The sequence below is a fragment of the Panthera uncia genome, chromosome D1, assembly GCF_023721935.1.
Source record: "Panthera uncia isolate 11264 chromosome D1, Puncia_PCG_1.0, whole genome shotgun sequence".
Classification (NCBI taxonomy): Eukaryota; Metazoa; Chordata; class Mammalia; order Carnivora; family Felidae; genus Panthera; species Panthera uncia.
In genome coordinates, this window is record NC_064808.1 from 7264325 (window position 1) to 7333849 (window position 69525).

The 69525-nt window shown below is 53.3% G+C and overlaps 2 protein-coding genes and 2 long non-coding RNA genes across 12 annotated transcripts in view; 1 reads left to right on the plus strand and 3 right to left on the minus strand.

Annotated features, from left to right (window-relative positions):
* Window positions 1-1343: 1343 nt before the first annotated feature.
* On the minus strand, window positions 1344-57811 carry MARK2 (microtubule affinity regulating kinase 2). Of its 9 annotated transcripts, none has more exons than XM_049644030.1 (19): window positions 57663-57811; window positions 16375-16554; window positions 16095-16148; window positions 13237-13285; window positions 12845-12910; window positions 12686-12756; window positions 12419-12475; window positions 11482-11718; window positions 10352-10471; window positions 10145-10244; window positions 9955-10067; window positions 8840-8972; window positions 8386-8564; window positions 8079-8176; window positions 6896-7057; window positions 5987-6244; window positions 4911-4937; window positions 2776-2820; window positions 1344-2123 (listed from the first exon to the last, which is right to left on the minus strand). In XM_049644030.1, the coding sequence occupies exons 1-19, from the start codon at window positions 57714-57716 to the stop codon at window positions 1763-1765; spliced, it is 2364 nt and encodes a 787-aa protein (XP_049499987.1). In that variant the 5' UTR covers window positions 57717-57811; the 3' UTR covers window positions 1344-1762. The 9 variants fall into 9 exon arrangements, with proteins under 9 accessions (XP_049499987.1, XP_049500051.1, XP_049500014.1 ...); XM_049644094.1 differs by lacking the exon at window positions 57663-57811 and adding an exon at window positions 21119-21288; XM_049644057.1 differs by lacking the exon at window positions 6896-7057.
* Window positions 42951-55912, plus strand: LOC125931856 (uncharacterized). The gene is made up of 2 exons (XR_007460496.1): window positions 42951-43111; window positions 51240-55912. It is a non-coding gene; the product is annotated as an uncharacterized LOC125931856 (long non-coding RNA).
* LOC125931862 (uncharacterized) lies at window positions 46227-51246 on the minus strand. Its single transcript, XR_007460499.1, has 2 exons — window positions 48188-51246; window positions 46227-48053 (listed from the first exon to the last, which is right to left on the minus strand). It is a non-coding gene; the product is annotated as an uncharacterized LOC125931862 (long non-coding RNA).
* An 11588-nt stretch (window positions 57812-69399) lies between the features above and the next one.
* SPINDOC (spindlin interactor and repressor of chromatin binding) overlaps window positions 69400-69525 on the minus strand; it is a 12268-nt gene continuing 12142 nt past the window's right edge. The window contains exon 6 of the mRNA XM_049644137.1: window positions 69400-69525. This exon is cut by the window's right edge and continues 668 nt beyond it. The gene's annotated coding sequence lies outside the window, so the exon portion shown is untranslated.

Sequence of the window (69525 nt, forward strand, 5' to 3'; positions counted from 1 at the left end):
ACCCTCTCTGGGAGCCAAGCCATGCCCTCCAGGCCCCTCAGAAGAGCACCCGGGCTGTTCCACTGGGCAGGAGGGATGGGGAGGGAGGAAGAGAGGGAAGAAGGGAGAGAGGGGGGGGAGCCCTTGGTCGGAGCCTGAGCCCGAGCCCACAGAGCCTGCAGTCGGGGCCTGGGGTAGGAGGGCTGAGGTTGGCTAGGCCCCTTCCTGGGACCCAAGGGCTCGCCTTGCCGCGGAGCCTGGGCTGGGAACAGGGGGGTGATGAGTAGGGGTGGAGTCATCATAAATCAAAAAAAGAAAAAAATAAAATAATAAAATAAAAAATAAAACCCATCACAAAAAAAAAAATGTACAACTCAGGTGAGGGTGGGGGCAGCCTCGACGGGACCCCCTCCCCCAACTTCTCAGGAACAGAAACAGCAGAGAAATAAATTAAGGGATGCGGCGGCCGCCACCAGCCAAGCGCCCATGACCAGCCACTCCCACACTGGCCGAGGAGGTTAGCAAGCTGGGAGTCACTAGGCCTGTCTGTCCCCCCACCCCCTGGAGGGCAGATGCTCCCGGCCCTGCTGCCCTATCCAGCCTCCAGCCAGCGGGCCCGTGGAGGCCCTGGGCAGTGTCTCCTGAGAGGAGGGGCGACAGTGTCAGGAAGAAAAGGCAAGGCCGAGATGAGTGGTGAGGGGGAGTCACTGCTATGGAACTAGCTGGTGCCCAGATTAATGCCAATGAAGGGGCAGGGGAGAGGAACGGCGAGGGGCTGTGCTTTCAGACAAAGGCTCTCCCCTGGTGGAGAGTGCCCAGCATCCCTGTTCCGGAGACTAGCAGCCCAGGCGGCCCCCTGGGAGCCGAGGAGCCCATCTGCCCTGCAGTCCCCTCCCCTCTCCCGGCCCCGGGGTCAGCCCCGCCTTCTACCCAGGAGGGGTGGGAGAAGATGGCACAGACTTTTGAGGAGGGGAACAAAAGTCCCCACAGCAGCTTGTGGAAGGAAATGCCCGGCTCTGGGGAAGGAGGGGCAGAGGATACAGTGTGGAGGGGGCCGGGCCCCGGGGCCGCGCCTGCCAGCCCGGAGCTGCCGCCGCCCCCCACCCCCCAACTTCAGGGCTGCGCAGCGCCCCGCCCCCAGCCCCCCGGTCCCCGGCCCGGCCATCCGGGCCTCCAGCCCTGGGGCCCGAGGTCAGGGGAAGGCCACCTCTGGTGGTTTGCTTGGAGGGGAAGGAGGGAAGGAGAGGGGAGAAGCCCAAAGTGGGCCTGGCGGAGGGCCTGACGGGGAGCTCCACCACTCTTGCCTGAGAGTGTTCCAGCCCTGAGCCACCCTCCCGGGAAACCCCACAGATCCAGTCTCAACTGTCCCGATGGGGCGGGGAGGAAAGGTGGCCGCTGGGATTTTTTTTTTTTTCTTTTTTCTTTTTGGTAATAAAAAATTTCTTGGTTTAGGCGAAATACTCTGTGCAACCGCAGTACCGAGGGGGAGCCCCGCCCCCCCAGCCCTCCCCCCCCTTCCTTGGCCTCCTGTGGGGGAGAGGGGGGAAGGGGGGGACTTTCTGGGCAGGGGCAAGTGTTGGGGGGCAAGAACCGTCTCCCGTCCCCCCCAAACATGGAAGAAGAAAAAAAAAAAACCCAATCGAGGAGGGCGGGAGGGGAGAAGCGCCAGCAGGGGGAGACAGACCAATCCATCTCTGCAGTCTCGCCCAGGTGGGTCGGAGCCCAGCCCCAGCAGCTACGTCCGGCTGGCCCGCCTCCGTCGCCCCCCACTCCCGGCAGCCTGTTAAAGCTTGAGCTCGTTGGCTATTTTGGAGGCAATGTTTTTGAAGGCCATGGAGGTGCCCGATATCCGCTTAAATCGCACGCCGTTGAGAGACAGCCGCGGCAGTTTGCACACCTCCATCTCCCACTGCACGAAGTTCTCGTGGCCCGGCGTGCCGTGCATGCACAGCAGCATGTACTTCTCGTGCAGCTCGCTCTGGCAGCTGTTTGCGTCCAGCACCTTGCGGATCTCCCGCATCATCTCATTGGGCTCCATGGAGCTCGTGGTCTTCATACTCCACGTGAAGCGTAGCGAGCGCGGCTTGGCCTCCCGAAACTCCTCCTTTTCTTTGTCAGTGCCTCCGCCGCCCACCACGTGAGGTCTGCGGAGAGGGCAGAGGCGGGGGTGGGGTGGGGTGGGGTGTCAGGCCCTGGCCGAGGCACCCCACCCACGGGAGAGCCACCCTGGCAGACGGGCCCGGAGACCAGACAGGAGAGCGGGAGGGTGGCCCGGAGGCGACAATGACAATGCTGGAAGAGGGAGCGGCAGACCTGGTGCGGGGGGGGGGGGGGGAAGCAGGGGGAGGGTGAGAGGGGTGGGCGGTTTTGCCACCTGCATCTCTCTCTCAGGGAGGGCGGAGAAGGTGAGGAGAAGCCAGGCCCCGGCAGGGGACGGGAGGGCGCCAGTTCCATGCTTTTCTCGGAAGAGGGGAGGGTCAGGGGAAAAAAGGGGAGCACGTGCTCAACAGCCCTGAGCGGTTCGCAGACTGTGGACAGAGAGTAGCGGCTGGCCACAAAGGTGAGCCGGGCGGTGGGGAGGAATCTGTAGCCCCAGCCGCCCAGCCTAGGGGTCCTGCTTCCAGAATACATCAGCTGGGGTGTGGGGATTCTCTGAGGAAAGGGAGGTCCCAAGAGGGTGGGGACCGGGCAGAACCGCTGGAGGAAGAGCCAGGTGGCAGAAGGAAGACAGGAGCAGGAGGCTCGTGGCAAGCCCGGTGGCCCGGGCAGGGCCGGTGCTGGCTCCGGCCCTCTCACCTGAGCGTCTCCACTCGGTCTTTGCTTTCAGGTTCATTCAGGTTCCTCAAAAAACAGAGCGAGGGAGAGTTTAGTGCTGGGACCTCTCGCTCCTTCCGCCGCCGCAGACCCAGGCGAGGGTGGGTCTGGTGAGGCGCCACTGGTGGGTGAGCGGGACCCGAGCCCGAAGGCCACTCGCCCGTCACCTGGCAGGCCAACACGGCTCTGCAGCACCTCACACTGGCGGCTCGCCTGTCCCTTTCCAGCAGGGAGCCCGGCACATGGGGCCTGTGCCCCCCCACGCTCCCAGAGCTCTGTGCTGGGGAGAAGGAGCCTCTGCTCCAGGGAGGGAGGGGGGTGTGGATGTGCAGACACACGCATGGGGCACAAGCCACAGCATGAGGCAGCTCCCCCGCCAGCCCACAGCCAGGGCCTCACGCTGTGAACGGGTCTTCAACATCAGCATACCCAGGCCCCAGAGCCCTGGTCCTCCCGAAGGGAAGGGGCCGGGCTGGGGGGAGGGGGGGGGCGGGAGGGTAGACAGAAGCCTCTCCCGGGAGGCTCAAAGAGCCAAGAGCTGGAACTGCCTGGGGATGGGTGCCTGGGGAAGGGGAGGGGGAGAAGGGCCCGAGGCAGGCCGTGGACAAGCCCGCCTCCCCCATTCTTTTATGACTCCCCTGCCTGCCAGGCTGCCAGGCCATCTGCTTGTACAGAACGGAGGAAGAGAGGGCAGGGCAGGGCCAGCACCTCGGGAGGGTGGGTGGGGAAGAGGTCTGGCCCCGCTGAGCGGCTTCTCCAGCTCCTGGCGGGAAGATGGGTGCCTGGAGCCGGGACACTGGGGACTGCAGAGGCGGGCAGGGATGTGAGGAGGATGAGAGAGAGCGGCAGCGGCACACGGAAAAGGAACACGAAGACACAACAGACACACGAATGCACACCAGCGCGCTGCGAGCGGGGAGCCCGGGCTGTGCAGGGGAAGGAGCCTGCTGCTCTCCCCAGCCCCACCTGGTTCCTGCCCCGTGGGTGGAGGCGCCCTGTCACCGGGGCCTGTGAGTCAACAGCTAGCCATGCAGTGAAGAGCTGGGTGGGGAGCAGTGGGTGGAAAGGGGAAAGCCTAAAGACCCCGTCTTGGCATTAGTCAGTTGGGTCACCAACGTGCCTGCCAGTGTCCTAGCCCCAGCACGGGGCCTGGGCCGACAGCCTTGGGGAACCAGTGCTCCCGACCCGGCCCTTGGGTCTTCAGTTGGGTATCTGGCCCACCCAGGCCTCCATAGAGGATGAGGACGGGGCCAGAGGGTGGTGGCCCAGCCAGGATCCAGTCTAGGAAGGGAGATGTCTGAGGGAGGGGGCGGGATCTCCCACTGTTTTGCCAGGACTATGGGGTAGGTGGCTCCCGCCCCAGAACATCCCGGCCCCCGGCTCTCTGGAAGCCATTGTCCTCATCCGGAGAACACAGCCCAGAAGACAGGTGGCCTGATTCGTCCAGATACGTCCTGCTGGAGGCAGGAGGTGTGCTGGGTGGTGGTGGGGTGGGGGGCTAGTTCTAACAGGAGCTGCCAGAAGGGGGTGCCGTGCCCACTCGTGAGGCAAAGGCTCCTTGGGCCTGGAAGCATCACGCTGGAGCCTTAGGACGCCGGCGTCCCTGTAGTACTTCCGAAGTCCTGCTATCCACAGGACGGGGGCAAGAGGTCACACAGCCCTGAAGTTCAGGGGACCAGAGAAGGGGAAAGACCAGGAGACCCAGAATGAGGCACCATCCCAGATGCACTTGCAACCGTCGTGGAGCTTCTTCACAGCGCATGCACAGACAGGGGGAAGGGCCAGGAAAGGAACCCAATGCTTGCGACCGAAACCCAAACCTGGGGTGGGGATGAGGAGACAATCTTAAAGGGAGAATTCCCTGAGAAGATCCCCCTTGCCTGTGGACAGGCTCCTCATTTGCAAAGCCATCTGCCCCGAGCGGCCACCCAGTCAGAGGCGGTCTTCATCCCTTTAAGATGGCAGAGAGAGGGCCACACAGACGTGGTTAGCAGACGGAAGAGGGAGCAAGAGCCAGAAAAGGGGAGTTAATGACGGAGGCAGGACACGGGACGCAGACACACACACACACACACACACACACACACACACACACACACAGCGGGCTGAACGCCTACCTTCTGGCAAACCTGAAAGACAGATTTCTAAAAAAACAAACAAAAAAAGACAAAATAAAAAAAGAAATAAAAAAAAAAACAACAAGACAGTATGTGGATAAGCAGGTGGGGAGTGGGCTTTACAGGTTCAACGGTCACCCCATTTGTGGAAGAGCCGCTCAGCGAGACGAGAGTCCTAGACACTGGGACCTGCCCCCGTCCCGCCCCGCCGCCCTGCATTCCAGGGCTGGAAAGGGGCACGGTTCCTGGCTGCTCCAGCTGAGCTGACTGAAGTGCACCAGGAAGGGCAGCAAGCCTGCTCTCCCCAAGCCTGCTGCTGCTTCTGGAGCTACCCTGAGGTGGGAGGGCAAACGGAGGGATGGAGACAGATAGCAGATAGCGTCCTGCCGGGCAGGATTGCTGGCTGCACCGTAAGCATCACAGCTGTCTCTCTGGGGCAGCTGGGGACCTGGGGACCAGGTGAGAGACCTCATGAAGAGAACTCCCCCCGCCTCCCACCCTTGCTGCTCAGGAAAGCCTCAGCACAGTGGGCTGCGAGGGAGGAGGCCACCAGGCCCCCACCAGCTACTTCACTTCTGGCCTTCTTCCTGGTGAGCCCGGGGCAGAAAGACGAGGCTGGGGCAGAGGGTGCAAACTTAACCAGCTGAGTGGGGGAAAGGAGGTCAGAGGGGGCGAGACGAAGGACCCGGAAACACTCTCCTTGCCGGCCCAGCCTGGCTCAGGCCTCATGACTTTGCAGCTGCGTCACCAAATATAAGTTTCCATGGGAACCCAGGAGAGAAGAGGGGGGCTTTTATTTTAGCATCTGAGTTCACACTCTCCTAGAGAGGAGGCGGCATTGGCCATCTGCTCTTGGGGCCAGAGAACGAGGGGTGTGTATAGGAGTTGGGGAGAGCCTGAGAAGGATGGACGGGTCTGGGATCATGAGGTGCTGACAAAGACCCAACTTCTTAGGCTTTCCTTAAGGCCTCTTCTAACCCCAGGACCCAAGCTTAGTGCCGAGTCCCCACCCCCACTCCCAGGCAGGTAGGAAGACCTGGCCTCATTCTCTCTGCCACCCTAAGCCCCCGACTCACCTGCGTACAAACTTGGAAGTGAATTTGCTAAAGATGCTCCCCGAGGCCCCCCGCCGGCCCTGGCTGTTGCCAGAGGGAGACGCTGGGGTCACACCGTAGGGCAAATTCTGCTGGTCCCGCACCTGCCGGAGCTGCCCAGCGTGGAAGGTGCTTCGACTGGACACGCCCCGGGGGAAATTAGTTCGGTCTGGGGCTCCACCACTGCTGCTGATGTTGTGGGCGGAGGGGGAGGCGACAGGGACACGCTGGGGGGCCGTGCTGTGGGAAGAGAGGTGGGGGTGGGGGAAATGCATCAGCGTACAAGAACGTCATCACCACCGAGCACTTGTAGCATCCTGGGGTGGGAACAGGGGAGGGGGACGCTGGGGCAGAGGCAGCCATCACGGAGGACACAGAAGGAAGGGGTGTGACCACTGAGGACACCAGAAAGGAGGACATCTGGGTGGAGGTGGGAGGAGATGGTTTGGGGGAGGGAGGGAGGCAAGGGAGGATACGTGTGTGGAGAGCAGAACAGGCCGGACAGAAGAGGCTCCTTGGGAGCTAGGCACACTGGAGCCTCAAGGGGACAATGTCGACCAACCCTCAAGGATTGAATCCCTTTGATGCTGACTGTCCCTGGGGTCCTAAGGAAGTCCAGGAAGGCTCAGAACAAAAAGGCTTCCTTCTGGAGCCTCGGGACGGCTTCTTGCATATCTGTTCTGAGAGGGAGAACTGGAGGAAAAGAGGGGCATTAAGCTATTTTTTTGTTCCCTCTACTTCCTGACTGCAGGGGACAGAGCCATTGCTTGTGGCTAAGATGCCAAGAACAGAGCAGGACCCCCGGGGAGCGGGGAGAACTCGTTGGGAGGGGTGGGGCGGGAGGGGGCAGGCTGAGGGCACCAGGTGCGCCAGGTGCCCCAGCACACTTGCCTGGGCCGCGGCACCTCACAGTTACTGTCCGTGGGGGGCAGCCCAGTGGCCTTGTTGGGGTGCACGGAGGCCGACATGGATTTCTGGTGCTGGCGGGGCCGGGCCGCAGAGACTGCGGCGGAAGCAGAAGCCGTGGAGGCCCGGGACCCTGGCATGGTTAGGCTAGGAGACAAAAGCAGCGAAGAGGCCTGGGTTAGGGGTGGGTGGGGGCAGGAGGCTCAGGTTAGGAAGCAAGGGCAGGGCAGGAAGGGCCAGAGCCGGGGAGCCTCGGCAGGATGCAGGTCAGGTCTGGGGAGCAGCAATGGGACTCAAGTCAGAGACCAGGAAAGCGGGGCTGGGAAGCGGAGCACCGGGGGTGAGGAAAGCGAGGCCAAAACGCGGGGGGAGGAAAACAAAAGTGCAGAAAAGCCGACGGGATGGAACTGCCTCTGGGTTGCACTGGTCCCCTAGGAACTCTAAGAACAAGGATGTTTTGTCGACAGAAAGAGCAGGGTGTTGGGGAATTTTCATTAAGCTCGGAAGAGGAGGAGCCAAGAATGTAAAACACCAAGAGATGCTGACGGCCAAGGCTAGGGGACCTCTGTTCTCACGGGCACAGCCGGGGTCACCCTCAACACGTATGCCCCTCAGGTGGGGCATCTCTCGGTTCTGCCCTGAGCTGGGGCCACCAAACCAAAGCCTCAGGCACTGGGGCCTAGAGGAGCGCCGTTGCTGTGCCCTGGCTGCAGTCAAGAAGCCCGAAGGTGGGCGTGCCTGGCTGGCTCAGTCGCAAAAGCGTGCACCTCTGGATCTCAGGGCCGTGAGTTCGAGCCCCACGCTGGGTGCCAACATTGCTTAAATTAAATAAATAAATAAATAAATAAATAAATAAACAAACAAAATAAAAAAAAAAAAAAAAAAAAGGAAAGAAAAAAACCCCACCAAATCAGGCAAGAATGCAGCCGAGATGACCATGGAGTCTCACTCGGTGTGCCTGCTGCAAGGAGCAGTCACGGGAGCACAGGGGATGGGAGACTTGAGGTGGGGGGTGGAGAGTGGCAGGGAGGAGGGCTGGTGCGTGGACAAGCTGGACTGGACAGAGCCAGGACGGAACTCCAGGGAGCAGGAGGGGGGTTGCTGACAGACGTCACCGCCGTGAGATGGCTGTGGGGGAGCATGGTAGGCAGGGCCTGGGTCCACTCACCTGTCTTTGCCATTCTGGATGGAGGCCTGGCCAAGGCTGGCCCTCTCCAAAAGGGGGGAATTCCTGCTTCGGTTTGTGCTGGTGGAGAGGACGCTGTTCTGTGGGACATAAAGGGCAGGGCTGTATCACAGACACCCAAGTGCTCTGTTCACAGGACTGGCTTCGGGGAAAGAAAGGATTCTGCTTTTCAAACTCTTGGGGGTAGGCTTTGTACAGCAAGCAAACATGGCCCCGGAGGCAAGGTCAGGGAGGCAGCTGGAGGGAGCTGCTTGGAGAGGGCGGGCCCCACTGCAGGAGGGACGCTCACCGTGGAAGGGGTGGGGGTGGTCTTCTTCCTCTCCAGGCCGGGCAAGGGGCTGGCGGGCACTTTGGCTGTGCTGCTGGCCTTCCGCCCTGACTCCCGGTCGTCCTCAGGCCGCTTATTTTCTGCGTTATTACTCTGAGTCTTCTTAGAGTAGGAATTGGACGTGGGAATGGCAGGACCAGCTGCTGGGTCAGAGGGGATGGATAAGGGCGAGGGGCCAACTAAGTGTCACACGCGCGCACGCGCGCACGCACGCGCGGTGCTCTCCTTCAGGCCTGCCAGCAACCTGGCAAACCCCATTTGAAGTTGAGCGAAGTTAAGTGACTTGCCCAAGGCCATGCTACTAAGACGTGGCTGAAGGGGGACTGAAACTCAGCAGTGTCATCCCAAGCCCCCGGAACCTGTGTCCTTTCAGGAGGGGGTGAGTCCGCCACCTGCAACTCCCCAAAGCACTCACCCTGGTCACTGAAGCGCCGCTGCTTGGGGTTGGCTGAGACGCTACGCTGTACCTTGTGGGAGGGGGAAGGGGCATTGCTATTGGTCAGATCAGCTGAAGGCCGGGGCTTCAAGGTGATGGTGTCACCCTCCAGCTGCAAGCAGAGAAAAAGGAGGTAGAAATCATGTGGAGATGCGCACAGATGGACCCACTTACACACCACCTTGCCCGACACAAATCCTCCCCGGACTCCCATGGGACATACTCCTGCAGGAGCCAGGTGCATCTAAACACTCCTGGAGACACACAGGCCCGGACACAGCTCCTGACACACAGAGCCAAAGACTCCCGGCCCCCAGCACACGGAAGACCCCCACCCCAGAGAGGGATACACGTGCCCATGGGAACACACATTCAGACTCCGAAACCACACCCTCCTGCTCCCAGCTAGATCGTTCCTGACCAGGCAAAGGTGAGAACCAAGAGAGGGAGTCCTACACTTCCAGGAGAAGAGCAGGGCGGGGAGGCCAGGAGTGCATGTGGGGACACGCAGATGGTGTGCAAGACCACTCTCCCACACACACCCAGGGACTCACACACAGACACGGTTACCCAGACGGGCACAAGAACAAACACGAAGCCTCCAGATGAACAGACGGGAGGACGGACATACATGCGCACAGATAGAGACAGCCAGACACCAGCGACACAGACTCAAGACCCGTATAAGAAAGGCACAGAGACCCACACACCCAAACACCTGGAGACAGACACTTCCAGATGCAGAGGGACACAAACACATGGAAACAGACACGAAGATTTCTCAACAGACAAAGAACTGATCCAGCCAGACCGACCTAAACCTGGCCTAACCAACACAGACTGAGCCAGATCTACTCACCCGCCTGGAAACCCAACCCAGGCCCAGACCCCACCAGCCTTCCTATTCGTTCACTGACAGAGACCAGTGAAAGCAAAGGCCAGAGAGCTTTACCCACCAGAGCTGAGGCTTAAAATTCGTCAGCAGAGAGCACACCTACTCAGAGAGGAGCTTCTGCCCTCAACGGGTGCTAGAAGCACAGGGTTGCCAGTGACAGCAAAGCTGGCCAGCAGGGAATAGAGCAGGGGGCACACACCTCAGAGCTCTTGTAGCCCAGGAGCAGATAGGTGGCCATCACCTCGTTGTACCTCTGGCCCACCAGTGAGTCCTGGATCTCTTCCCGTGTGTAACCCATGGACACCATCAATTCTGCACAGGGGGGACATACAGTTAAGGCTGGTCCTGAGTCCTAGGGAGTTCAACCTCACGGCTCAGCAGATCCTCACCTGTCCGCCGGGGGTCCTTGTAGTCAGGGAGTGGCTCCACATAAGGCTTTAATTCGTCATCTTCGTGACCCACATTCATCCATCGATCTTTCATGATTTGCTGGGGGAGCAAAGGGAAGCGTTAAGGGCAAGGAGGAAAGAGACTCAGCTTGGAGGTGTCCCAAGGAACCCAGAACTTTCCAGTCAGCTGGGCTCCTGGCTGCTCACCTCTAAAGTGCCTCTCTTGCTGGGATTGAGAATGAGAAATTTCTTAAGCAGGTTTTCACAGTCCGTGGACATGTAGAACGGAATGCGGTATTTTCCCCTCAGTACCCGCTCCCGTAGCTCCTATAGTAGGAGAGAAATTTATTATTATTATTTTTTAGTTTTTTTAATGTTTATTTCTTTTTGAGAGACAGAGAGAGATAGAGATAAACAGACAGAACACAAGCAGGGGAGGGGCAAAGAGAGAGGGAGACACAGAATCCGAAGCAGGCTCCAGGCCCTGAGCTGCCAGCACAGAGCCCGACGTGGGGCTCAAACCCACCAACTGCGAGATCATGGTCTCAGCCAAAGTGGAGAACTTAACCGACTGAGCCACAAAAGCACCCCGAGAAATTTATCATTATTATTATTATTTTTAGGTAAGCTCTATGTCCAACCTGGGGCCTAAACTCACGACCCTGAGATCAAGAGTACCCTGGGTCTACCGATGGAGCTGGCCAGGTGCCCCAGCAGGAGGGAAATTTAAATCACCCCAAGACCAAGGTTAGAAACCTAATATCCAGGCTTCTGAGAGCTTAAGACTTGGCCAGGCAGATACACATGAAACATGGTAGGAGACAGAGAGCCGGAGACAAGGCACCTCACCAGAGAGGCACTGAGGTCAAATACGCCGTGCCCGTTAGCTTGACCAGCCTGAGGCCTGCCATCCAAGTGCCTTGGAAGGGTGAATGGACACACAATCTATAATCTATCCCATCCCTAGAGGAAGGAACTGAGGCCATTCCACTGTGTGCGGAAGGCCCAGTGTCTCCTGCCATACCTTTACCCAGCCCTCCTCTGAAGCTCTGGCTTGGGAAAAGGGTAGAGGTGGCAAAGGTCAGAGGTCATGGGTAAGACCAAAGGGGCTGCGAATGGAAAGGAGAAGCAATAAAAATGACCTAAGCCTGGGGCATGGGGCTGGCTCAGTTGGTGGAGCACGTGACTTGATCTCGGGGTTGAGTTTGAGCCCCACGTTCAGCGTAGAGATTACTTAAAAATTAAATCTTTCTATCTATTTTTTTTAATTTAATTTTTTATAATTTATTTATTTTTTATTTATTTAATTTAAGACCTAAGCCTGTGCTTCACTCCACCTTGAGGTTCTGTCCATCAAAAGGCAGGGACCCGCTGACCAGTGTATACAGGATAACTCCCAGGCTCCACACATCCACCTCGGGTCCGTCATACTTTTTGCCCTGGAAGAGCTCTGGGGCAGCATACGGGGGACTGCCGCAGAAGGTATCCAGCTTGTTCCCAAAGGTGAATTCGTTGCTGAAGCCGAAGTCTGCAATCTTGATGTTCATATCAGCATCCAAGAGCAGGTTTTCCGCCTGGGAGGGAAGACGGGAAGATGGAAAATGTTCGGACCGAGCGGACCACGGGAAGGCATCGAACAGGAAGGGGCTGTGGGGGACGGGAGCACAAACAGGAAGTGGTCCCCTGTCTCAGAACATTCTCCATCAACTCCAGGGCAGGCCTTCGGTCCGCGTGAAGAGGCTGGCCCGGAGGAGGGCAGCGCGGGCCACCCCTCACACGGGCGGCCACGGGAGCGCGCGGGGGTCGCCGGGCTTCCGCCACGTCGGGCTCAGGTTAATCGCGGTCACGTCTGCTAGGACTGGGGGGCCAGGCGCCTGCGAGGTAGTCCACACTCTACCGTCTCAGGGAGAGAGCGGAGTGGGTGCGCGCCTGCAAAGCAGCTGGGGGGCAGCTGCGGGACACTCAACGTCCCTCCCTCGGTCGGCGGCCGGAAGGGCCAGCGCAGCCCGCGGCTCTCCTGACGCGCCCGGCAGCACTGGAAGGTGACGTGCCCAGCGAGGAGATGGCAGAGACCCTCCGTTCGCTGGCCGGCTGACCTCTAAGTCCGGTCGTAAGGCCTACAGCGGAAGCGGCCCCAAGGGCTTCCTCATCATCTCCAAAAAATTAAAGGCTAGAGTCTCCCTGAACTCTCAGGGCCTGATGGTTAGGTCACCATCGACAGGGGGTGAACAACCCAAAGCTGACTCAGGGACAGGGGACGAGGGCACGTCTTACCTTTAAGTCTCTATGAACAATAAACTTCTGGTGACAGTACTGCACAGCAGACACTATCTGGAAGGAAGGAAGAAGGGTTAGGCGAGGGGCACCCGAGGGCGGGATGGCGGACCTGCGCTCCGGTGACCTAGTTCCAAGCTGCCACATAGATAAGCAAAGCCCGAAGGACCCTCCACAGGCCACTTAGAGACAGGCAGCTCCTCCTCGTATGCCAAATCCCAAAGGGCAGAGGTGGGGCCCACACTCCGCACAGGGAGCCACACCCACCTGGCGGAATTTGGCTCGAGCCTCTTTTTCTTTCATCCTGCCATGAGCCACCAGGTAATCAAACACCTCTCCTGCAAGACACAGGGGTGGGGTCTAGGTCGGAGCTTACCGGGGCCGGGGAACACGGGGGCCCGTGGGAAGAGGTGGTTCCACACCTACCTCCGCTAGCGTACTCCATGACCAGGTAGAGAGTTTTTTCAGTCTCGATCACTTCAAATAACTTAACTGCAACAGAAAGGGCCGAGCCGTGAGTCAGAGAAGTAGGAGGGGCCACACGCTGAGCCCTAACGTGAACAGGGGCATCCTGGGGATGAAAGGTCCCCCCACCCCGCCCCTGCCACAAGGGCAAGCTCCTCTCGTGGCAGCCACACTGCTAAGAAGAGCCCAGGGTGCCAGGGGCAGGGCTGGATCTTGAGCTGGGCATCCCCAGAGGCATCCTCAAAGACTCCCGACTCCAGAAAGCGCTGCCTCGGGGAGGGACACAGGCTGGGAAGTGGAGCCGTGCTGTGGAGGAGGAAGGAAGGAAGGAAGGAACGGCATCTGGTTCTCACCTATGTTGGGATGATTCAAAACCTTCATTATTCTTACTTCGCGGAATAGCTGGAAAATAAAATACCAGGGGTCACGCTTGCTTCACTTGCTCCCCTCAGGTCCCCTCCAAACGGAGCCACTGCTTGAATTCTTTTCCCAAGAGAGAAAACAGGCGAAGGAAAGAAATGGGGCAGCCGTCCAGGTCCCCCATGCCTGTCCCTGATGGCTGAGAAGTAGGTGAAGGGGAACGAGAGCAGAAGCGTCGGCAGGAGGAAAGCTGGGCTCTAGGGACTTGCACCCTGGGGTTCAGCATCTGGCTAAAGCGGCCAAGTGTCCTGTGTTGCAGTCTCCCCAGATCCAGCCCCCAAAGAGCAGACGGGTTTGGCTGGGTGCCTCCGGAGGAGGGAGCGTGAGCCCGTGTACATGAATATTCAGAACCAGGGCTGCTGCTAAAGTTCAGTGACAAAACAGCCTCCAGCTTGGTCTGTGTGAAGGGGTGGGGGCTGGCAGGGGGGTCCCCACCGTCTTCTGGTTTACAGAAGTCAGAGGGCTCTGCACTGGTGGGCAGGCCCTTCTCTCCTGGGCCTCTGGGGTGGTGACAGAAGAAGCCGCTCCTATATATAGCTGATGCCAATTTTAATCAAGCCCACCTCCACACACTCACGCTCTCTTTGTGAAACAAAATCAGGGACTCCAAAGCATGTATTTCCATAAAGAAAGATGACAGAAACGAACTCCATCCCCTCTGCGGGGGCCAGAGAACTGGAGGTGGGATCTTGGTAACTTCCAGGCCTCACCGTTTGCACAAAGAGCAGAAGTAGTTGTTTGCATTTTGTTGTTTTTTGGGGGGGTGGGGGGTGGGAAGGGGAGGAGAGGTCTCTCCAGGACCTCTGGAGATAATTCAGGATATAGTTCATGGAATAAAGTGAACACGTTTTTTTTTTTGTTTTTTGTTTTCCCTTCAAGGAGGTCCGAGAGCTTTTGTGAGCTGAAAAGGAAGAGACGGGCTTTCCAATCTTCAGGAATCTGATTCTGAACTTGGCTCCCTCTTCACGTTAGAGCCCAGGTTTCTCTTGCTTTCTTCCCTGGTCCAGCAGTTGTCTTGGATGAGAGGCAAAAAGTCCTGGACACCACCTCAGGGGTGGTAAGCAACACTGAAATGGGGCTGGAGGCAGCTGCCTGGGCTCTTCCCCTGAGGGCACCCACTTGGCCTGGAAGGGACATTCTCTGGGAGAACATGGAGTTTTCTGGGCTCAGCTGAGAACCCTGAGGGGGCTAGATTCTTCAGTGTTGTCCTTCCTCCGGATCACTGCTGGGATCAGATTTAAACAGAGTGATTTGGCCAGAATCAGACTGGCCTTGGTAACAGAGTGTGTTAAAAGGCTTTTAAACTGGCTACGTTTGTCCGGGATTGGTGCCTTCCAGCCAGTCAGGAAGAGGCAAGGAGGAAAAAGAGGTAGGAAATAAGATGGCCAGGCTGACTCTGGCAGTTATCATATGGCAGGCTGGACCGCACCAAAGACCAAATGGCCCACACCAAGCTGGCTCCTACTCTGTAGGCTCTGAGCCAACATGTCAAGAGTAGCCCTCTTTCCCTTTCTTCGGGAAAGCCCCAAGCAGGAAAGCCCTGGTGATGACAGCAATGTTTCCTCTGAACCAAAGAACCTTGAGGGGATCCCGGGGCTTGAGTGAGCATCAACCAGGAAACACTTTGGTTTTGACTGCCAGCGTGTCAAGGCACCTCAACCTCCACACCGTAATTCTGTGAACGCCTCTCTCAATACCAGCCCCCAAGCCCTCCTAGTCCTAAGCTTCTCAATCTCACTGTAGTTGACTGTTAGCATGAGGTTATACCCTCTCTTAAATAACAGGGTGCTCCTGAAAAGAAAATTTCAGCTCACCTCGTGAGAGAACCAGGTGAAGCAAGATCAGAAAATCTGAGCCAGGGTCAGCTGGAGTATGGGGGCACAAGGAAATCTGACTGACCTGAGCAGGGGAGGCTTTGGGGGAGCCAGATGGGAGACTTCCTCTTTCCCTCAACTGCTGGAGCCCAGCACGGGAGGAGAGGGCAGAGAGTGTCCAGTTCTACGTCAACCCATCACTGACAAGCTGTCTCATTCTGCAAATCAAAGCCTCCTTTTCGCGTTCCTACCGGCTCTTCATAGTTTCCCGACCGGGGGGGTATGTGTTCCCACCTGGAGGACTCCCCTGATCAGCTAAGACCGACCTCAGTTTCCCACTGTAAATAAAGGAGGGAAGAAAAAGTTCGACCTCATCCAGCGAACACTACATGTGGATGACTCTGTGACTTTTAGCCAAGAGAAGCCTAGGAGTGAGAAGGCAAATTGGGACTACCTGTCCTTAATCTGCACAAACTGTCAGGGGCTTGAAACTGGAGTCGAGCTTCTAAAAACCCAACCTTCTATACTCATCCCCTAAAAGGCTGCTGGCACGGAATCTGGCGGCAGGCTCCCTGCCCCCTCTTATCCCTGTACTTCTAGAGCCACTCCCCTGGATCGTTCTAGATCTTGGAATCACCAAACGCATGTTTCTAGAAATGGCTAGGAACGTTGTGTTTTTGCATAGGGCCACAGGCCAGCAGATGACACGATGCAGGAAGTAGGTCAGACAGACAGGCCAAATGGCAGGGAAGGGCAGAAAGACTTCTAAAGAGCCAGTGTCCGTGGCCAGGAAGCCTACCCAGGGGGAGTCAATGCAGTGGATCCCATCAGAGCCCCACAGGTAGCAGAGCCACAGAGCACTGGGGACAGTGAAAAGACGAAGAGATTTTAAAAATGGGGATTCAAGGGGAGGCCCACACGGGATCGCTGACCCCTGATGAGAGGTTTAGAAAGAACAGAAGATGTTGTATGCTTACTTTCTGGAGGCTGGAGGAGTTCAGTTGAGTCTTGTCAATGATCTTCACAGCTACCTGCACATGAGACAAAAAGCCCAAGTTTCCCTCTCTGAACAGGAGAGACCCAGGACTCGACTCTCCCTCCTCCTCTAACCCCATCCCCGTCAACACATTTATCTGTCCAGATTTCATTTCCAGCTGACAAATAAGAGGTGGCTGTGGCAGCAGTCCCACCGCTACCTCCTGGGTGCCAACAGTTGGGGGGTGCGGCCACGCCCCACGGCCCGTCCCCAGAGCTCACCTCCTTCCCGGTCAGGATGTGCCGGGCCAGCTTCACCTTGGCGAAGTTGCCCTTGCCGATGGTCTTAAGGAGCCGGTAGTTGCCGATATGGGGCTGCTCGTCAGCAGAGGCGGCTGAGTTGCGGCCCCGCAGCATGTTGGACTTACTGCTGGGCTTGGGGTCAAGGTGTCCCAAGGTGGGCTGTGGGATGGAAACACGCACACCTTTCAGGACGCTGACTTCTCAGTTCCCCTTATCGTTGCCCTTAGCTCTCCGCAAAAAAACCTAAGAGGCTGGGGTGGAGGTGGGTGGGGAGGGGCGGACGGCAGGGGGCTGGCTGGCAGGCAGGCAGAGTCAGAAGGCAGTGGGGGGAGGAGGAGGAGATAAGGAGCGCCGGTCTTCAGTGCCAACATCCCGTGGGCGTGGGAGCCCGGGCCCTGCACAGCAGGGCGGTGCAATCGGCCCTTAACAACCCACCAGCCCTCCACGTCCTGCGGGAGAGCGCCTCCTACTGCTCGCCCGGCTGCCTCTTCACGCCGTGAGGCTGCGCAGCAGAACATCAGAATTCCTTCCCGGCACTCAGCGCCATGCCGCCCTTCACCTTCACCTTTAGCATTTGTCACTTTACACCGATTTGCCGTCCATCCCGTTGAGACGGGAGCGCATGAAGGCGGGCGTACGTCATTTACTCACTGATACACCCCAGCCCCTACATGATCTGAATTCTGGGAGATGCTCACTCAAACACCTGCGCAACGAACACGCCGAATGACAGGGTCTGAGCAAGGCAACCGTCTGCCCTCCCGGGACGGCCCGCAGCTCGGGCCAACGGTGTGAGGACGCAGAAATGACAGCAACGGCACCGAACAGCTCCGCATACGTGACACAAAAAGGGTGCAACCCAGACGAACGCACACGTGTCCACGAAGACTTGTGCGTTCCTCAGGGGGCTAAACCCGGAGTCACTGTGTGACCCGGCAGTGCCACTCCCAGGTGCAGCACATCAGAGAAGTGGAAACAGACGTCCACACAAAAACTCATACACCAGTGCCTGCTGGTAACAGCCCACATTCACAACAGCCAAAAAGGGGAAACAACACAAACGTCTGTCAGTTGGCAAACGGACGGACACATTGCAGGATATCCACGCGGTGGAATATTCGTTGGCAATCAGAAGAAATGAAGCAGTGACACGCGCTACAACACGGACACACCCTGAAAACCTTCCACTACGTGAATAAAGCTGGTCACAAAGGACCACGTATTGTATGAGCCCATCTATTTGAGATGTTGAGAACAGGCAAATCCAGAGAGACAGAAAGATCAGTCTAGGGCTGAGGAGGGTGGAGATTTAGGGGGGACAACTAAGGGGTACGAGGTTTCTTTCTGTGAGAACGAAAATCTCCTAATGAAATGTTGATTGTGGTGATGGATACACAGCTCTGTGAATTTACTCAAAGCCAGTTAACTGTACACCTTCAATGGGTGAATTGTGGGGCGCCTGGCTGGCTCAGTTGGTCGAGTGTCCGACTCTTGATTTCGGCTCAGGTCACGATCCCTGGGTGGTGGGATCGGCCCCACGTTGGGCTCTGTGCTGAGCATGGAGTCCGCTTAAGGTTTTCGCTCTCTCCCCCTCTGCCCCTCTCCCTGTGCACACTCTCAAATAAAAATAAGTGGGTGGATTGTATGGCATGGGAACGGGTGAATACAAGTGCTGGGAGTCTGGTCTGATCTTGTTTGGAGCCCCACTTTTACTCTCAAAGAGCACCAGACGCCCTCACTCCCACATACTGGGGCAAAATGCGGCGAGAGCCTCGTCCTAAAACCATCCAGAGCTACCTTGACAAGTCTGTGTGGAGACAGCGTGGAGGAGAGCGGGGTGACCAGAAGAGTGTGAGTCAAAGTTCTTCCTTTCATGGCCCCCTGGGGCTGTAATGAAGCCCTTCAAAACCACAGAGGAAAGAAATGACTTGCTACCACCCAAAGAACTGTCCAGGGTTTCTCGAAGAAGCTTGCTTCCCTAACCAGATGCTTTCAAGGCAGAAAAACAACAACACAAAGCAAATAGCCTGCTACTGACGGTTCCCCCTTCTTCCTTGCCGTCAAGGAAGGCCTTTTTTTCTCTTTGCATGGTAGCTGCTGGCTGATTTGCGGTAAACTGTCTGACTCGGATCCTGAAAGCTCATGGATTTAGGCCTTCGAGGAGAAAAAAGATCCCATGCATATGGCAGCTTTTGAAGGGAAAGGTTCCTGACATCTCAGCAGAGTCCCTTTTAACTTCTTTTGCCCTTTAGGGAGCGTTCTCTCTCCTGCAAGTCCTCACCAGTCAGGTCCTCAAAGCCTTTGCTGCCTGCCCACTCCAGCCCACCCAACTCTCTTGGCCTCTGTGCTTCAGACACCCGGTTGCTCACTTAAACCTGGTTGGTCCTCAGTGTTTGCTAGAACAGATTTTCTTTTTCTTTCTTTCTTCTTTTTTTTTAATATTTATTGTTTTGAGAGAGAGTACAAGCAGGGGAGGGGCAGAAAGAGAGAGAGGGCGAGGGACAGAGGATCCCGAGCAGGCTCTGCGCTGACAGCAGAGAGCCCGATATGGGACTCGAACTCACAAGCCATGAGATCATGACCTGAGCCAAACTCGGGACACTCAACCGACTGAGCCACCCGGGCGCTCCTAAGACCAATAGGTTTTCAAACATCTGTTTTTTGCTCTGCCCATCCCTCTTGGTGTCCCTGGCTCCAGGGGCTGGTCGCCGCGGTACAACAGGATGGCTTTCCCCGCCAGGCTCAGCTGCGCACTGGGCCTCAAAACATCAACTAAACACAAGAGGGGCCCTGCCATCCACCTCCCTCCTTTCAGGGGTCGAGAGGTGTGGTTACGAGTGCAAATGCCAGAGACAAATCCTAAATCTGCCAATTACTCAACACATGCTAACTTTATTATTATCAACACCACCCTTAAGAGGGAGATGAGAGTACAAAGGGTGAAGGAAACCATCCAAAAGATGACCAGTGCACAGCGATTCCGCACATCTGGGTCAGGAGATGGTCTAGCGGGTGCCGAGGAGCTCTGCCCAGCAGAACTAGGTTCAAGTCCTGGCTTCCCTACTTACTGGTATTAGTTTCCTCATCTGTAAAGTGGTGATAAAATATTCCCAACTTCACTTGAGGTGAGAGAACACACATAAAATGCTTTATCCAGTGCTGCGTGAAGAGCGACCCGTATCGCAATTATTTTTAGTTCCCAAATACTATTGTCTTTGTCAACAAGACTTCCACCTCTTAGTGGAGCCCTCCTAGCCTGCACCAGCGCCTCCAGCCTTCACGGGAGGCGACGAGACAGGACAGCCGTGAAGGGCTGGTTCCAAGCCGGGCATCCGGAACAGAGGGAAGGTTCTGCTTGTCCAGGACCCAGAGAAGCAGACAACAGGGGCTGTGCTCTTTGATCCCCTGCTCCCAAATTCACCCGCTCCCCTTTCAGGACCGAATCACCCAACTCTCAGGACTCAAAAGAGTGTAGTGTCCCTCCCTTTCGCCTCTTCTCTGAGACACAGCAGGGATGGGGGGGGGGGGGGCGCCAGGGTGAGGAGAGCCCAGGGGAGGAAGTGAAGAAAGGAGAAAGGGAGTGGAGAAAAGAGAAAGTCTCCAGTAGAAAACGTTTCTTGGACCGAGGCCCCATGTGAGGTGGCCACCCTGAAGGCTAAAGTGGAGGTAAGGGCATGGAGACTGTCTTGTCTCTTCCACGGTCCTGACTAGGCCCACTCAGCGCAGACCCAGATCTCACTGTGTCGGGGGCTGAGGACTGGCTGCCCTTCCAGGCCCCCCCCCTCCCCCACAGCCCCCAGGATTTCACTAAATCCACACTCTTCCCTCCACCTCTGTCCTCCTTGCTCACAGTAAGGTAAGAACACCAGACATCCCCAAAGCTCTGGCCCACAGCATACCACAGGCAGACCCTTAAAATCTGAGCATGTCTGTTGCCAAGTTGACAGCCTGGCTCTCAGGCAGCTTTTGGAAAGAACAGGGGGTTGCCCTGTGAGGCAGTATCTGGGACCAAGGGCAGACCACACAGGTTACTCAAGCACGGTTGACTCAGAAGCAGGACTTGAACTGCTTCAGGGGCTCAACAGATGGTGGAATGAAGGACCCAGGGAGAAGAGAAAGGGCCTTCTATCCAGTGGGCCCTTCAACCTGGGATCTCCAAACTCAGCCTTAGGCGTGTTGCCAGGTTCGCCCGGAAGACAGCCTCCACCCCGGAGGCCCAGCGCTGACTCAGGTAGGCAGGGCCCCTTCCCTAATGCTGGGGGCTCCTACCAACAGTTCTCCCCGAGCACAGTGCTCCCCGAGAACGGCTCATGCTGTGGGGCTGGGCATTCAGGCCTGGCCTCAAGTGTCCTGAGACTTCCCCAGGACTCGGAAGGGTGACAGACAGGCACTCCCTGGCCAGAGGCACAGTACGCCTGGGCCCCGCGGGAGGAAGAAAAGGGTCCCCCGGGCACTGGCCCCGGGCGGGCGGCCGGCGGCCCCAGATCCCAGTCTCCCACCGGCACACCCTCCCTGGGCCTCCTCTCACCCTGGGGGGCGCCTGCTGACTCAACCCGTGGAGACTCTTCTGGTATTTGCCCCCTCTTCCCTTCCCAGCCAGTACCTCTTTCCATGAATTTTACTACCTGTGCTAGCGCCTGGCTCCACTTAGCAATTCTTTAAAGATCCTGTGTTTGGGTGGGAGGATGGGGGCAATCCTACAGCAGAGAAGGGGAAAACATACCCGGCTGGAGAAAGGGACAAGGACTACCGGCAGCTTCCATTCAGCGGAGCCCACAGCAGAACCTGTCAGGCAGCGAGGGCAAAGTACAGAGGCCGGGAAGAGCCAGGCCCAGGGCGGGGGCTGCCGGCTCTGCCAGCCACCCTTACTCAGCTGAAGCAGGCGACACCTTCCACCACCTCCTCAGTGAAAAACAGTGAAGCAGCCAGGCCCGAGCAGCTCCTGCCTGGGAACCTGGACTGTGTCGCAACCGAAACCACCAGTAGCAGAGGGAGACCGGGCTTGGCAAGGAGAGCAACAGGGTCGAAAAGCCCCACAGCTTCCCGCAGGCCAGGGCCTGGTGGCCAGAAAATGCACGCAGTCCCAGGACACTACACCGGGAGCAAGGTGGGAGGAAAGGGGCAGGAAGGGAAGGGGAAGGAAGGCAGACAGAGAGAGAGAAAGAGGCGGGTTTAGATCAACTTCCTTCTCCCTTCCCCTCCCCCTCCCCGGAAGCGGGCTGCCCCACCCTCCCCAAGGTGCTTTGCCGGGTAACAGCTGGGAGAGGGTGAGGAGCCTCACTCCAGCCAGGGCGGTCATAAAAGTCCTTATCTCACCCGCAGCAGGTGGGACCTGGGTAGGGGCTCCAATTGGCTGGGAGGCGTGTGCGTGAATCAGGCGTGCCGACCCAGAGAGCAGCAGCCTTGCTGCTGGACCGGCAAACTACCCGCCGAGAACAAGGCGGGGGTTAAGCAGAAACCAGCAATCCAACAGTGGCAGATGGACCTCCTGCTTCACAAAAAGCAGTGTTTAACTTAGAAAACGCATAACCACTTAGACATAAAATATTCTGGACATCATTTCAGGGAGTTCTGGGACCCCGTGAAGAAGCCCCTTTAGAGGCCGATGGGTTCTAGACTAAAAACCTTCGTCACTGATACAGAATGAGGCATTTAATTCTACAACTTGCCCAAAAGATGGAGAACCAACCAAATGTCCCTCTGAGTCCCTTCCAGCCCTGCCTCTGGGAGTCCATCCCTAGGTTCCTGCCTAACCTCCAGGTAGTCTCCATCACCGCCCCCCTCCCACCCCAACAATACTGTTTTAAGAACTTGGAGGGCTGGGGGCAGCAGGGATGCTGGAGCTCATGCCTTCCCCCTGCAAAGCCCTGCTGTCTGGGCACCTGCTTAACATGGGGCTCCTGGAGACCCCCCCTTGTCTGAGTTCTGAGTCCTGGGCACACCTTTCTTCTGGCTCCCAGATCTACTTCGAATTCCTTCCATTTCTCCGGTTAGGATCTTTCCCACTAAGAAACTCTTGAGAGATCTCACGCTGGTAGGCCATAAACCCCTCTATGGAATGGCAAACGAAGGCTCCTCTGTGCCGCCCCCCCCCCCCCCCCCCAGCACCTGAGCACCGATCCCAGGGAGACCACACTACTCAGTGTTCACCTAACACATGAGCCCTGGCCAACAGATTTGATGTTTCTGACACTACCTTCTGCTGCCGCGTATTTCCTACGCTCCCCACCCTTAGGTAGCACCCTCACGTTACGTGTGCGAAACTGAAGCACAGAAGGTGTGAGACTTGCCCAAGGTCCCATGGCCTCCCAGCACAGAGTGGGACTGGAGCCCAGGGCTTCCGTGTCCACGCCACCACTTGCCTGTTCCTCACGGTCCCCTTTGTTGGCTTCTCATCAACCTTGCTTGATGTCTGATCTGTCTTATTTCCCCCCAAAGAAGGTAAATCCCTGGCTCTGCCTCTCCATGCTAGGAGGAGGGGAGAGATGCCTAGGGCAGCAGGAAAGCCAGTGTCTGGCTCAGGCCATTGCCACAGGGCTATTGTGAGGGTGTCCCCAGCGGGGCCCGTAGCACGCCCTGCTCTCACCCCTCTGGACCCTCGGCTCAGGCTTGCCTGCGACCGCTCAGAGGATCAGACAGGATCAAATGGCTTCATTTTTCTAGTCCCTAGGGTTTTGTAATGTGACAGAAGGACTGTTTCCTCCTCAATCCTGTTTGTGGGAAGCAGTAAGGGGTTCTGTAAACTGAGGAAGTACCGAGCTAACACAGAGGCTGGGGAGAAATGGGTATGACTGAGCTGGCAAGTCACATGGACGTGGTGAGTCGCTAGTCCTTTCACCCTTCCTCCCTCACTGCATCCAGGAGCCTTCCTTGCATCCTTTAGTCCTGAGCAACTGTCACCCTCAACTGCCAAGAGTCAATAAACCAGAGGAGCATTGTGGGTAGGAGGCATCGTATGAGGCTTCGGTAAGCACTGACCCGTAGAGAGGTGGGATGCGTCCTCCTCACCCCCAAATTACTCCCCAGGGGGACCCCCCATGTTCCCTTAATGCCCTGGTGTGGAAGGGAGGTGGTGCCGTGTCAAACTGTCAAAAGGTTGCTCCCTCTTTCCGGCCACGGCAGGTGCCTCCCCCATAAAGGAGACCTGCGGGAGCCTACGGCGGAAGCACAGTCAAAAGCAAGGTGGTTCACTGCCCTTTAGCTCTTTGAGCTGCAAGTCTCACCCCAAGGCAGGGAGACCAGCACTGCGGCCTGGGCCAGGAGGGGAGCGGCCTGGAGGCCTCAAAGCAGCCACGGCAGAGGTCAGCAGCATGTGCCTGTGAAGAGGTCAGCACCGACCCAGCACCTCCAGCTCGCTCCCCTTCACGCACGAAAGCCACAATGCCATGAGCGTGCCTCAAATCTCCTGCCTTTGCAGCCACTTGAAATGCTGGGCTCTTCCCCAAACAGGTGGATTCTACTGAGCAACCAGAGCTTTGCAAGCGTCCAGTACCTCATCTCTGAGAATTTGCTCACTGGGGTCTTGGGCTCGATCTCAGTCCCCAGTTACCACTGCTGACTCAGCAAGCCTCTGTTGAGTGCCTACCTCTGGAGCCAGGGCCAGTTGCAAAGTTCAGAGAGAGCTGGTTCCTGCCTTCTAGGAGCTTAGAGGAGGGAACTGTCTAGTAGATTCACCACAGTATCTCTGCTTACTTAGCAAAGGAGGCGGGAGAGCACGGCAGAGCTCCAGGCGGGTCTGGGGCGGGAGCCCTGCCTTTGCTCCTTACTAGTTCACCGAGCACGACCAAGATTCCTTGACTTCTCTAGATCTCAGCTTCCTCGTTTGGGACATGTGGACACCAGCTGCACCCACTTCACAAGATCGGCATGAAGACAAAATGAAGAAACCCACGCCAGTGTGGACCACAGTACCCACTGTGCAGCGAGGTCTTGACAACGTTTCCTACAATCTCCTTTTACTTTCGGGGAGGAACCTGCTTCCCCTCTCAAGGAGTCCTCTGAGCCCTGAGAAGAGCTGTCCTCTGTCATCGCTACAGACTTGACCACAAACACCAGCGCAGTGAAGCTGGTATTGCTTCTGGAATAAGGAAAAGTCCAATTTCTACCACAGCTGGGTTGTCGGGCAAAAGGACCCTCTTTCCTAACATAAAACCACTCTTGCCAAGGGGAGCGGGTGAATGAGAAGGCAGCCACGCCTCCGGCCTCTAAGGAGCCCAGAAGAGGAGGAAGGTGTGCCTGCTCTTCCCTTCCTCATGGGTTCCTTAACTCCTTCCTCCCAGAAAAGGTCCAAGAAGCAGCCGACATACCAGTACCACATGGTGCCAAGGGCTGGGGGAAGCTCTCATTGCCAGCCTCACACTCTACCCGGCGCCGCCCGTACCAGTGGGTTCCCGTAACCATGGAGACCAACAAGTTCCTCCATATCACAGGAGAGTCAGCCTGCCAGCAGCCCAGGGCTCTGGGGGAGGCAGGAGACAGCCTGCAGCAGAAGGGTTTGGCTCACTTTACAGAGGATTGATGGAGACCAACCAGTGCGGCTGAGGTGTCCGGGCCTCCCTCTTCCTTCCTGTCCTTTGCCTAGTAGTTTCTGTTTCTGTGTGGCACGCTGTCCGGCTGGACGCGGCACGGTGGCAAGGGGAGTCACTATGGAGTCACAGGTCCGCGGTGGGACCCCAGCCCCACCACTCTGGCTGCCGCCTGGGAACGGTTCGAACCGCGGTGTGTAAGCGCCACCCAGGCGCACGCACACCAAGGGCAAGGCTCCAGCTGTCACGCAGCGTCTTCTTTTGAAGGGATCCGGGGCAGTACACGCTCTCATCCCTAGGTCAGCCCAAATCCTTTTGTTCAAAGAATCAGCCAAACACCGTCTCAGCAGAGAGTGATCTCTCCCTTCTCTGGCTCTCACGGCGCCCTGTCGGTACCCATTCATCTCTTGTGACCGTGCGTCTCCACGCCTTAACCTCCCGGAGCTCTGAGAGGTCAGAGACGGCGTCTCGCTCGCTGTCGTACGCCCTCGGTGCCTAAGGGTGCCTGTGCCCGGCTGGCCCACGTTGAAATAGTTGAGGAATAAAAACGGTGCCAGTTTCTGATCCTTACAGCCACCCTCTTGGAAGCCAAGACAAAGGCAGAAGGAAGATCAGAACCTCTTGCCAAAGACCCTTTTCTCCTCTTTCAAGGCAGCTGCTGCCCTTTGAAGTCGCTGGCTACCGTCTGGCCTTCCCACCAGACAACGCTCTGAGGGGAGGGCCCTGGTGTGTTCGCGGCCCACAACAATGCCTCTAGCACGGAGCAGGAGTATTCGATAGGTACTGAATGAATACGTGCGTGTGAATGAATAAAGGAGGAGATGTGTGGGGGCATCTTCATGACGGTCTCTGGGACCCACACCAGTAACTCCCATCTGTGTCCTCTGCAGACAACATCCAAGCGGGCAGGAAGCCACGAGACCCCCTCTCTCAAGAATGGAGGACATCTATGGAGTGTTCTTTCCATTAACAGGCTTTCTCAGGTGGTGACGAGGCCCTCGGTGCTCCTTCCTCACCCAAAGCTGGAGGTAAAGGTGGTCACCAAGGTGAACTGGAGGCAGACTCGGAATACGGGCACAGCCAGGGATGGGACGGCCGACGCCCACACGCTCCCATCCCCAACCCCCTCAAACCGGCCCGAGCCTTCCTTTCACCACAGAGGGGGAGCCCTCTCCTCCAAACTTCCCGATGCCCAACAACCACTGGGCCCTCCCGCTTAAGACCCATCTCTCTGCCTCTTCACATTCAATCCCACCACCGCCTGGCCATCAAAACCACTGTCTTGCTGGGGCGGTGCGATGCAGCTCGAGCCATTCTAAGAGCTACCGATTTGGGGAGGTGACCGTGACTCGTAGGGGACACTTACTGTGTGCCACACTCAGACAGCTCTGCTTTAATATTTCCTCCTTGGACCAACGTCATGACTGTAGGGCCCTGCCAACCCCAGAATGCCAAAACGATTCACCCATACACACCTGCCTCCTGTCCTGCTGCACAAATCGGCATCCCCCCCTGCCCCCCCCCCTCCCCAAGCTGCCTCCTGTTACAGAAAAGCAAAGGAACTAAAAACGGCAGCTGGGGAGCTCAGTTGACTCACCCGGCATAATCATCTCCTCCCAGAATCTCCCATCTTCTCCTGGGGTTTTTGCCAACACAAAGTAAAAAAGAAGCACGAGATCTTAAAAAAGAAAAACAAAACAAAACAAAAAAAACAACAACAAGAAAAAAACCTCTCTCAGCGTTTATGCAACAGCCTTTCTACCTGGGTGCAGATTTAACCCCTTGTCTCTGCCGTTTCCAACATGGTTTCCTTAGAACTTTTTTTTTTTTTTTTTTTTTTTTTTTTTTTGAGGAGCAGATCCAGCCCCAGGCTGGGAAACAGGCCTTCTGGGTCCTGTCCAGTTCCAGCTCCACACTGGAAGGTGCTGAATAAGACATGTGCCTCCTTCCACTGCACCTTCCCCTGGAAGTGGAAAAAAGACTGCCTTCCTACTCCTCCGGTTTCAAAGAGGGTGTTGGAGGAGGAGGGGGAGGAAGTATCAGAAAAAACACCGGGCTGCCGCTTGCTGCCCCAGAAATCACCACGGCCAGGGGTCAGAGGTCACGCACGAGAAGAAGTAAGAGAAAGCACCTAAGGCTGTCACCGCCTCAAAACCGTTCCCACCTGGCCGGGCTGCCGTGTGGCTGTTCCACTTCCAGGACCATCAAAAATCCACCCGGCCGCTCTCTGCACGAGCAAACCAAACCCCCGCCGGGCTGCGCCCGCTCACAGGCCGAGGCGTCATCTTCCTCCTCCAGCAGACCGTCAGGAACGCAAGCGGGTGAGGGCCGCCGAGCTGTTTCCGGCGCCTCCTGACAAGGAGTCCAATCAGCTAAAATTAAGAATTTGGGCTCACTCGTCCCTTAGAGCAATCACGGGAGCGAGTGTGGCTCTCAGACCACCTTTCTGGGTGGGAAGTGGCGTCTGTGTTTTTGTCTTTGTCACTGGATATCCAGAAGGACAACTTACTTTTGCTAATAGACGGTGCGACAGCACTACGAACGAATGAGAGCGCTTCCACGAGGCACACGCAAACAAACCTGCTGCAGCACGTTAGCCAAGGGATCTCCGACTTACCAAAAGTTCCGTTCGTTTGGAGAAGGAACAAATGGTGGCTGTGTCTCAGGCCGGCTTGTGAGGGCCCCCCATTGTGTCTGAAGCTGTGTGTTATCCGTATGTAAGGTGCGAACCATAGTCCGGAACAGGAAAATTAACTCAGTTCTACCTCGGGACCCAGGAACGTATCTTTGCTCCCCAGAAGCAGCACGGACAGCAGAAACCAAGGCTCGGTAACCTTCAAACCCTGGGTGAGGGCCTAAAACAAGAGGACCTGAGCTGGCGGAGGGGGCTTCAAAGCATCCGGGATGGTTGCGTAGGAGGGAGGGAATGCGAAATGAACCCAGGCAGAGGTGAGAAAAGAGGCTGGAGTTTCAAAAGGAATTTTGAGTGGGTACTGCCTTCTAGGAGAGAAGGGATAACTACGAAAGACCAGATAGGAGAACTTCCAGTTCCAGTTGGAGAGAGAAGAAAAGGGAACCTGGGACCGTCCCTTGACACATCAGGGGCCAGTGTTCTTTAGAACAGTCTCTTTGTTTGGCACCTGAAGCTGGGGACGTACTTCTTGTAAAAGTCACTGGGCCCACTGCTGCCACTATGGCCTCAACCCTGGGACTGCTGGACCCTATTACTAAGTGGCCATGACCTGGGCAGGTGCCTTGGCTAGCTGGCCAGATGTTTGGAAGAGGACTCATTTGTCAGAGTTAGGTGGACTGGGCACCTGGGTGGCTCGGTCGGTTGAGCGTCCGACGTGGGCTCAGGTCACGATCTCGAGGTGCATGAGTTCAAGCCCCACATCGGGCTCGCTGCTGTCAGCCTGTCAGCGCAGAGCCCGCTCTGGATCCTCTGTCCCCCTCTCTCCGCCCCTCCGCTGCTCGCGCTCTCCCCAAAATAAAATATATATATATAAAGTTAGGTGGAGAAGGCTGGAAAGTTTCTCAGGGACGCTTGTGTATATGTCAGCTTGTAACTTTAGGCCCAGGTGTCCCCTAAAGCCAAACACTGCTCCTTCTCTGGTGGCAATGGCAGCTCTACTCAGGGCATCCTAGTTGGTGGGGTTGACCTAGGGAGCAGAGTGTATATATAGTAAATGAAATGACAGCCATTATCCATTACAAGTGCCTTCTTAAAAAGCACTTTTTTACACTTTAATTCATCTTTTCAAAGTCCGAGGAGAGGAAAGAGTCTGAGCTTTCTGAGCTCTGACACGAACCTGGGAGGAGGGCTCTTTGGTACGGATTAGCTCAGTGCCGGTGGAAGCCCTCGGGAACTAGAACCACCCCCGATTAACAGGTGGTGCTGGGGAAGAAAGGGGCCACTGCCGGGCACAGACTGCAGACAAGAGAATGCTGGTTATTCTGAAGGAGGCAAGCAGTCAAGTCTTTAGCTCTTCACCTCCGAATTCACCTACCGAGGGCAGGGAAGAAAGGGTGCCTACCAAGGCAAACAGACCCTCCCCAACAAATCCCGAAGGGCGGCTCTATTGCCAACAGGCACGGTGGCCTAAACAAAGATCTGAAGATTGGGAGGCAAATGCCACCCAGGATACCTCCGATCGGACGAAGCTAGCCGGGCAGCAAGAGGCCACCGCTGCTCATTCTGTTGTTCTATCTAATCCATGCACCCACCACAGACAAAGACCCCAAAGGCATAAGGGGGTTCCTACCAAGAGAAAACAAAAGGTATGAGGTCAGAATTGTCGAAATATCGAACCCCATCCAAAATACTTAGAACAATGCCTGGCATGTAACACATGCTCACGACATGCTCGCTATTATTACTATAATTCCACATGCTTTCTCAACTTACTCTGTCAGTTACCAGAAAAAGATAGGAGTTTTGGCTTTAACTTCTTTACCCAGTGTTCATCAAAAATGCTCTCTATCTCCAAAAAGAGATAGATCTTTCCGAACTGGCCCGGGAGAGCTCTTGAGATGAAGACCACGTTCTGGTCATCTGTTGGCACGGCCTGGACTTGGACTTGGGTTTTTCTGGCAGAGCCAGCGAAGGCTCCAGCAGCTAACTGTTTTATCCCTTCCATAAAAGGCCACTCTGCTCTCCCCTGGTAAGAAGCATATTCAACACACAGATCCCACCCTAGGAAGATCCAGAGTATATCCCACGATTCCCGAGGTATACGATGTCAGCAATGTTCCCTAAATTTTCCAGATACATGAACCTCTGCAAGTCAAGAGTCACAAGGAGAAAGGGGACAGATATTTAAGAAACAGACACAACTCACACACAGTGTGGCCAGAGTCCCTGCTACGCACTGAGGAGTGCTGCCTCTTCAGGAGTGAGGCGAGGGAGACCTGCACGGGGCGGGTGGGGGGTGGGGGGTGGCCGCGGTGAAAATGCAGCTGCACCCCGGCTCCTGGGCGCCTCTGGCTCAGAGGCTCGGCGGCCTTCTGTGGCGGCCAGGCTCCCACCACCAGCTGTCCTTCGCACAACACAACAAAATCACTGTTTGGGAAGATGGGATTTTCGGTGCCGGGTTCTGTATCCATGAAGGAGCATGCATCTGTCTCAGGGGCAGCTTCCTGAAACAGCTGCGTGTCCGGGGGCCCCCCGCAGCCAGGATTTGAGATACAGGAGAAAGATAAATGAGACACCAGAAGTAGGAATTCAGGAACAGTAAAAGCAAGAAGGAACGAAACTGCTTCTCACTCTTGCCCCACGGGACTGGACTCTTCCTACTGCTCCCCACTAAGGAATCACACCCCCCCCCCGACAGCAGTCTCTGCTCATCCATGGGGGATATACTCCAGGACCCCCAGTAGATGCCTGAAGCTACAGACAGTACCAGACCCTACATACAGCTGAGCCTTGAACTGCGCGGGTCCATTTATACACGGATTTTTTTCTGACACAGTACAGTATTTACTATGTATTTTTTCTTCTTTTGACTTATTTATCTTGAGAGAGACACAGTGTGTGCCCATGAAAGCACGCAGGTGTGCACCAGAGCACGCAGGTGCACACGTTGGGGGAGGGGGAGGGACAGAGGGAGAGGAAGAGAGAGAATCCCAAGCAGGCTCCTTGCTGCAAGGAACTCCAAACTCACGAACCCACAAGATCATGACCTGAACCGAAATCAAGAGCTGGACGCTTCACCGACTGAGACATCCGGGTGCCCTTTTCTTATGACTTTCTTAGTGACATTTTGTTTTCTCCAGTTTACTGTTAAGAATACACTTGGGGCGCCTGGGTGGCTCAGTTGGTTAAGCGTCCGACTTCGGCTCAGGTCACGATCTCGCTGTCGCTGAGTTTGAGCCCCGCGTCGGGCTCTGTGCTGACAGCTCGAAGCCTGGAGCCTATTTCGGATTCTGTGTCTCCCTCTTTCTCTCTCCTCCCCCGCTCATGCTCTGTCTCTCTCTTCTCAAAATAAATAAATAAATAAATAAACGTTAAAAAAAAAAATACGCTATATTACATATAAAACATACAAAATATGGGTTAATCAACTGTTCATACAATCAGTAAGGTCAACAGTAGGCTGCAGGTAGTTAAGTTCTGGGAGAGTCAAAAAATTACATACAGATTTGACTCTGTGGGGGTCAGTACCCTTAACACCTATGCTGTTGAAGGGTCAACCATATACTGTGAATTTTCCTATACATGCACACCTATGGTAAGTTTGATTTATAAACTAAGCACAGTAAGAGGCTGACAACAATAACTAATCATAAAAAGAAACAATTTAAACAGTATACTGTAATAGAAGTCATGTGAATGTGCTCTCTCCAAATATCTTCCTGTGCTGTATTCCCCCTTCTTGTCAGGATGTGAGATGATACAATGCCTACGTGGTGAGACGAAATGAGGTGAAGGATGTAGACATTGTGACACAGGGTTAGGCTACTACTGAGCTTCCGACGATAGGTCAGAAGATCATCTGCTTCTGGACCGAGGGTGACCAGGGGCTACTGAAACCGCAGAAAGCAAAACTGAGTAAGGGCGGGGGGGGGGGGGGGACGGGGACACCACCCTACCTTCCCCGGCCAACCCAGGCGTCCTCCTGGCGTCTCCACCTCTTTACTGACAGCTCTGCTCTGCCACGTCAAGTGACCATGGTATCTAAAGCTGATGCTGGTTACCCCATGAGGAGATAACCAAGGTCATGTGAGTTGGCCCCACACACGTTCTGAAAACTGCACTTGTTTATAGGCAAGAGGATTAAAACGACCCGTCAGGGGAGGGAAGGGGGCAAACCCTGTACACAGGGCAAGCGAGCACTGGCAACACAGCGTAGAGGCCTCCCGCCAAGAAATCTTTTGCTCAAATATAAAGCAGAAATCTCTCACCAAACACCAAACCAGCTAACTATGCCAAATGCCACTTATGATCCAGTGACCTTGAGACAGTACTCAATTTTTCCAACGTTCTTTACATGAAAGGTTAATGTTATTGGGGGGGTGGGCAGTGGGAGAGACTAGAGGGATGGACAACACGGGACCCCGGGAAGACCCCCACACTAAATTCATATCCAAGCAAAGCCTTTCTGGCCCGCCAAGAATTGTCTGAGGTATAGGGTTTGTGCACAGAGAGAGGTTTCGAAGGGAAATCTGGATTAAAAAAGCACTCAGTTTTCAGATGCCTAAAGCCCAATCAGAAGTCAAACCACCCAAACACAACTTCCTATGACCATTTCTTCCATTTCTTGCCCCACTCAAAGTCAGAATTTGAAGACAAATTAGGTACAGCTCCAGGGCAGAGGGGCTCAGGCAGCAGGGAGCCGGGGGACCATATTGGGATCATCCTCCGTAATCAGAGGGTCAACTTGACAATGATAGCACTAGCCGCAAGACACAGAAAGGAGGAGGGGAGAGCCGTCAGCACCTGAGCCTGTGGCTCCAGGCAGTCTAAACTCTGGACAGCAATGCTGCAGAGAAGCGCTGCGAAAGGAGATTCTCTCTCCCTTGCTCCTCTCCAAAGCCATTTGTCACAGCCCCTAAATAACCAATCCTCCCCTCTCGGCAAGCCTGGGCTACTCTGGTCCGGTCTCTGCCTCAGGCACTTGAGCCTCAGCAGCAAGAAGATGTTTCCATTTGGGAGAGCAGCTACCGTTCCTAACCTTCCGCTCACAATCGTGCCGAGGTCAGGGAAGATACACCCCTCCTACGAAAACTGAAGGTAGTTGTCCAGCTTAGGAACTAAGAAACCTGGCTCAGGGAAAAGAGGGATATTGTGCTGCAAGGGATTCCAAGAATAGCCTCCCCGAACCATCCATCAAGCTCTTCTGGAGAGCTGGGGTGTTCAGAAGTACTTTCCATTTCCCCATGTGTTAGATAAAGGGGTGGGCCTTGGGTAGACACACCCCTGGCTGGGTCACCATCTCCTCTTAAGGAGTCCTGGTCTCCCTAACCCCAGAGTGAGTCCACACCTGCCACAGAGAGCCGGCCGGAGATGGTAATGTGCTCCAGAGTTCACATACTCACACGTGCATCAATCTTTCTCCAGATAGCTGCCGTCATGTGGGGCGATGAGCCGGGCTCAGTCCCGCTTGGAGGCTGCTGGGAGCCTCTGAGCCGGTCACTCCAGTTTGCTTGGCAGTGTTGGGGGTGGGACGGGGGAGGGGGAGGAGGGGGAGGAGGGGGAGGAGGGGGAATAGGAGGAAGAGGAGGGAGAGGAGGAAGAGGAGGGAGAGGAGGGAGAGTATGATCCTTTATTTTCAAGCCCCGCCCCTAAAACCAGGGAGCGAAGCAGCGGAGTTGCCCCCGCGGGCAGGCTCCAATCTCTGGGTACTACAGAGCCAACCAGCTGCAGAAGGAACTTTGGGGAACGTGCACATCAAACACACTGGGAAAAGGAGGGGAAACCAACACGGGTAGAAGTGAATTGGTCTCCTGCCAAGAACTTTGAATGGTACTCCCATCAGAACTAGAACATAACAGGGGGTGGGCAGGTTCATGGTCCCTGGGGAAAGACAGGAGGGGAAACAGTAAAAGCCAGGTTGGCACTGGAACAAAACTCACTCCCTGGCAGGAGAGGGGACAGCCCAGCTGTCTGCAGGGCAGTGTCCATATGTGGTCAGAAGCAAAACGCTGCCCCATGACACCTTCGAGGCGGACAGCCCACCAAGCTCTAACCTTAGGTCAATTTTCACACGCTTCCCCGGCTGTGCCTTGAACCCTGCAGTCTGGAGCACGGCCATTTCTACAACTTTGTAAGTTAAGGTCTCCCACTCGAGCACTTGACGACAGGCAGAAAGGGAGTGGACTGTCCCTGGCTGCGTAGTACAAGCTGATCTGTGGCCAAGGGTAGAGCAGAAGCCACGGATGACAGCCCCTCCCACAGGGAGGGAAGAGCTCCTCCTTCGCCGGAGCGGAGCACAAGGCTGCCACGAAGAGGTGCTGTTTAGCGACAGAAATAGGAGGCAGGAGGGACAACCACCAGGTACTTCCTCTTTCTCAACACTGGCCCACTGGCTGACGTAGGCAGCCTCAGGAAAGCCTGCAGAACCTCGGGTGGCAGCGATGGCCCGTGAGTCATTCCCCCCAAAGAAAAGGGAAATCGGTCCTGACCCCAGGGCCTGAAGAAGCTCCAAGTGTCCTTGGCCAGCCTGCTCCGAAGTCAAAGCCAGAGTCATCCCACCAGGGCTACAGCCTCAGCCTCCTCTCCACCCGCACCAGCACATAAAAACACCAGTCCAGTCTCTCCCTCTACAACATGGGGTGGGGGGAGCCAGCCGTAATCTCAGCAGGGCACCCAGCACTGGCAACAGGAAGTGACAGCTTCATTTTCAAAGTACCCCTTATACGCACATGACTAATAATTATGTATCTGCGTGCACACGTATGTGTGTGTATACATGTGTGTAAAATGCCTACGTATGTATACGTATGTATATACATACAACTGATTTTCAGACTAGACCCACACGGTTTCTGGATTTTTCCTTCGGCTGCATAATGAGCTGGCTGGCTCCCTTTCCCTACCTGCAGCTCCAGCCTGGCCCTCGTCCCTTCCTAGAGTCTCACTCGGGGCTCCAGCCAACGGTCTTCAAATGTAGAATGTTCTCTCAGACCTCCAGGCCTTTGCTACAGCCTCCCACCGCCTGGGACACTTTCCATCCATCATCCACTCCCATTCTTCTTCCTGGTCAGCCTCGGCTCAGACATCACTTCCAGAGCTTTCCCTGCTCCATGCCTCTGACTTCACAAGGTCCCTGTCACAGAACTTCAAGCCTCTTGGTGCAAGGACTTCACTGCTTGGGGAAGGGCCTACTTCACAACTCTTGGTGGCTGCCTTGTTCGGTTTCGCAAGGCTGAGAGAGCGGCCTGAGGGGGAAATTCCAGGACTGGGGTCATTTCTGTGTCCTCGGTGCCTAGGCATACCCGGGACCTAACAGGCTCTCCGTAAATGCCTTCCTGATTCACGAGGAAAAGTCAGGGTCAGGGTCCTCCCGCTTTTTCCGGAGTCTCCTGACCTGATAGCTCTTAGCACACCTGGGCTCCAACCCGGGTCAGGACTATAATGCTGGTGCCCGTTGCTTTAAATCCATTCCCTGCGGCCTTCTGGCACCTCTGTGGCCAAAGTCTCTGGCAGGATTTCAGAACTCATCTCCGGTGTGTGGAGCCGGGGCCTGCTGCCCTTCCACTTGTCCTTTCCCGGCCTCCCTTCCGCCAGGAGGTCTGCAGGTTGGCCCCTACACAGGCCTTCCACAGGAATGCCTCTGAAGCAGAAGCGACGTGGGTATACTGCCAAGGTCCCCGGGACGGTGACCCTAGACGCGGCCCCCCCGCAAACAAATGATATCACCCTGAGTGAGTCATTCACCCTCTTGGGATTTGTGTTCCCCCCACTTATAAAAGGAGGGTCTGGCCTGTGGAGGCCTGAGGGCTTTCGGTGCCTCTGTGCTCGTAGGCCTTCCAGCCCCATCCCTGAGACTGCAGCAGGAAGTGGGCATGGTCCGCACATCCCGAAGACCACATCCTGACCCTGGCTTATATCGGCTCAAGCTACCTCAGTCTGGCTCCGTAAGTCAACCTCATCTAATACGCCTTGGACACCAGGCTCATGCACTGGACAATGTCTCCTGCCTAGGGCTGAAAACAAATTCAAGTTAACCCAGGTGACTCCCCCAGACTTAGAAACATAGCGTGCCCTAGGGAAGGACCCTCTCCCTCCCCCTAGACTTCATTTACCCACGATTTACAAGCTCCTCAACCCTCCCAGCCTCTTTGCCTACCAGGAGCGTGGCTACAAGGCACAGGGAAAGGCACCATGACACAGAGTCTATTTCCAGCAGGCCCCAGGGCCCTGCACACTGGGTGTGAGCAGTGCCGAGGAGACACAATGCTGGTAGGTGTGTGGCACCCCCTTCCCCCACCCTGCGGCCCGATTCCCCAGTAGCCTGACTCCTCTGGGAGCTCCTGGGTGGGAGCTCCCCACCTGACTGCCAGGGCAGGCGACCCATGAGGAGAAACTGGCTTGGCAAAGCCCCCAGGCAGCGGTTTCAGCCTCCCAGCCCAGAGGAAGGGGAGGGGGAGGGGGGGCCAAGCAGACCGGTCGAGCAGGTCCAGATGCCACCACCCTGCGCGGCTGGGGCCTTGGGCAGGGGCTCCAAAACAGAAGATTCAGAAGTCAGGTGGAGATCCCACACTGAGTCACCAAGACCAGGGAACCAAGAAGAGAGGAGAAAACGGCCTTCCACCATGTCATCCTTGCCCTGCCCACATCGGTCCTGGAAAACACTGCCCCGGATGGCATAGCTCTTGGTCAATTCAGAAAAGCAACTGATCTGCCCTGAGACGCTCAAAGACAAATCTGGGTTCTCATCATCACCAGGCGCTGAGGTGGTGTGAAATGAGTTCTTCCTGTGCCACGCTCCTGCGCTTTTCTCCCACTATAAATAACTCCAGCCTTCTGATACAGACCGCATGACCTGTCCAACTCTGGACAAGATCCCCAACACTCAGTGTACCTCTCTCTGTTCAACCATCCAAAAGAGGGAAGGATGAGGCCAACTGAACCAGAAGCCCCTATGTAGCCAGAGATGCTGTGTGTCAGAGGCAAGAACGGAGCTCCCCCAAAGCCAGGAGGGCCTGCTTCCTGGCTCTGGTCCCTGCTTCAGGAAGCCAGACAGGGTTTCCTCGGCAGCAGGTTCTCCCCATGCGCTTTCCTCTCTGGGTTCTTAACACAACCCAGTAACAGAGTTAACTTTTCTCCTCATCCCCTCGTCCCGAAAAAGTTGTTCTCTGTAGTCATTATTACACCTACTAAGACACAAATGAAGACTTGTGACTTCCGTGTCCAAAAACCAGACAGAGAGAGGTCGGATTTACAGATCAGTACGGACACAAGCTCCCAAGGGTCGCTGTAAGTAAATAATGCCCATTTTATAATTTTTCTGACTTTTTATTTCACAAGTAATTGAGAGGTGACCTTGCACGAAGCACTCCAAGACTCTGGGGGAAGAGGGTACACAGAAAAGGATAAAAACAGCTCAGATTTCAAAAGAGCTGATTATCTAGTAGGAGAGATAAAAAACACAAATCACAGTCCAAGGTGGGACCAAACCCAAGAACTAAAGTTAATAGTCCACCTAATCCCTCCAATTTACTAGAAGTCTGTGACTTTTGTTTTTGTTTTTTTCCTTCAGAAGAACCACGGGTGGAGAGATCTGAAGATCCCAGGTCTCACTTCTAGCGAGGCTCACGAGTTCTGCCAGGATGTATCTAAACCCTGGGGCTTCAGCGAATGGGGATGCACCCCCACTGAGTCAACTGTGGGGAGTCATGCGATGCTGGCATTCAGAGGAAGCCAACCCGGCGAGACTCACTGAAGAATAAACCATTTAGCCTCCCTGGTCTCCTCCCCGTCTCGAAACTAGGGGCAGGCCTAACAGACAAGCAAAGGTGATGTGGGAAGAGAGCTTAAACATAAAGTCAAAAAAGCTGCTCAGGACTCAGGTCATGGAAATGAAGTCAGAATAAACCCCTAACAAAAGGACAAAAGAGGGTGCTCTTGGGGAAGACCTGGAAAGGATTCCTCGAGCTCTGCATCTAGAACCCCCGTGACAGTGCTGTGAACAGGGAGCACTTTAAATATTTTTCCTTTTATTTGTCAATTGTTGGTTGTCAAGCCTGATCTCCCCTCCCACTCAATCAGTGCTATAGCTCAATGCACGCTGATACTGTTTTCTTTTTAATATTTATGTATTGATTTTGAGAGATAGAGAGCAAGTGAGCAGAGGGGGGGGGAAGGGAGAGAGGGAGAGAGGGAGACAGGGAGGATCTCCAGCAGGCTCTGCACTGTCAGCATAGAGCCTGACATGGGGCTCGATCCCACAAACCATGAGATCATGACCTGAACCAAAATCAGAAGTCAGATACTTAACCAACTGAGCCACCCAGGTGTCCGGATGCCAGTTTTCAAATTGTATTCTCGCCTATCAGGCTCCCAGAGGTTTCAGAGCTCTTTAGGAAGATAATAGGGAGGAACAAATACTCATTCCTGAAAGTACTTGTAAAGAAATAAAATTTCCTAAGTGATGAATCACTGAATTCTACTCCTGAAGCCAATACTGCATTGTATGTCAACTAATTAAAATTTAAATAAAAATTAAAAGGAAAAAAGAAAAGAAAGAAAATTCCCTAGACAGAGAAAATTCTATGCCATCAAACAAACAAACCGACAAATAAACAAAAAACAGAAGTCAGTCATTTCAGGGCCTGGGGATAAAGATTAAGGCCCAAGTTCTCCTCCACTGCGGGGAAAAACAATTCTAAAGCCAGTTCTAACTTAAAAATGGGAAAAGCTGGTAAGAAGCTTGGTCCAAATCACCTCAAAAGAAAATCACTTCCTGAAATTAAAAAAAAAAAAAAAAAAAAAAAGTAGGTGAGGAGGAATGGGAATTGGTTTGTTTAAAACCTTTCCTGTATGAACATTAAAAGAAAAAAAAATTTTTTTTAAAAAAGGGCACCTGGGTGGCTCAGTTGGTTAAGCGTCCGACTTCGGCTCAGGTCACGATCTCAGTCCATGAGTTGGAGACCCGCGTGGGGCTCTGGGCTGACAGCTTGGAGCCCGGAGCCTGCTTCAGATTCTGTGCCTCCCTCTCTCTCTGCCCCTCCCCTGCTCATGCTCTGTCTCTGTCTCAAAAATAAATAAAAAACATTAAACAAAAATTTTTTTTAAACCTTTCCTGTAGAGTAGACAGCAGATTAGCTACACAGGACTCTCCCGGAATGGTTCACCATGAAGAATATTATTATGTGGGCATTCTGGATGTGAAACCGGGAGCTCAGCACCTACACATTTATTACTGAGCAAACCCTCACACCAGTCATGACTACGGTGTGCCATCAGTGTCTGACATTTGTCATCAGGGTGGGTTAACAGTGCAGACTTGGCAGTTGGCCCTGTCGGCTGTTTCACAAGCAGTTTCTGTGGTTTCAAGGAAGGCAGGGTGTTTGCTTTTAGACGCTATCTTAAAAATATATTTCAGAATAGAGTTCAACCATTCCAAGACAGGAGGGAAGGAAAAGCAAACCAAATAAAGGAATCTGGTTCTACCCAGCAGAAAGGGAGCATGCCGGAGATACAGGGGAGGAAAAGACATATTCCCCACGTGCCCCAAAATGGCAAGAAAAGCCAACTTAGTGCTTACTACCAGGTTAGAAAATAGGGACATAGAAATGGCACTAAACACGCGAGATTCATAAAGGGAAATCCCTTCTCAGGACTTCATCTCTCCCAAATAAACTTACCTAGCTCAAATCTATTTGTTTATTTAAAAACAAAACGAAACCCAACCACCCTAACGTTCCGCATCAATGCAAAGGACTGTCATCTAATCAATTAGCAGCCACACCTCTCTGCCAGTGTGATGTGGTAATTAAGGTAGAGATTTTTCTTCCTGGGAATACAAGTATAGAAAGGCCGAGCCCCTATGGACCTAACCCATTACGACAGCTTTTCTATTAGCAAGAAAACACTGCCATGCACTCTCTAAAGAATACCTACCTGTGTGTGAACAGCAGCTACCTCTGCTGAGAGATAAAAATGTGTTGGAGATGGGATGTGGGGAGGGGGAGACCACTCCTAAGAAAGCTGACAGGCTTTGCTTCTTGAAGTCATTTACGTGGACCTTGGTTTTACCCCGTAACAAAAGAAAGTAATTTAGAAATGGCACGCAACCGTGGTCTTGGAGAAGTGAATGAGGTCTGAACACAAATACACTCCTGGTCGGACTCCCTCTCTTTCTCTGCTAGGGCAGCAAGAGGGGCACAAGTGGGTAAGGACAGCGGCGGCCACTTTACTCACCCCACGCTGGCATCTTAAAATAGCCTTAAAATTTCAGCACTTTGCTAAGAAACCTCAAAACGTCTGACAGGCACTACTGTTAAAAGAAAAGGCACTGCTGTCCGGGGGAGACAAGCAAGTGAATCAAACCATAAACGCATAAACTCAAGCGAACTAAATTCCACAGAGGGGCACAGAGCAGTCGCTCTAAGAACCAGCACAGGTCCCGGAGATCCAGAAGCAAAGCTGTGGGCACTAGCCTCAGGAGAGAGGAGGGAGCCAGACGAAGACCGAACAAAAGCAAACAGGAAGCAGTGGCATATAAAACAAGCAGTGGGATAAAGAGGCACGGCAGGACTGCCAGAGCTCAGCTCCCAGGATTGCACTGGCACGTCCCAAATGCACACAGCGGCCTGGTACTACCAGCTACGGTGCTCGGTGCCCTTGGCAGTCAAGGCTAAAAGCGAGTGGCTCCGGGCCTCTGTGTAAGCGGCACGTAGACGGTTGTAAAGGGAGAACGTTATTTTCGCGATAAAATGTACACGGTTAATATCCATGCACAACAGCTTTTTTCTTTCTGGGGGGAGCAGGGGTGTGGGAGCGCATACAAAGAGCATTCTGGGATCCCAGCGTTTCATGGGTGCTACGGAGTAGGGCAGTCAAATCTAGGAATCAAAGCCGTCCCATGCTACGAGCTCAGTACTTACTTGTTAGTTACTCATTTTAGGTCTCAAAATTCTGGCTTTTCTAAAAACGGTTCTTGAAATTCCGGAAGATGAGAAGAGATAAAGAGGGCAATCAGAAGCGAGGGTTAAACAATAAAGTTTTTAAAAAAGTTTCCCATAGCTCTTGTACGCCAGGGGAGGTGAGCCTGGCCAGCTGCGTCTGTACCCCTAGGGCCACGAAGGGCAGGAAGGAACAACTAACTCTTAAGCCGGCTCCATGCTGACTAGGAGCGAATCCTAAGGTATCTATCTATCTCCTACCGCCTGGACACGGCTGAAAACAGAACCAAAGGATTTGCCACAGTTAAGAAAGTCTTGCTCTGACACTGATGCCCTCTGGACCACTTGGGTTTGTAACAGACAAGCTATTCAACATTTCTGGGCCTCTATTTCCTCACCTCTATTTCCTCTATTTCCTCACTAAGACCCACCATCTCACAAAGACTAAATGAGTTAATCAATGTAAAACAGCTAAACGAGCGTCTGGGACAAAGTAAGTGTTCAATACGTACAGGCTATTATTATGTCTACAGCTAACGACGCCAGCCTCAGAGCAGACCGTGCCCCGTGAGTGACAACGGGCAGGGGTGGTCGACCCTTCAAGTACTCAGTCCATTCCCTTTGAGAGTTCCCCAACCACTTGGAAGACTAATGTACTAGAGGGCCGTCCAAGAGGCACCGTTACTGAGTCGCTGCCTTAGCTAATAGAGTGAACAAATCTCCTTTGAAAGCAAAAGTCTATCTTCTATACAGACCAGCGGCCGAAGAGAGAGAGAAAAGCACATCAAGTTCAATTCTGGAATTGGAATGAAAGCCACATGTGAATCTGAAAAGAAATAAGCTTTGTGTAAAAAGCAGAGGATTATGGGACTGCTGAGTGATGGGGAATGGAGCTATAATCCCGCAAGTCTATCTGTAGACTCAAATTGATATAAGTTAAGCACCTGATTAAACAGTGTTTTTTAATGACCCGATGAGAAGTGATTCTGAACAAATGAGATGAATTTAAAAAGATTTGCTTAAAGCTGGTACAAGTAACTATGAGAGGAGGCCCAAAGGTCTACCACTAGCGGTCCCAAGGGAAGCCTTCCAAAGTCAGAGGTTCCATGGACATTGGAGGGTGAGTGCAAGCAAAAGAACAAGGCTGAGAATCTTAAGATACTTTAAAATTAAAAAAAAAAAAAATTTTTTTTAACGTTTATTTTTGAGAGACCCAATGTGGGGATAGGGGTGGGGGAGGGGGAGAGAGAGAGAGAGAGAGAGAGAGAGAGAGACACAGAATCCGAAGCAGGCTCCAGGCTGAGCTGTCAGCACAGAGCCCGAGGTGGGGCTCGAACCCACGAACTGCAAGATCATGACCTAAGCCAACATCTGACACTAACCGACTGAGCCACCCAGGCACCCTGCAAAAAATATTTTGAGATAGTGTGTGCACATGTGCCGGTGGGGGGGAGGGGGGGGCGGGAAGGGCGTGGGAGGGGGGAGGCAGAGAGGGAGGGAGAGAGAATCCCAGACTCTGCACTGACAGTGTGGAGCCTGACATGGGACTTGATCCCACAAACCCTGGGCCGAAATCAAGAGGCAGCCCATTAAGCATCTGAGCCATCCAGGCACCCCCATAGGATACCTTAGAAACTATGTATCCACTGCTATTTGACCTGTCCCTTAAAGACTCATCAAGCAAAGTTCACACGTTACTGTTACACACCAAATCTGCTTACCTCTGGGGGTGGGGGGGGGGGGGGCAGATAAAGCTATCTCTGTTAAGTGTCAGATTTGGCAGGCATGTTTAAGAAACAGGGCCAGGGGCGCCTGGGTGGCGCAGTCGGTTGGGCGTCCGACTTCAGCCAGGTCACGATCTCGCGGTCCGTGAGTTCGAGCCCCGCGTCAGGCTCTGGGCTGATGGCTCGGAGCCTGGAGCATGTTTCCGATTCTGTGTCTCCCTCTCTCTCTGCCCCTCCCCCGTTCATGCTCTGTCTCTCTCTGTCCTAAAAATGAATAAAAAACGTTGAAAAAAAAAAAAAAAAAAGAAACAGGGCCAACAAGGAGTTAAGCACAGAAGAAATAGGAACAGAGTGTGTAGGCTCTGCAGCCACCCAGGGAGCAGACTGTTGGGTGTTGGGTGTTCTGGCCATAGTGGGTGACTGGAGCCTCCCAGCCTTCAGCTATTACAGGCACCAAGGTTCTTCAAGGATAGAGGCTAAGCAAGCTTTGCAGTTTTCAAATTTGGAATTGACCAATAGCCAATGCATAAGCTTAAAAAAAAATCCGTCATAATGAAATCCAAGTAAGCCAAATGATCCTTTTAATGGGGAAACAAAGGCCAATGTTCTATATTAGAAGGAGGAAAAAAGCCAACTTTGGTCAAAGTCCCTCGGGTCACTGAGAACCAGCTTCCTCAGCTAGAATGACTGCAAACCAAGGCAGCAAGTACCTTCCTGCAGCCCAGCCAGGACCCTGGGAATTGCAAAACAAAGGCTAGTATGAGGTCATAGCAAGTAGCCAACCAATCAAGAACAGGGATGATCAAGCCCAATGCCAGTCTACAAAAGATATTCTCACACTTCTGTCTGGAAACCCTTTATACTCTGAACTATTAAGGACCTCAAATCGCTTTTCTTTATGTGAGTATACGCACTGTATTCTAACTAAAACTTAGAAAATGCTACGTTGTCTATTAATTCATTTAAAATAATATCACTAAGCCAATTACAACATAATCTTAACTATATTTTCTAACATATCAACTCAATACATACCATCATAGGAAAACCCAAGTGAACTTTTAAAATGGAATTAAAGCTACAACACGGATGAGCCTTGAAAACATTAAGTATAATGAGCCAGACACACAAAAAACAAATACTGTATGATTCAACTTACATGAGGTACCTAGAGTAGTCAAATCCATAGAGACAGAAAGTAAAATAAAGGTTACAAGAGACTGGGGGAGTGGGAGATGGAGAGTTACTATTTAATTGATACAAAATTTGTTTGGGACGATGAACAATTTCTAGAAATAGTAGATGGTTACATGACATTGTGAATGTACTTAATGCCACCCGACTTACAAGATAAAAATGGGGGGTGGGGCGCCTGGGTGGCTCAGTCGGTTAAGCATCTGACTTCGGCTCAGGTCATGTTCCTGCGATCTTTTTTAGTTCGAGCCCCGCATTGGGTTATCTGCTGTCAGCAAAGCCCGCTTCGGATCCTCTGTCCCCCTCTCTCTGTCTCAAAAATAAATATAAACTTGGGGCGCCTGGGTGGCTCAGTCGGTTGAGCGAGGTTGAGCGACCAACTTCGGCTCAGGTCATGATCTCACGGTTTATGAGTCCGAGCCCCGTGTCAGGCTCTGTGCTGACAGCTCAGAGCCTGGAGCCTGCTTCGGATTCTGTGTCTCCCTCTCTCTCTGCCCCTCCCCCACTCATGCTGTGTCTCTGCTCAGAGAGAAACATTAAAAAAAAATTAAAAATAAACTTAAATGAAAAATTAAAAAAGAAAAGATTAAAACGCTAAATCTGATGCGTGTATTTTACCACAATGAAAACATGGGAGTTAAAGCACCAGGCCATGAGAAAATTTTAGGTTACCATAATCAGGGAACATTCTATAAACTAACCAGTACTCTTCAAAACCGTCAACGTCCTAAAAGACATGGGAAGATTAAAGAAATGGTCACAGATTTAAAAAAAAAAAAATTTGTTTAATGTTTATTTTGAGAGAGAGAGAGACACAGCATGAGCGGAGGAGGGGCAGAGAGAGAGAGGGAGACATAGAACAGGAAGCAGGCTCCAGGCTCTGGGCTGCTAGCACAGAGCCTGACGTGGGGCTCGAACTCACGAGCCGTGAGATCATGACCTGAGCCAAAGTCGGACGCTTAACCGACTGAGCCACCCAGGTGCCCCGAAATGGTCACAGATTTCAGGAGACTACGGGATATGACAATTAAAGCCCGTACTGGGTCCTGGAAAAGAAAAAGCACATCAGTGGAAAAACTGATGAAATCTGAGCAAGTTCTGTACTGTGGCTGATAGTATTATACTGAGGTTAATTCTTAGTTCTGATACGTGTTCTGTGGTTATAGAAGATGTTAACGCAAGGGGAAGCTGAGTGAAGAACGTCCAAGCACTCTTTGGGTTAGCTGTGCAACTTTTCATTTAAAATTATCTCAAAATTTAAAAAAGATAACTGTTTAAGAAAACTTACAAGGTCAATGCTCTGTTTTTGAAGAGAAAAGGAGCCAACTTTGGTCACAGTTCCTCAGGTAGCTGAAAATCCCCTTCCTCAGCTAGAACAACAGAAAACCAAGGCAGCAAGTGCCTTTTTGAGGCACAGCCAGGACTAGGCAGGGGCTGGGAACTGCAAAATGTTTTTTTATGAAATTACCAATAAACTGGCCAACCAAAGCCAGGGAGAAGTCATCCAAGTTTTGTCTACGACTATGATTCTTCTGCTTTTTGGTTTCAGAAACTCCCTGCAACTATTAAAAATAATTGAGTCCCCAAAAAGCATTTGTTTATGTAGATAATATCTATTAATATTTACTGTATTAATAAGAGAAATCGAGAAAAGATAATAGAGAAAAGAAAATAAGAGCAAAGATTTAAAGATGTATCCATTCATTTAAAAGAACATAATAGGGGCACCTGTGTGGCTCCGTGGCTTAAGTGTCTGACTTCAGCTCAGGTCAGAACTCACTGCTTGTGAGTTGGAGTCCCACATTAGGCTCTGTGCTGCTAGCTGGGGGCCTGGGGCCTGCTTCAGAATCTGTATCTCCCTCTCTCTCTCTGCCCCTCCCCTGCTCATGCTCTGTCTTTCTCTGTCTCCCGAAAATAAACATTAAAAAAAAATTTAAGAATAAAAAGTAAAAGAACATAATAAACCCATTACATGTAAACGTGAGTTACTTATTTTTAATGAAAAAACTGTATTTGCCAAACCACAATTTCACACATACCAAAGGAAGTCCGCCCCATGAACTGATCTCATAATCCAATCAAAACACAATGCCAGACAAAACCCCAAAAACCCCCATGCTAAAAAACTAAAGAAAAAATGACAAAAGGGGGGGGGGGGGCTTAAAAGAGAGGAATAAAGAGAAAGAAAAATGAGAGAAAGAAAAAAAATTAAGGAAAAAGGCAGAAAGGGAATAAGACGAACCACTGATAAAACAACAACAAACCCCCATGGGGCCAATGCTATACGCATTAGAAGGAAAAAAGGTAGCTTGGGTCAAAGTCTCTGAGGCCCAGACAGGGACCGTATGGCAGCCTGAATGGTAAACAAGGATCCCTATGAAGTCACTGCAAGTACCCAACCCAAGACGGACAATCAACTCAAGTTTTGTCTATAAACAAAAATTTTCTCACTTTTTGGTCTCAAGAACTCTTTACGCTCTTAAAAAAATTACTGAGGACTGCACAAATCTTTGGTTTACGTGGGTTATAGTTATCGACAGCTACCTTATTAGAAACTAAAATGGTGATTTAAAAAATATTTTTATTAATTCATTCAAAACAATAAACCCATTACATGTTTATACAAACAACCTATTTTTTTTACAAAAAAAAACAAAACCAAAAAACAACCAGTACTTTCAAAAACAAAATTAAATTCACGGCAAAAGCTGCACTGTTTTACACTGTTGTACATCTCTTTAATGTCTAGCTTAATGAAAGAGCACCAACTTCTTATATCTGCTTCTGCATCCGATGTGTTTCAATATGCTGCTCCAGTTGTAAGATATGAAGAAAAATCTCACTTCATATAGACCTGTGGCTGGAAAATGGGAGTTTAATAGCTTTTCAGAATTTTCTTCTTTGACACCAGACCCAAACTCAAAAGTAGTAGTTTTTAAAAGCTAGTTGCAATCTGCAATTTTATCAATGAATCTTTTCTTTTTAAGTTTACTTATTTATTCTGGGGCCGGGGGGAGGAGCAGAGAGAGAGAGAGAGAGAGAGAGAGAGAGAGAAAATCCCAAGCAGGCTCCACGCTCTCAGCGCAGAGCCCAACATGGGGCTCAATCTCACGAACCGTGAGATCATGACCTGAGCCGAAATCAAGAGTCAGACACCCAACCGACTGAGCCCCCTAGGCGCTCCTATCAATGAATCTGCTGTGTACTTTTTATGTTAAAATACACTGGTCATCTTGCACTTTGAATGGCTCTTTTACCTACTGGCAATCTGGGAAATATGCCTTCGTTGAATTATACAGAATTTCCAAATATTGACATTTCATACAATATCAAAAGATCACATTCCACTAATTTTACCACTGATCTCATCAAAAACGTCTTTGACAAATCCAAGTTTTTGAAAATTCTCATTTTTGCTTGCAAGCTTGACTTTTATGACTGGCAACGGTGACAGACTCACTTCGCTCACTTTCAAGAAAATGTCCACTAAATACTCAAGCGTGAACAACTGTAGTTGGTCTTTCAAGTTAAAATGATGATCCATGCAACTGGTTCAGCTCCAACACACTAGTACGTTTTCTCGAGAGCGTCACTGCACGATGGGATACGGCACCAGTGCCCCATAGATACTTGGCATTTCATCACTCAAAATATTAAAGAGACTTTTATTAGAGGGTTGAGACTTAATAAAAATTAATAATTTTTAGGACCCACTCAAGTGAAAATGCCCCTCCCCTCCTTAAACCACAAGTGTCTAGCAGGAGAGAAGTTCACGACTACGATCGCCAGCAGAGTTCGGTGCCACTGCCTTGATTTACGTTACGCCGCCAGCGATTTTCTCTGCCATTACTTCTGTGCAACAGCGCAAACGGAAACGAAGTTCTTCCAGGATGAACCATGAAAGTCAAGAGAGTTATTCAACCCGTTGCGTATTGATCGCTACTCGCGTTCACTGCTGAGCGTTCACGTAAAGGAAAATTCTCTGAAGCGTAGTTGGTGCTGACACAAGTTGAGCCACGTCTGTAAATCTCGTTTGTAAGGCAAAAGTACAATTCCGTAAACAAGATGTGAACTCAGTCTTCACATTCGTACCTAAGCCTCTGATTCGACGAGTCATGGTACACACAAAGCGGCGCTGCCCTGCGTTTCACGGACTCTCCGCCCAGCGGGCGTTCGGCAACGTCTGCCGTTCGAGACCTTCTCAGTCTCTCGGCTACCGGGTGGGCTTTTCCAGCCAAAGAACGTCCGAACGTGTCCCGTAAGATTCAGTGACTTTTTTTTCACTTCTAGGTTGAAAAGCTGGAGCAAAGTTTGGCTTTTCAAGAGCTCATGGTGTATACACCAGAAGTTCTCGATTCCTTTTTCTTTCAACTTTGAATGATCGGTCTTGACGTGATGTTGCACCTGAACTGGCACTACAGCACTACCTGAACCGCGTTCAGTTGCGTAAGACGTAATAAAGTACGTTATTAACATCTATAAAGCTGAGGAGAAGATAGCTCTCGTTACAGTGTCATCTCTTCTAATTTCTTATTTACGGTTTTGCCTAGACTCTTCAGACTCCTCCCATTCACTTGTTGATATGTCCATTTCAGTAAACAGAGGTTGCAAGTCTTCTAATCTCCCTTTTTAAAGTCAACAATCCATCCTTGAATATAAGAGAAATATGATAAATTTTCCTCTATGTTAGAATCAAGTGCTAAAGTAAGTTGTAAGTAAAATTTTTAAAATTAGAAGCTTTCCCGAAAGTTTTTACAAGTACGTTTTACAAGCTGCACTTACTTCTTATTGTGTTTCCTCAAAGATGCCAGGAAAATGGTGGGATATCAAAATAAGGATTTCCAGGACAATAACGAGGTTTACAGGGCTTAGAGCAGGCACAAGTGAAGAAAGATAGTAAGAGTCCCGGAGAAGTACTGAAAACAAACTGAGCGCATCACTGAAAACATCTCTATTTATACCTTAAAGGACTACCTTAAAAATTCTAGAAAACACAAGAATACAAAAGCACACATTTCATTAGCCAAGAGTGATGATGTCAGCACACATCATTCAGCCTCTGGAAAACTCCACTGTATACGGACAGAGCCACAATGGTAAAAAGCAGATACTGCGTTCATGTTCTGATGAAACTCACTTTGATTTCGTGTACCACTGAATGGACCTTAGGGAGCCCCAGGGTCCTCAAACCACACTTTGGGGACCACATTCAATATCGCACTGCCAAAATTCACAAGTGCCACCTCAGATCCCTCCCAAGACAGGATCCAGCGTTACAGCATTCCGGATAGGCCAGAGGAAACGGCCCAGAACTGGCTTAGACCCTATCACCAGGGAAACTAGGATGCCGACCCTAAGAAGCTGTCAGATCGCCAGGCCTGGCTTTACTGAGGAAGGTGGCTCCAGAGACATAAAAAGAAAATGTGTGCTAAAGCTGCAAATCCCTAACTTTACAGAAATCAGAGGAACAGGAGAAAGGACTGGGTGGTACTGGGATTCTATACATGAAGGAGATCTCAGACTATCAGAATTCCTCTCCCGAGCCATGCCACAAAAGAGGCATAGAAACAGGTAAGGCAGAGGGGGACAGATGAAAACCCGAGATGGGCAGCGGTAATGAAGGAACAGAGTTCAAAGAAACCAAACAGGGAAAAAAAAAAAAAAAAAAAAAAGGAAGTGAGATAAGTCAGCAGAGAGGTCAAAAGAGAGAGGAAAACACAGTCAAAGAAACATTCCCTGATGAGCTGAGGCGACACTGTTACCTTTCTCCTGGGCTGCAGTTGCAGTGTGAAAAAACTAAGCAAGTTACTTGCTGTTCTGACCAGGCGCTCAGGCTCTAGGAGCCGCAAGAGAGACAAAGATAAACAAGGAACCAACCGAGACCAAAATCTCAGCCCAAGATTCAAAGTCCACAAACTCACAGGGGCAGCCGAGAAATGGCTGTGACCCTTCCAGGCCTCACAAAGGGGAGGCTTTCTTCTCACTGCAGAGAAGCCAACAGAGATAACAAGGGCTTGCCCCTGAAGGCCTCTTTGCTAGTGAAAAAGGAACCTAAAATCATTAGCTGCTAAGTTCCCATGTGGTCTTTAAGAGAAACAGGGAGCTTTCTCCTGTTGCCAAAGGGTAAATACTGCACCTGAAGAAAGGAACATGGAAAAAAATCCCATGCAATCGGCTGGATCCCAGCACTCAGAAAAAAACCCATGGTCTGGTGACTTTGGATCTGGATCCTCCCTTGATGAGGCCGCACACACAACACCACCACCACCATTACCATTCACGACACAGAAGTATGGGCAGGCAGAAGGTAGTGTTTTGGGTTGTTTCGTTTTGTTAATCAATAAAATCACCTGATATTGATATCTTGTAAATAAACGCATCCCCATTTTTTAAAATGATCTCAAGAGCACATAAACCTTTCCAAAAGCATTCTATTCAGATAGCTGGCTAGCTTCAACAAATAAAGTAAAATAAACAACCACAAATTTTTTTTTTAATGCTGGAAAAAGCACCTGAGGGACCCTAATGACTAAAAGAAACCAAGATTCTTGGGGCGCCTGGGTGGCCCAGTCGGTTAAGCGTCCGACTTCGGCTCAGGTCATGATCTCACGGTCTGTGAGTTCCAGCCCCGCGTCGGGCTCTGTGCTGACAGCTCAGAGCCTGGAGCCTGTTTCCGATTCTGTGTCTCCCTCTCTCTCTGCCCCTCCCCTGTTCATGCTCTGTCTCTCTCTGTCTCAAAAATAAATAAACGTTAAAAGAAACCAAGATTCTTTCAATCAATTACAGAGAATTTCCAACGCATACTGACCTGGAGTTGTATGGTGTTCAGAGAAAACCCACCAAGTCGCTCAACTAAGAACAGTGATCATGAGGATTGTTATGTCCTGTCAGGTGTTGTTTTAAAGTGTTTTACAATCGTTAACTTCTCTGATGCTCACAACTATACCTACAAGATAGGGACTATCATTACTCCTTTTTTTACAGGTGAGCTAACAGGCCTGGAACAATTAGGTAAGCCCAGGGTCACAGTAGGGGCTGACCAAGATTCCAGCACAGGGGAATCAAGCTGCAGAGCCCGCTCTAACAAGAACATACCACTTATTAGAAGTCCCCAAGTGCTGGGATCTCCTTTCCACTCCGCCATAAGCTCAACTCAATTAGAATGCTATTGCTAGACCAAGCAGGCCTATGGGGCCCCACTTCCTGTGACTACAGAACCAGTCATTCAAACACTTGTGGGCCCAAACGAAGCAACAAGTCACAAGCACATCCAACACCACATGCAAAGACACTCAGATGATGGCCATCTGGCGGGGGTAGGGGGATGGGGGGGAGTGATAAGGGGTAAGGGAGGGCCAGCAGATCCTTGGGTCTAAAGAAGGTGCAGGAAAAGGAGCCGCCCTTTACACAGAGTATCAGTAACCAAAACCCTCAGTGAAATGGTGCTCAAGAGAAGCAATGAGTAGATCATTGTAGCAGTGACAGAAGCAACCTGCTCCCCAAGGGCAAGGGCAAGGACGAGGGCTGGAACTATGTTTGCAGGTGGTTTCACTCATTAATCACCAAACTTTTGGACATGGGAGTTTTCCGTTTACTGGGGGACTGGGAAAACAATCCTGCTGTATTAGTAGCTCTGATGGTCAGAGGAGCCTCAGAATCCTATGTCTTTCCCCTGAGAAAGGCTTCCTGCTGCTGTTCAGGAAGTGCCAGCACGTGGTGACTGATGACTCCCACCTTTCCTACGGGTACCTGATCAGGAACACACTTAAACTGTTAACCTCCTGAGCTGCCAAAGACCAAAAACTATTCTCTCTCCTTTTTTCTTCCCCAGCAGGCCTGGACAGACAGTCCCACTGCATCAAGCCAAAAGGACTGGGGCCTCAGTGGATTTAGCAGCCAGATCACAAGAGCCAGGAGTCAGTTCCCGATCCATAAACCACAAACCCAATCGCTTTTCCCTGGCCAGGCTGGAGGGCCTTTTGCCAAGCTGTGACTTGCAAAGGGGGTCCAAGGAAAGGAGTTGTATCTTAGAGTTTCCAGTGACAGGTGCGGAGGACAAAGTTGCCTTGAACAGCACTGGGTGTAGAGAAAGCCCACTCGTGCTCAGAGGCCCGTTCAGTAATGAGGGGGAATGGGGGTGTTTACAGACCTCATCCAGACTCACACCTCAATGAGCAGAGCCCCAGAGGAGGCAGACCTTTGTATGGCCAACTTCCCAAAGAACACAGGGGAAAATAGGCCGAAGCTGCTCAAAACCAGCTTGACTGGTTCTACAGAGAAGCCTCTGGTCTGCTCCGCCTTCCTCATGTTAAAAAGAAAAAGGTGGCTGGGAGCCAGTCACTGAACACACCCCTCCCTTTCTCCTCTCTCCCCGCCCCCCTTCTTCCACCCTCCTATCTGTTGTCCCTCAGGATTCACCTAGCCATCAATATCAGTGTCCGGCTCGCCCTCGCCTACCAAACCTGAGGTTACATGGCTTTAGAAGTGGAAGGTTCACTATGTGATGAGCAAAAGGACACACATTTGTTTTTGCCCTTTTTGCCGTTTTCTAATGAAAAACGTAGGGATAAATGCAAGTAGGGAGAGGGCACAGGGACTGAGAAACTTCAAACCCTCTAGCAAAGGGCAGACATACAGATGAAGGGATCTACTTCTACACCCTCAAGGAGGAGCAGGTCAAGGGGGCAAGAGAAGGAACTGGATTGCCTCCTTCTCCGAAAGACGACTGGACACCAAGAGACCAGATCCTCTCGTGGTGTTTCAGAATCAGGCCATCACAGCCTAAAAGACAGCAATGACATTCAATGCCTACACCAAGAGGGCTGTAGCGGGGTGGTGGCATTCCGCTCCGAGCGTGAGAGATTTCAGAGTTAACGTCGGGATACATGGCCTCTTCCCATGCCAGAAGTGGGAAACGGGTGTTTTCCTCCCCCACAAAGTTTGTAAAGGCTCCCTCTTCCCTTTGCTGAGACAGAAGGGGAAAAGGCAGAGATAACACTGCAGTGACTCACTCTCGTTTGATGAAGGCTGCGAGGAAGCCTGGAGAATCCAAGCTGTAAGTGCAAAAAGGTACGAATGCTGGAGTCTCCCATCAACAGGAGGAAACTCAGCCACCTATGTGGTTTGTCACCGCTGAACTTCCGCTGAAGGAGGAAGGCCTAGGTTAAACTCCACCCACCCTTTCCACATCCTTCTCGGTTTCTGCTTTGATAGGAAAGTGCAAACCCGGCAGCACCAGAGGCTACAAGAGAATCAAGCCCTTTCTCTACCTCCTCTCATAGCAAAAGCCTAGCAGCCACAGTCCACAGCTTAACTAAGCAGACGGAGCTGGGGCTGGCCCTGGTGACTGCAGGAAAGCCTCACCAGGCAGTCTTGGGGAAGGAAGGACAACCACCCTCCTCGCCCTTCCCATCTGCGGAGGTTACTTCATCCCAATCCATTAATGGGCTTCAAAGTGCTGCTGTGGTGGGGGGGGGGGGAGCCCATTTAGCAGAGCTATCATGGGGCCAAAGGTGGCGCCCAGCCCCCACCCCACTCGTCGATAATGGGCCACAGAGTCTGAGGCTTGGCTGCACTCTAGGCATAAAATATTCATTCCCGTCGACATAATACATATGTAGGAAAGTCATGGAAGCTCCTGGGAGGAGAGAAGTGCCAGCCAGGTGGCTGAGTGTGCAATGGGAAAGAGTTCGTGAAGGCACGGGTTAGTCCTGGTCAAATGCCCACCGAGAGCTGGGCCGTTCCGTCCAAAGGGGAGACGGTCTGGTCTGAGAAGTTTTTGACTCCCATGAGACCTAACGATGCAAACCTCTCAGGCAAACAAATTCTCAATTTCTTCCTACCTCACAGGCATCAGTTAAGACACTGACCATGAAAAGAAATCTCAGGCCCAGTCTTTGGTCACCATCTGAAAGATGCAGTCATCCCTGTGTGAACTTGATTTTAATCTAAAGCAGACCAAGTTTCAACGACTGTCTTGAATCCGTCTGTTTAGCTACTTCCCAAAGCCCACACATTAGAGAGAAATTATCACAATTTACTAAGTGGTTACCTTCACTGGGTTCAAAGATCACGGTATGGCGAGCGACTCTGTGATCTCTAGACTCCCAGAGCCCTCGCTCTAACGAGGCCTCACTCTTAATTTCTAGGGCCACGCAGGAAGCGAGAACGTATGCTCTGACGTCCACCCACATCCCTGACCAGAAGGCAGCCCCACTAAGGAGCCCTTGGCCAGAGTCAAAGGGCAGAAGTCAGAGTCCGTACGCAGAGCACAGCACCGCCCGGCTCACAGGCATGGAGTGAAATGAGAGCCACCCGAGCTCTCTACCAGAGGAGACACTAAAACCAAATTATTCAGCGTTGGCAACGTTCAGCCAGAATCAACCCTGGCATCCAAGGGAGATGTGTCTGGAGCGGCTCGGTTGTTCTTTACAGGATTCCGTAAGTCAGCTTTGCTCACTTCATCCAGACTTCCACACTCCTCTTCCTAGAACCACCCAAGAGAATAAACAATGCTACTCGCACCCGAGAAGAACGAGAGCAACCCCCCTCCCTTGCGCACTGCAGCAGAAGCGAGGCCGGTAGTGAAAGCCTCCGAAAGCCTCCTCTTTTCCCTCGGAAGCCCCGGAAGCCCTCTCGCTCGTGGTTCCTGAGGCCCAGAGGTGGGGCGGCCCCCCTCCCAGGTGTTCCACGTAGTAGCGGCAGGTGAACTCTGGGAAGCCGGACCCCTCTCCGCACCTGCCTAGCCTATTGTTGCCGCCGCCGCTGGCTGGAGGACAGGCATCCTACATGCTGATTGCTGTCACCACAGCCAAGCCTCCAGGCCAGCAGAGCCATTCGGAGAACTGGACAGAAAGCTCAGCTCACAGACTGAGAATCCCCAAAACTACCAGCCCCAGGTCACAACCCTCCTGCAAAAGAAAGAAGAGTCTAGAGCTGGGAAAAAAGCACATTCGAAACCAGGTGTCACAAAAATCATCTTAAAGAGGGGGGCTTGACTTTCTTTTAGCTCCCACTTCCAGTGCTAGGAGCAGAATCCGACAGCAAACAGGCAATCTTCCTGCAGTACAAGGTTTATTTTTATGCTTCAACATTTTCTGTGTGTGTGTGTGTGTGTGTGTGTGTGTGTTATGTGTGTTTAATTCAGATGTGATCAAAGAGCTCCTGGAAACAGCTTCTCATCAGCCACATGTTTTAAAGAAAGGGGGAGAGGAAGAGCTAAAAAAGAGATTGGAGCTTGAAGACAACCAGTAGAGTTTACCCATTTCCTGGGGAAACCAGCTTAAATAATTTAAACCTAAACACAGTGATAGAGAATCTTTGCAGGGAGGGGATCAGCCCAACCAAACCCCTTGCTTTTTATTTCATAACGTTAGGATTTACCGCAACGACTGAACTTCTGTGACTATTTCAACTAGAACAGCGACAGGACTGAGAGCGTCCTTGCTCTTACCTGGTGACAACGAGCTATTCTAAAGGAGGCCAATGCTTCTGGCATCCCTGGCCTCGTGACGCGAGGGGCTGCTACGTGTCTTTTCTCTTGGTTTGAAAAATACGGGCATCTGCCGGTATATCCAAGCTTTTTCAAAGGCTGCGCTGTCACCGGGACGAGACTTAATATCGAGCAAATAGTATGCCTGGCTACCTTGAGGACGGGCAGCAGAAGCGATGAAGTGGCTCAGGGGAGCCTAAGTCCACAAAGAGTGCAAACAGGATGAGTAATTCATAATTTGGAACAGGACGACAAAGTATGCAGCCGTGGCTCTAGACGAAGTTAGCGAAGGGGCAGCTTCCGTTCCCGACCGGCTCACCCGATTAGCTCGCACCGAATCAGCGGGTGTGCACCGACTTCCTACTATGCGCTCAGCAGTATTCGAGGCATGTAGGGAAGAGAGGAAATCAATGCACACATCACAAGAAAAAAAAAAAAGACCACGGCGGGAATACATTTACATTTGGTAAACAGCACAAAGAAACCACATTGAGGCAGTCTGTTACTCTACTTTGCTGAACACAATGCCCCCCACAGCCTCGCGGAGAGAGTAGGCACTCCACAACCACTCCCCACATGCCTAAGGGTGCCAGTCAGTCACTTGGCCTCCTCCTACCAGCTCATAATCAACAGTCTGGGAAAGTTCTCTGGTGAGCAGGGCTTACCTGCTAACACAGAGGGTGCGACAGGAAAAGGAATGGAATGGGGAACCTCAAGAGAGCCTAGAAAAAGAGGTTCCCGGCAAGGAGAGAAAACAGCCGGCAAGTGAGGGCCAGACCCTGAGATACAGACCATGCTCTGGTTTCCAAAGACCTCAGTCCCATGCAGAGCCAGTTGCAAAACCCAGCGAGGAAACAGAAATTCACCATCCCTCCCCCTCAACTCATTTCACCCCCAGAAGCAATCAATCCGTCCGTAACGAAAGGGTCAACCAGCACAGAGAAAAACTCGGGGCCACAATTGCTTGTGGAGCTCCTGACTGCCCAGGTGACAGAGAGCAAGGGGGGGGGGGGGGGAGGTGACACAAGAGAAAAACGTAGGACAATGAAACGAGGGAAGATTTTTCAGGGAAGGATGTGAACACGCGATAGAACATAACGACGGTTCTATCGGGCTGCGGAGAAAGAAGGGCGCGACAGGAAAACATAAAGGGTGTAATAAGGGAAAAGGATGCAAAAAAAAAAAAAAAAAAGCGCTGCAGCCCCAGGGGAGAAGAGCTCCTTTTTCAACTCGAGTTTTTCTGGCCTAGTAAACTTCTCCGCCAACGAGGGTGTGCCAGGCAGGGGACTCTCCACACAGCAGCCAGCAGTCAGCAAGGGACGCCGGACACGGTGACAGAAAGGGGAGGGGTGGAAAGCGGACGCCTCTCAGCTCACAGGTAGGGTGACACAGAAAACGCTAAAGCTTGGGTGACAGATGATAGCAGTGATTGCCAGGACGAGGAGGGGGGGAGGAGGTGGCGTATAGCTCAAGAAACTAGTACGCTGAATGCCCCCGGACGGCGAGTTACAAAGACTAGCCCATCGGGAGGGAAAGGACAGGGGCCTCGGTGGGGAAAACAGATACGGGGTGAAGGAGGCAAGAGACTAACGCGGAGATGAAGGCAAGCCTCACTGAGGCAGGTAGCGTGAGGAAGACCGGGTGAGGGCAGAGAAACCGGAAGGTACCCAACAAGGAGGAAGAAACTATGAAAAGTGACAGAGCCAGGAGTGAAGACACAGGAAGGCATCATGGCTCGCGCTGCGGTGTGAAAAGACAGAAGGGTAATGCAGCGTGGCCGGGGAGAGGACTCAGCAACAGGTTGTCCCCATAAAGTGGGGCCGGAGGGATGTTCTCCCTCCAAAGGACAAGTCCGGGGAGCAGGCTGGTAAAGCGCTCGGGGAGAAACAGGAGGCGGAGAGACTTCGGCCAAACCCCTGGGGGGGGGGAGGGGGGGGGGGGGGGGGGGCAGAACGCGAGGGATCCAGACTCTGAAGGGAACCCTTCAGACTGGAACCCCAAAGACAACCTGTGGGAAAACTATGCGCATGACAGCAGTCTGGGAAACACGGAAGCAACAAATGCCAGCGCGAGGCACCGGGGAGCTCCTGGAGAAAAGAAGGGAAAGTGATGAGCAAAGAGTAGGCGAACCATTTGGAAAGGTGATGAGGGTGGAGCTGGTGGGTTGCAAGCATGAGGGAGAGCACAATTTGGAGAAGGAAGGGGGGGGGGGAACAAGGGGGGGGGAGGGGGGGGGAGGGGAAAGGGGGGGGGGGAAAGCGGGGGAACTGGAAGAGGAGAGGGATCGAGAACACACTCCGGGGCAAGGACCCTGAGGGTGACAACCAGGGACTGGGAGAACCGGTGCGGGAGGAGCAGAAGCGAGGCCGGAGAGATGGGAGGAAGAGGGGGACAACGATCTGGGGCAAATCGCGGGGTGCTGTTCGAGGAGCAGGAGGGTGGCGGCTTTAAGCGTGGGTGGAGGAAGACCAGAAAAGGCCCCTGAGAGAAAAAGGGAAGAGAAGGGGAAGCTAGGGAGATAATACGGAAGAGCGCAGGAGGGCGGTGAGGGGAGACGGGGGTCAGCAAGTGTGCAGCTTGGAGTCGGGACGAGGTGGGTCCCAGGACGGGACTGAGAGGGGGATGTGCGAGGCCGAGAGCCAGATGACAGGGCAGTCGAGGCTTGCAGGGTGGCAGCAGGGGCACGAGGAGAGCAGAGGAGGGAGGAGGCTCTGCAAGGTGCAGGGGCCCAGCCAGAGAATTCGGGGAGCCCTCGGGGCTCCTTACCTGCTCCGTGTCCCTCTCGTTCAGCGTGGGTAGGGGGGTCCGGGCGCTGGACATGGCGCCGGTATCTCAGGGGAGGGAACCGAGAAGCTTGGAGGAAGGGAGGGAAGGGAAGGCGCGGAGCCCGGCCGGGCGGGGCTTCTCACAGCAGGGGCACCCGCCGCATGGGCCCCGGCCGGGGGTGCGGGGAGGCCGGGCAGCCGCTCACGCCAGCCCGGGGATGCGCCGCTCGGGCTAGGCCGCGCCGGCTCCGAGCGGCTCCGGACCGCACCCCCCCGACCCCCGGCTGGGCTGTGCCGCCTTTCGGCCGGGCCGCGCCGCTCCGCCTACTCTCTGCCGCCGCAGCCGGCCGCCTGCCTCGCTCCTCCCCTGCCCTCAGCGGCACTGCTCCGCGCCCGGCACACAGGCAGCCGCCGCCGGACCTGCTGCTCCCAACATGGCCGCCACCACCGCCGGCCCTCGGCTCTTTCCGCCGGCAGCAGCCGGAAACATCCGAAGCGGCGAGGTACGGGCGGGGGGGCGCGCCTCCTCCTCCTGGCCTCGGACTACGGGTGAATTCCGGAAACACCCGAAGAAGATTACTCCTGGGGACGCGCGCGCCGCCTCGATTCCGAAGACGAAGCTTCGGCTCTGTTTACGGAAATCTACGAAGCCACTCGGGGAACTCCAGCCACGCCCATAGGCCTTTCCCCGCCCACTTCAAGCAGGCTCGCCGCGGTTTCCGGAAACACCCGAAGCCGCTCCGCGTGCAGGGAACCGGCCACGCCCCCGTCCCGCCCCGCAGCCGACCGCGGTCGTCGGCCATTTCCGGCAACACCCGAGACCCGGCGAGCCCCGAGTCGTTCCTGGGGTGGTACCCGGTCGGACTGTTCGTTTCTTTCCGTCAGTTTCCGGGTATTTTCAAACCTGAACGGGGAGCGTGGATCACCTGTGCATGTTTATTGTTTGACCAAATAGAAAATAAGGCTGTTAGCCGTCCCAACGATTGGCATCCTTTGGTTCTAAAACAACTTCCCCGGTTGCGTGTCCGCTCATCAGTCCGCTGGTAAAATCCATCTCGTTTTTATCATCCAACCTATCAACATGTGTGTCACCTGTCAAAGGCAGCGTCTTTTACCTGTCTACTTAACATTCTTCACCTGCCATCGTCTGTCTTGGATTCTGTTTATCCATACACCCCACATCTAATCCGCACTGTTTCTTAAGGTCCGGGGCAGGCAGCCGGTCGGCCTCCTTGTCTCCCAGCTGTGGGAGGCTACAGGGGTTCCCCCTCCAGCCCTGTGTTCCAGCCGCAGCTCTGTGGAAGGAAAATGCTATGTGATCTTGGAAAGATTACATAACATCTCTGAGTTTGGGCTCCTCGACGTCCTTATATTAAGAGAATTTATGCCTTTGTTTCAGTGATGACATTCTAAATAACATCTTTGAATTCCACTTACCTTTTTTTTTAATTGTTCAAAATAGCACAAAATGACATTGCACTATGGTGATACTGAGTCACGCCAGTTACCTTTTAAAATACCCCTGTAAAGCAAGGCAGGAGAGGCATTCTCCCCCTTTTTTTTTTTAAATTTTTTTAATGTTTATTTATTTTTGAGAGAGAGAGCGCGTGAGCAGGGGAGGGGCAGAGAGAGAGGGAGACACAGAATCGGAAGCAGGCTCCAGGCTCTGAGCTGTCAGCACAGAGCCAGACACGGGGCTCCAACTCACCGGACCGCGAGATCATGACCCGAGCTAAAGTCGGATGCTTAACTGACTGAGCCGCCCAGCAGCCCCAAGAGACATTTTCATCTTAATTCATTTTTCATTTATCCCTTCAAAGACAATAAAACTCACAGAAAAGAGAAACTGGTTGACAACGAGGATTCGTCAGGATGGCACAAAGAATGGGCACCTGGAGAAGGTCCCTTCTTTCCTGGACTTGAGTTTCATCAATAAAGTGAGGTCTCTCTCATCTTTTAAGAGCCTTCAACTCCAACAGGAAGCCCGCTTGGCAAACTGAGTCCACTCTTCACTTCCTCCTAGATTGTCTCACCAGGTAGAGGCTGTAGGCTAGTTTGATTTTTCTGGCTCCAAGCTGTCCCCTGCAGCTCCAAGCTGTCCCCTGGACGTGTTGGAACTTGCCCCACCTCCCTCCCAGGGCTCAACAGCCCCTTAAGGTGGGCAGAAGCCAGAATCTCCTCTGGAGCCAGAGACCAGGCTCAAGCAGCAAGTCCCCAAAGGTACAGGAGCAGAGAGGTCCCAGGAATTGTGGGAAAAAGTGCTGGACGGACCTCTGACACTTGATGACTTCCACTTCCCATCTACCCCATCTTGAGCGGAGCCCATGGCCAGGTCACCCAGAGAAATAGACAGCTGGACAGACGCAATGGGAGGATGGGACGGACGGACTTCTTAAATGGCAACAGGTGCCACCTACGGTACTCCAGGACACCTCCCCGTGGCCCGCTCCAGCTCCAGTCAGGCACCCAGCCATCGAGGAAGAAGGTGATGAAGGAACACAGAAGGAGATGAGGGGGAAAGGTGAGGACAGAGGACAGTCCACTCCCCCCACCCCAAATTCATCCCGAAAATCCGCGAGAATGGTCTGCCCTCTGGTGGCCAAAGGGAGACACAAGGCTGATTTCTGTGCCCCGTAGCGTTCGGAGGCTGGGGGTGGGGGGAAGGAAGGAGTTGGAGGAGCAAAGGGAGGTGAGCTCGAAGGGGGTCTTTCCTGTCATGCTCTTGTCTAAGCAAACTCTACCTCCTCCCTGCTTCTCACTCTGGCTCTCACCCCCTGCCTTCCGCCCCTTAGCCTCCTACCTCCACCCCACCTGTCCCCTCCTCTTCCTCACAAGGCTGCCTAACTGGTCTCCCTGCCTAGACTCCCTCCAACCTATCCCACCAGATGTGCCAGAATAATCTGCCTACAGCCCAGCTCCAAATACACTTCTGCCCTGGTTGAGGGCTCTCGCCAGCTCCCTTGCGTGATAGGCAGAGCTGGCTTCCTGGGCCTGTGACCTGGGCACTCACAAAAGGCCCTACTCTTAGAATGGCTTCGAACTTGATTTAATGCTCTGCTGTCACCCTCTTGACATGTTTGCCAAGGGGGACTTGCATTGCCATTTTGCATTGGGCCCCACAAGTTCTGCAGCCAGTCGTGGTGGTGGGAAAAGTGTTGGCGAATACAGACACCAAACATCACAGTAGGTCTTAAGTGCCGTGGAAATAAAAGCCGTCAGCTAAGAGTGATCCGGATTACAGGAGTGAGTGGGCGGAATAGGAGTTGCAGTGCTAAGGTGGTCAGTGTAGGCCTCACTGAGAAGGTGACCGTTGAGCAAAGACTTAAAGGAGGTGAGGGAGTCAGCTCTGAGGCTATCTGGGGGTGGAGCTTTCTGGCCAGTGCAAAGGCCCTGAGGCAGGAGAACAAGAAGGCCAATGGGACCGGAACAGAGGGAGAGTGAGCAGTAGGAGAAGGCCGAAAGGTGATGGGGAACCAGGCAGGGTGGACCACTGCTTTGGCTTTTCCTCGGAACGGGATGGGGAGCTATGGCACGAGTGGACCCACTACTGAGTTGAGAATCGGGTAAAGGGGCAGAGCAGGAACAGAAGCCCGGAGACCAGGAAGGAGACTTTTTAGGAGAATTCAAGGGAGAGGCTTGAGCCTCTCAGTGGCTCAGTGGCTTCGAGCGGGGCAGCAGCAGTGGAAGTAGCAACAGGTGGCTGGATTTGGGAGATACTGGGAAGGTAGGGCCGACAGGATTTCTCAGTGGATTGGCTTAGGGGGCGTGTGAGAGAAGAGTTAAGGGTAATTCCAGGGGCGCCTGGGTGACTCGGTCATTGACGTCGGCTCAGGTCGTGATCTTGTGGTTTGTGAGTTTGAGCTCCACGTTGGGCTTTCTGCTGTCAGTGCGGAGCGCGCTTGGGATCCTTTGTCCCCCTCTCTCTCTGCACCTCCCCTGCTTGCGTGCTCTCTCTCTAAAATAAAATAAAATAAAATAAAATAGGTAATTCCAAGCTTTCTACCCTGAACAAGACAAAGCACACATAAAAAAGACATCTACCACAGGCCTCAGAGCAGGTAGAAACCAACCAAATGGACCAGCACTCCAGGGCAGTCACGATACCCCCTAGAATGAGGGAAGGCAAGGATCGTGGGATTCCCAGCCCTGGCAGGCACAAAGGAGTTACGGTAGCTCTCCCCCCCGTGGGTGGGCACAGAGGAAAGAAGTCAAGGGGAGGTAAAGTTGCTCAAATGGACGACATCCTTATTCTCTCACCTCTAACACAATGCAACTCTTCATCTTTCTCCTTCCAAGCCGTGAAGCCGGAGAGCATGCTCATCACTCAGTGCAGGCCCCTCTCCAGGGTGGGAGGCAGGGTCCGGAATTGCTCTCTGATCAAGAGTCGGATGTCTGGGGCGAAGCAAGCCCCACGTATGCCCCCTGACTGGCCACAGACCCTCCCATCTTGCCGCGTTTTGTCCTGTGTTTCTTGATGCCTCTGAATTTCCATCGTGCGCTGTATCTCCATTGCCAGGCACCATATTGAACTTAGGATAGCTCCGAGATGTTGGAGCGTGAAAAATTGGCACCTTAGCACTGATGGTCTAGAACGTTTGTTATCCGTGTCGCTGCCCAACCACCGTTCTTGTTCCCCTGTCTTGGTTTTGCTAACACGCACTGAGAGCTGGGTACTGTGCAGGCATTGCCAGAGTCACGATGAGCAGAAGGCACTGTTGTTTCCCCGGCTTACTGATAAGGAAATCAAAGTGTAGAGGGGCTCAGTCCCTTGCTAGGGGAGTCGACCTCAGTCATCTTAGCCCATGAGAGGCAAATAGGGTAGTGAGCTAACACACACGCCTTGTTGCCAGGGGAGCTCCTTGGGAGCTGTGTGGTCTCAGGCAAGCCTCTTAAACCTCCCTCTACCTTAATTTTCCCATCTTTTAAATGGGGATAATAAAAGCACCTGCTTCATAAGGTTGATTGGTGAGGATGTATGAGTTAATATACGAAACATGCTTAGACAGAGCCTGGTGGATGGCCAGCGCTTTGCGTAGGCTGCTCTTACGAGAAGGCATACGCTAGCCTCCTTTTAATTCTCTCTGCTATAACCTCTCTGCTTCCCTGGAGAACAGCACTGGACCGGAAGTAAGAGAGCCCATTCTGGCAACAGCTCTGTCACTAATGGATCACATGAGCCATTAGGTAACTCCCTCCCCCCCACCCTCGGGTCTCAGGCTCCCTGTCTGTACAATGAGGGGAAGCCGGATTCGCCGCTCTCTACGGAGTCGTCTGTAATGGTATCGTCTGAATGTCTGTGTCCCCCCAGGATTCGTATGTTGCAATCCTAACCCCCAAGGTGATGGTGATGGCCTTGGGAGGTGATTAGGTCAGGAGGGCCCTGCATGTGTAATGGGATTAACGCCTTCATAAAAGGGACCCCACAGAGCTCCCCAGTCCCTTCCATCACGTGAGGACAAGCCTGCCTTCTATGAACCAGGAAGCAGGCTCTGAATCTGCCAGGACCTTGATCTTGGATTTACAGCTTCCAGAACGGTAATAGATTTGCTGTTTATAAGCCACAAGTTGATGGTATTCTGTTACAGCAGCTCGAGGTCTAAGACAGTCTCCAAACCCAAACCCAGCAACGATATCCCTCCCACCCTTCTTCAGTCATGGTCAGGTACCACCATGCTTGGGATGGAGGGGACAGTGTCCCTTCCGGCTTTGCTCACATGTCCTCATGGTGCAGCAGGATGACCACCCTGTTGGGGGGGGGGGGATGCCCAGGGATGGGCGGGGAAGGGGCATCAGGCAGAGGAGCCACCTTTAGAGTCTGTTCTGGGAGGAGAGTCGCCTTTTGGACCAACCAACGCTCCCATAACTGCGTCACTGTCCACAGGCAGGGTTCTGTGGCCACTGACACTGAAAAGGCTGGGCATCCTGGATGCGGTGCCAGGCGGTCGCATTGGCAGGGGCCCTGTGAGCAACCCAGGAGGAAGCAGAAGTGGGCAGTTTTTCATGGGGTTCAGAGGGAGTTACCCTGAGTGGATGATCTGGGGCTTGTGGGAGCATGGGAACTGGACGGAGTAGCAAGGAAGGCGTCTTAGAGGAGGTGGTGCCGAGTCTGATCCCAAGGAGAAGTGAGCGCTACAAGGAAGGACTGGCGGAAAGAAGCGAAGCCTGTGGTGGCATGAAGGAGACCGGTCCCCAAGGAGTTCCCATCTCACGAGGATGTCGGGTGGGCCAACATCCAACTTAGAGTTGGCAGAGGGGGTTGGTACCAGCTGGTGTCCTGGGCTCTCCCTGGCTTCCTGGAGGAGGTAGGGGGCAGGCCGGGCCAGGAGTCACCAGTGTGCCAAGGGGATGTCCCCGCATACCTCCCAGCTGTACAGCCACACCTAGAGCCGGCAGGCAGAGTGTCTGTAGACGAAATTCCCGCTTTCCTCCCCTGCCTCCCTCCCTGGGAAGATCAGCGCTAACCCCAGGGAGAGCGGGGACACAGTGTGGTTCCTGGTAGTGTCCCTGGTGCCTCGTGCAGTGCCTGGGCTATAGCAGGCTGGCTGTGAGTCCCTGGGCAATGAGAGCCACAGAGCTTTGGCTCATCTTGTCCCCTCGGCCCGGAATTGCCTTTCCCCATTTAGCTGCAGGACTCTCTCTACTTAAATGTCTCCTCCCGAGGAAGCCCTCTGCAGCGCCCTCCCACCTCAAAATTGCATCCCTTCATGGGCGAACATGCCAAATGGCGTCACAGGGGTGCCATCCGCCAAATCCACAATGGAGGAATTTCCGTTTATAGAACAAGCCACCAGGTTCTTAAACAAGAAAAAAGAAAAGAAACGAGAAAAGAAGAAAAAAAAAAAAAAGGAGAGAAAGGTTGCTGAAATGCAATGTGTGGACCTTATTTAGCTCCTGATTCAAACACATCAGCTGTAAAAAGAGACTCATGGAGGGGTGCCTGGGTGGCCCAGTCGGTTGAGCGTCTGACTTCGGCTCAGGTCATGATCTCGCAGTTTGTGAGTTCAAGCCCCGCATTGGGCTCTGTGCTGACAGCTCAGAGCCTGGACCCTGCTTCAGATTCTGATCTCCCTCTCTCTCTGCCCCTCCTCTGCTTGTGCTCTCTCTCTCTCCCTCTCTCAAAAGTAACTAAACATTAAAAAATAAAAAATAAAAAAATAAATAAAAAAGAGACTCATGGAGGGGGGCCCCTGAGTGGCCCAGTCAGTTGAGCATCTGACTCTTGATTTCGGCTTAGGTCCTGATCCCAAGGTCATGGGACTGAGCCCTGGCTCTGTGCTGAGTGTGGACCTTACTTGGGATTCTCTCTTTCTCTCTCCCTCTGCCCCTCTCCCTGACTCTTCTCTCTCAAAAAAAAAAAAAAAAAAGTGAAAAAGAGACTCACGGAAGAGTTCTAGAGATTGGTTGCACAACAATGTGAATGCACTAACTACCACACTTAAACCTGTGTAAAAGGGCAAATTTTATGGCATATGTATTTTGCCCACAATTAGAAAATTGAAAACAAAAAGACATTCATGGACCAATTGGGGAACATGAACGCTGACTGGATATTAGATGCCATTAAAGGATTATTAAATTTTTTTTTAAGTAGGCTCCATGCCCAATGGTGGGACTTAAACTCATGACCCTGAGATCAAAAGTCACATGTTCTATCGACTGAGCCAGCCAGGTGCCCTAAGGGATTATTAATTTTTGAAGTGTGATATTGATGTATTTCACTGAAGACCGTCTCTTAGAGATACGAACAAACCTATTTACAGATGAAATGACACCATGTCTGGGATTTGCTTTAAAATAAACCAGGAGGGGCCCGTGGGTGGCTCAGTCGATTGAATGTCTGACTTTGGCTCAGGTCATGATCTCACGGTTTGTGAGTTCAAGCCCCGCATTGGGATTTCTGCTGTCAGGGCGAAGCCCGCTTCAGATCCTCAGTCCCTCTCTCTCTCTCTCTCTGCCCCTCTCCTGCTTGCGCTCCCCAAAATAAGTAAATCCTTCAAATAAAAGAAAATAAACCAGAAGGGAGGGAGATGTGGGGAGACAAAGATAAACCCAAACTGGGCGATATGTATGTTGAAGCGGGGTCGTAGATACCTCAGGGTTCACTACTCCATTTCGTCTTTTCTTGGGCGTGTTTGAAAACGTCTACCACCGAAAAAGAAATAAGACAAACAAGAAAAAATAGCGCTCTTCTATCATGCCCTGTTGTTCTTCCAGGCACTCATCCTGGCCAGACGTATGGAGAGCGTGCCGCTGTCTTGTCCCCAGCTGTGACTTCAGAAGGCGGTGGGTGAGTGTCTCAGAGGCAAACTGCTCACCCAGGAAGCTGTGGGTGCTATGGTGGCCCAGGAGGACTCGCTCCAGGTCAGGGAGGAGTGGGAGGGGAAGGGGCAGTTTGCGCGCCCCCCCCCCCCCCCATGCGCTGCCCCCTAGAGCGGCCCAAGCTCACGTGGACATTGTTGTACCAGTCACTGCTTTTGTAGCCACCAAATACCAAGCCCGGCCTGATTCAGCATCAGAGGTGGCCGAGTGAAGCCGTGAAGCCGGGGGGCAGCAGGCAGGGCCTACCCGGGGGGCCAGGAGGCATTTTCTGAAAAAGGAACAGGTGAGAAGCAGGACTCCCTCCATCCTCAAAGCGCTCAGCTTGGTTCCCAGACCTTGTCACCTGGGACGGGATAGCACCCTCCTGCATCTGCCGTGAGTCCCTTCAGTCGCCACTGCCAGGTACGGGGTAGGATCCCAGCAGGTGCCAGGGCCGGTGGGGGGACTCTGGAAACTGCCATGGAGAGGGCACTGGGCACCACCATCTAAGTGCTGGAACGAAGGAGGCGCTGAGCGCTTTCCGTTGTGAATGACCTTCCCCGCTCCCACCTGACCCGCCCCTGCCTCACACCCTGAACCTACCCCAGGTCCCCAGGCCCTCAAGGGAAGATGCATCAGTCCCTCCCGAAGCAGAAACTGGCCACAGCGCGGGAGACAAGAGCGCTGGGGTCAGACAGCTCCAGGCTCAGCCCGGCTCTGCTCCTTCACCAGCTCTGGAATGGCAGGCTGGTCACCTCGTTCATCTCGCCGTGCCTGTCCCTCACCTGTGTAACGGGCACAACGTGGGGTGACCCACGATGGAGACGAGGCGCGTGTCCTGGGTGCACTCGGCAGTTCCTAGCGTGGGACCTGCCCCCGGTGGGGGGGCCTTCATTCACCTTTGTGGAATCTGAGGCCGGCAGGACAGTCACCCTCAACCTCCTGCCTCCTTGCTGCTCCTGCTCCCTCAGGTCACCCGGATGTGGGGTCTGAGACCTGAGGCACAACAGACAGTGCTGTTGGGGAGACTAGAAGTCCGGCACTGCTTCCTCTGGCGGCCCAACAGCCCCGGTGGGGCGGCACAGAGAGACTGAGGTCCCATCGGAGATGCTCTCCCTCTCCAGCTCCCCATCCTTCTACACCTCGGGGGTGGTGTAAAGACTTTACAGTCTCACTTGAGCCACACAGCTACCCAGGCGTGCGGGGGAGGGCTGGGGGAGGGGGGTGAGGAGCACATCTTACACGGGAACAGGAGGTTGGACCGCAGGAGCTGCGGAGCCTGGACGCGACCAGCGATGCAGCCGGGGAGCCACACGGGGGCCCAGCCGGTGTCTTCTTTTCCCAAACACGCCCTTACACACGCCCGTGTCCCTCCGAGGAGGGAAGGGGCCGCTTCTTCCTTTGTCCGGGACCAGCTTTGACTCTATGGTTATTACTGGTATCCAGAAAGATCTCCCCTACCTGGACCCCACAGAGGTCAGGGGGGAACAGCAGGAGGTGGCCTAGAGGCACAGGTATATCCCCACTCCTTCACTCGATGTCGTGATTGGGCCTCGGCATCATGCCTGGAAAAAGTTGCCGCCACCAGCCCCGGGCTGCTGACAGCGTGGGAGGGTTCCTTGGTGTTCTGGGCAAACATCTGCAGCAGCCCTGGGATGGCAGTTCTGGTCTGGGGTGGGGTGGGGGTGACACACCCCAAGCACTGGGTCACCCATGTTCAGAAACTTCATGCCCTCGGCTCCGCCCTCCACCTCTCCCAGGAAGACCACAGGGTGCCCACAGGGAGCTCCCAGCCACAGACACTCATACAGTCCCTAGGGTCCCGGCCAAGGCTGGGCAGACCCCTGCCGACCAAGATGTGGGGTAAAGTCACAAGACAACCATGCCACCCACAGTCACCATGGCCGCAACCCTGTGCAGGGAGCCATACGCCAGGGATCAGCTTGCAGTGGGAAAATGTCGCATAGGAAGACACACCAAGAGGGCACTTGACAAACATTTATTTGAGCACCTACTATGTGCGAGGCCCCTAAGCAGGGCCTTGGGAAAACAAAGTCAATGCAACCTAGTCCTTGCCCGGAAGGAGCTCACAGTCTACTGGGCCGGCCATCAATCACATCAACAGCAGCAAAGGTGCATTTAATTTAACTTCAGGAGTTTACAGCGAGCTTTTATACGTTTTTTTTCAGTTGTAAACACCCAGCAACACAGCCACGTGGATTTAAAAGCACATTGGCATAAATGTAAACACAGTCACAAGATTGGAAGGGTAGGAAATCACCTGCAATAATTCACATTGGTGTTTCAAAGCCCGATTTTCAACACTACCGTTACCCCCTGTGAAGTCCGACAGAAGTTTTACCGATTTGCAGAAACAGTGGTGGAGATGCCGCGGGGGATTCTGTGGCCCACCTGACCTCATGCGTCGGGGAAGCCACCTGGGACACAAGATGTTCTGAACCGCTGCCTGCTGCCTTTTTTCTACAACGTGCCATGCCACACCCGTGCCTTCTAATCCCTCCCAACCGGGCATTCCTCTCCCAAGCCTGTCAAAGCAAAGGACCGCATCCCAGGAAGCAACCACGCTGTGAGATCACTCATGCCTGGTCCACGCGTGGGGTGACACCAGCTGGGAGGAGGACACAGCATATACCCAGGTCCTTCCTGGCTGGTCTCAAAAGCTGGCTGGGTCAGTGTTATAGGGGAACAAGGCCTCTAGAGTCCTATCTATGCCCTACCTCTCCCCCAATGCACAGTATTTATCAGGAGCAGAAAAGTAGTCTCTGTACAGAGGATAGACTGTCCCGTTCCTCCATTTGCCTCTGGATTCTAAACGTGGCAGTGGGGTTTGGGGTCTGAGAAGAGCTCCCCAAGCTCCTTTTCAGAGCCCATGTCACCCAAGGGGAGAAAAACACCCCACATGGATTTGGCCTGTGATGCTGGTTTAGGAGGATAAGGAATCTGGTGAAGAAACCCCAAATGGACCACCTCTTGGTCCAGGGAATAGGGAAACCAGGCAGAGGAGGGAGTTTAATTAAGCCAACGAGAGGGCAGTTTGGAGCATCATGGGGCAGGGGAGGGGAGGTATCTCTCTCCCCTGCGGGCACAACCATTTCACTTTAGAAAGGTCAGGTTATGTCTCAGCTCCTAAGGTGTAAGCGCCACTGAGCCCCTCCCCGCACCTCCATAGGCTTTCTTAGAGGCTTACCGAGTGAGTCAGAAGGTACAAAATGTTAAAGGTGTTTCTGACCCCATCTCAAGGGCAGGGGAGGGGCAAGGTGTCCCTCTGACTGGCACCAAGTCAGCTCTCCAGCCACCAAAGCCCTGGCCTGGCCCTGCTCTGCCCTCCCACCCGGGACGCTCTTTCAGCCCTCCTGTCCCTCAAGGTCGCTCCAGGAGGCTGAATACCCCCCTTCCCGCAATGACGGCCCAGACGGAACTCTCTTAATAAAAAAAAATAATTTATTGTCAACAAAGGAGATATATACAACAGGAAAACAGGTGAAAGAAGGGAGTGAACAAAAGCCCCCAGGTGGGCTGCTTGGGCCTCCTGCAGGGATGGAACG

What these genes read in the sequence shown, in the direction of transcription:
- MARK2 (XM_049644030.1), bottom strand. Translation starts at nt 57,716, where the DNA reads ATGTCCAGCGCCCGGACCCCCCTACCCACGCTGAACGAGAGGGACACG. An exon ending in TGGGCTACAAGAGCTCTGAG is followed by an intron (nt 8,973 to 9,954) that starts GTGTGTGCCCCC and finishes CTCTGCTTGCAG; the next exon opens with CTGGAGGGTGACACCATCAC. An exon ending in TCTTTCAGGTTTGCCAGAAG is followed by an intron (nt 2,821 to 4,910) that starts GTAGGCGTTCAG and finishes CTGTTTTTTGAG; the next exon opens with GAACCTGAATGAACCTGAAA.